We start from the raw sequence: 58,905 nt of genomic DNA, 5'->3' as shown, positions 1-58,905 counted from the left end.
TAGAAAAACAAACTGAAACTTTACTTATATAAGGACCCTTTTTCTATTTTTCGCCTAGGACCCAAAAATTGTCAGGAACAACACTGTTGGAGTACCCCATATTATATATTTATTTTATATATTTATAATTTGAATCACTTTAAATTGACTCGATTAGTAGAAACCTAGTATAATCCTACTCGACTTGAATAAATTAACCCATATATAAATATTAAATTAAATTGTCAAAATATTCATATACTAAATCAAAATTAACTCGACTTGAGATATTATATTTGAAATCTGCTTAAACACCAAAATAGAGACCTATTCATAATATAGAAGTATAATAGTTTGTTCTTTAAGTCCACATTATTACCCTCTCTATCATCATGTGCTCCAATTCTCCATAGCTCTTGTTTTGAGAGTGCATTAGTAGATAATGGAAGAGAGAGAGAGATGGGAAGTAAATAAAAAAAAAAAAAACAAGAACGGCAGAGCTGGAGTTGTTACGTCATTACTCAAGAAATGCATGTTATGAGTATATTCGTTTAGTATAATCCCAGCTGGTTATGTGCTGTTTTCAATTATACATAAACACTATATCTATACTAGTACTTTGTTGTACTAATTTATTTGCAATGTTTACTTTATCACTCAGTTCAATGCACTAACTCAATCCTTTATATCTCTAATTATATATAATTAAAAATTATAAAAATTTGATATTAATAAGATCTCATTTGACTATATTTTAAACTATAGATTAAAAACTAATCACAAATTAAGAGTGATGAATAAATAATATCATTTTTATGAATGTTGTAATTAATTTGTAACTGAGGAAATACTAGTTTTGACTACTCCATAACTATTTTTTTTGTGAAACTCTACTATATTTTGTTAATGGGTGCTATTTTATTCCATTACTTAATGTTGGGTAAAGATGGTACTATGGTAGTATGTGTTTGAGAAAAAGAACGTAACTGAAGCTGATCAATGGCAAATGACTTGATTTAACAAGAGTTAGGATAAACCAACCCCATATCCAATCTAATTCATCACCTAATTTTTTCATATTGCTCTCATTTTGAATTCTAAAATTGTAAAATTGATGGTGTAAACATATGGAAAAACCCTAATTTGATGCTTAACCCATCTCATACATGGTGAATTTAACTCCGGATTCAAAAAATTTTTAATATTTTCATAATCAGCTAACTTTGAACAATGCAAATTGCTCCTGACAACGTGTTTATTCAATTGATGAAGTCAACTTACTAAATCAATTACACCAATTAGCTACTAGCTATCAACTATCAGTCATTTTCAGAATACTTGTTTAAATATTTCAAATTATACCCATACCATCTCTAATAGTGTAAGTTGATAAATTCTAAAAATATAATGTTAAAATTTGTGTGACGGCTGATTATGAAAAAAAAATGTAAAAACTGATTTGACAAAACCAAAACTCAAAACATAAAATATATTTTGCGTTATTTGAAAATTATACTCAAAACAGAAAATAATGTTGAACGGTCTTGTTTCTGCTAAAAAACTTATATTCAATTTGTTTGAAAGGGAAAGGTTTTAGTCAAAAGTATTATGTTCTTGTCATCTGAATATGAGGAATAGATTTTGTTGCTGACCTTAGGGATGGGCAAGGTCTTGTACCCTAAGGTTCTATACTGGACTCGACCCTAATTTAAGGGTCTGAATCCACCTATTTTTGAACCTTATGGATCCGAGTCTGATCTAGGTCTATGACCTTAGGGTTTGGGTTTGGGTTTGGTTTTAGGTCCACACGTTTGAGACCTAAATCCGACCCATGGACCCATTTATATCTTTTTTTAAATTATATATTAGCTATTATATGTACTTAATTGTTTGATTTGGAATTTTGTTATATTTCAAAATATTAAGTGATTTTGAACTTTATCGGTTCATGTAATCTGAAAAGTGATCGTTGTATCTATACTTTAAGAATTAAAATACTTGATAATTTTTTCGTTATAACAACTTGAGTATCGGAAAGCTTCATTTATTTACTCGCTCAATTAATATAAAGTATTAAAAGATCTTTGTTAATAAAAAATGTTTAAATTATTTTATACGAATGGTCGAAAATTTGTATAATATATTTTTAAAAAATTGTCAAAAATATATATAATTATTTTGGACCCAGATCCAGACCCTAGACCCTAAGGGTCTGGGTCCATGCCAAAAAATTTTCAGACCTTATAATTATCTTCATTTTCCTATAGGTCAATTTAGTGAGAAGAAGTCGTGGAAGATGTCGGGTTTGTCTTAGTCATTCATCCACTTTAGATAATATTGCGCCAAAATGTCCTCCTTTGAGGTGACTATAAGACAATCAATGCTTAAGCCGTCAACTAGTGAGATAAGATTGCAAAATTAAGGTCATATAAAACTGATCTAGGCTCGAATCACGCCTAGAATTCAGTTACATAATGGAAAACATTAAAAGACTGATATAGTGTTATTGCGGGCGAAGATGAAGAAGTGGACAAATAAAACTCATCACTTTTGACCACTTCTACCATGCTTCATACTCAAAACAGTACTAGGAACTATAAACTTTAATTCACCAACCTCAATTTCATGCTATAATGTAGGACTAATGTCAAGATCCACCAACGAACTTACTTGACAGTTGATTTTTCAGTTAATAAATTTTTCATATTAGTACCAATATATAAAGTATTGACGATCTAGAAATATAATACTTTGGCTGATAGACAATCAATTTGTGATAGTTTTTTAATGGATTTGGGTAAGTTGAATTGACTGTTTATTAATAGGCTTGACTAATTACCAAAAAAATTGCAGAGAATATTATTGAATAACTTTTACGTTTTTATCTTTAGATTGTACTTACATTAGGCCAGTTTTTTGGACACAATTGTTGTAAATGATTGATTTGTCATTTGGAATTCTAGTTTATATATGATTCACAACTAGATGAAATATGAAGTTTTGAACCTTTTTTCTGACAATACATGTAAATTGTAAGTCTGGTTATCTTTATTAGTATTAATCTGAACGTAAGTCTGAGTTAAAAACAACAAACGATAATTTACTAATTGCACATTTAATGAATGACTTAAATTAACATTAATAATCACCGAATAATGTTCGAATTGATGTAGTTAATATTTTCATATTTCTAACCTTGTTCACATAGCTAGAGCTATTATTACTTTCCTTCATTTATAATTGACTAAAATAAAGTTAGGTCTCTTGCAATTTTTATTAACTCTATTCTATTTATTTAGCATTATTTATTAATTTAATATATTTTACTTATTTTACATTAGTTTTTTTAAACAATAATCCATAACTTTTTTTTTTAATTTCATTCATACATTTTGCTATTTTGGTATGCGATTTGATATTCAGGTACCATGTCAACAAGTGATTTGATGTTCAAGTCATCACGTTAACAAGTAATCTGATGTTTAAGTCACCAAGATGTAGAAGCTTGCTCGATGAAAAGTAAGTTTAAAATTTGTCCCAGCAAACAGAATACTTGATGTTCAACCTGATAAACTATTCTTTATCTAAATTCGGCCCGTTAAATGCAACTTTTTCTTTAAATTTTTTTTAAAAGTAAACAAGCAACATGGGTTTGCTCATAGGTATTTTTTGTGCATTGAATCGATGTTAATTGCCTCTCTAAATTTTCAATTATTTAAATAATATTGTCCATTTTATGGTTTAAGGGGAGGAGCCAATTTATAAATATATCTATTGTAAATTTAATACTAGTCTTACTTGTTTTTGTGTATTTCCCTTTTTCCCTTTTTTGTACTGTATTCAAACATAAATGAATGAGAATCACAAAAGGATGTGCAATAAGTTTCTAAATCTACTTTTTCTTTTTTCTTAGAGGATTGTAAACTATGCTGCAATCTGCTAATGCCTAATTCCAACAAAACTTAAAGCCTCCCCCAAATAAGATCACTTTCATATACTCCCTTAGTGGGAAATAAAAATAATTGAATAAAGTGATATTTTATGAATTTTAAAATAAATGTGTACAAATGAAATGAAAAAATATTTTAAATGTGAACGAAAATTAAAGAAAGAGTATGGATTATGATAAAAATAGATAAATTTATTGAACCGAATAAACAAGAAAAATAATAGACAAATTTAGTGGTATAGAGAGTAAATTTATGTATTGAAAATATTAAAAACCCTAAATAACCCTTTGTTATACTCTTTGAAATTCCCGGTGAAAACAATGTTATATTAGATGTCAAACAACGTGTTTCAAACTCTGATATCACTAAGATCGAGTGTTTGAAGTCTTGTGATGAACAAATTACACTTTCAATGAAAACGATGTTTGTAAGAGAAAATAATGCAATAAAATGACACAAAGATTTAACGAAGTTCACCCAATTAAGGCTACTTCCTCCGGTGTATAATATCTCACTTATATTATCAAAGGAATTCAAATAACTCTCAAATGGAGAATTACAATAGAGAAGAGATATAGGCTATGTGTTAAGGCTTGGGGTATTTTGAGGATGCTTTACAATGGCATATAGCCTCCTATTTATAGAGATGATTACATTAATGAGTATTGCATACTGAATACAAGGGTTTAATTCCATAATAAACAGCTCCAAAGAACACCAAGAATCAAAACCGAATCCAATGCTTGGATGCCTTGTACAAAAATCTTCACCCTTTTGTCTTCTCATTAACTATCATTCATCATGCCAACTTAATATCCATACTTAAGACACCTATCAATACACTCATAATTTAATACATTAAACACACTCTTAAACACCACCATAAACTTCCCTCTTAATGTGCATACTCAATGCACACACTTTAACACATATTAATCTGCCGATGGGATTCCATCCCTATACATTCACCTAATATATAGAATTAATTTAGTGCACTAAAGTCACCAATTATCCTAACACCGAAATTCTTAGTTTTGTTTAAATTTACCAAACACTAGTTTTTGGGGCCGCCATGTGCTCCTACTTAATCATGTTTTATTGTAAAAATTAAAACTATAACAATTAAAGTTAATTGAATTGAAATTGCAGAAGTTAATTTAATTGAATTTTCCTTATAATGTAGTTCGTAAAATTTAGTTAGAAGTGAAGTTGATAAAATATAAACCAAATGTTAAGCCAATTCATTGGGAGTTTGGGACCAATTGAAATTGAGTTCTTCACTTGATATATAGTTTGCATTTATCAAACTTTAATTTCAAGTTTGAATGTTCCATATATTTGTGTCTCCTATAATTATTCATTAACATTATTTATATTTTAATAAGACTAAACTTATCATAATTTTAACTCAATTAATATAAATTTTAATCATAATTCTAAATTATCTTCCAATCAACTTATTTAACGACTTTCTCAACAAAAACTTTAGTCTTCATTTTCAATCTCCATCATCTAATCATGTGTTCCGCCTTAGATTTCTTTACATTTGGTCTTGTTTGTAAGCAAACATCTATGATAAGGTGTTTGTGTTGGATAACTACACATTTTCTTGAAATAATTTTACAGTTTAGGAAATTAATATCTCTATTTATCATTCTTGTCAAAAAGTATTCAATGTGAGTAGCGCTTATCACAGCCCTAGCTATTTTCTTCTCATATCTACATCCTTGGATCTATTTCTATCGTTGCATTTGCCCTAATGCCATATTGGTTTTATTTCTAACCTAATTTTCTCTTGTAGACATATAATGTTAATCTTGCTCATTTGCATTATATCCGGCTGCTATCAAAACCTACTAATCAAGCTATCAATATCCAGGGATTTCAATCCCGACCTTGGACCTTTGATTTTCCTTAACCTCAAATCTTACCTTGCTCATATATAACCACACTCGAACCATATAACACGTTGCTTTGGGGTGCCCTAGTATAAGTAACATGTCCTTATTTATTTAACACCACACTAGAGCAATATGACGTATCACTTATTCTTGATAAAGATTAGTATTGATTGTTTACTAGAGAAAAAATAAACTACCAAACAAAAAATTATTAGAAAAAAGTTTTCTAAAGTAACTTTTTCATATTTACTTTAAACCAACTTTTTATTTGGTCAAAAACTATTTACTCTATTAATTACTTTCTCCGTTTCAATTTAGTTGCAAAATTGGAAATACTTACACTATTCACTTATTTCCCTTATTTAGTAATTAATTTTTAATCTATAAGTTAGAATATAGTCAAGTGGGATCTTGTTTGACTCGTCTCGATGCAAAGATTATTAATATAAAGTTTTTATAATTTTTTAATACATAACTCAAGATATTAAGGATGAAATTAACGTATTAGATCGCTTGAAAAAACAAACATTACAACTATTTTGAAACGGTAGAAATATTTAACATACTTTTGTCCAACTAATAAGTCGATTGTCAAAAATTGATTAACTATCTCACCAAAAATTCATCTAAGAAAAAAAAAGAAAAAGGCAACATGTAAAGAGATGGGAAACTAATGCAATAAGGCAATTGCCAATTAGTCAATTAGCAATATTACAAAAATGACTATAAAAGATCTTCAGAAACTCTCTCTCATCATCACTTGCTCTTGCTCTACTCTCACTTCCACCACCCACCCCTTTCCTACTTCTCTCTTTCTTTCTCTCTCTGATCTTGTGCCACAATACTTTCTGTTCTCTTCCACTACATTCATACTAAACAACACAAATAAGTATTGTGTAGCACAAAACTGATCAGTAAGAGTGTAAAGAAAAGAATCAATTGAGAGATTCAAGCAACAACCATCTCCTCTGTTCTTCCCATTTCTATTTATAGAAACACCAGAGTTTTCTGATCTTCATTCAGTCTGAAAAACTGCCTAAAATAGACTATCCTAAAAAACCATTTCATCTACATTGTCACGGGTTTGATTCTCTTTTCGTTAGTCTACCCTGTAATAAAAAAAAATTTAAAAAAAATTCCCCTGATTTGGGGTAAAAATGGCAGAAATGATTCAAGATCAGCTGTTACAAGCAAGAGGAGATATGTCAGGACAATTAGAATTGATGTGGGAGATGATTAAAGCACCATTAATTGTACCATTGTTAAAGCTTGGTGTGGTATTTTGTTTAACAATGTCATTAATGTTGTTTTGTGAAAGGCTTTATATGGGTGTTGTTATTATATTGGTTAAATTGTTTTGGAAAAAGCCTGAAAAACGTTATAATTGGGAGCCATTACCAGATGCTATTGATGATATTGAAATGGGAGGATCCAATAAGTTCCCTCATGTTCTTATTCAAATCCCTATGTTTAATGAAAGAGAGGTAATTTATTTATTCCTAATATATTTTATAATAATAATTTACATAAATATTTAGTAGTTTTATTTAATTTCCTATGTGAAATTTTTAATGAAAAATATAGTAGAAGTTAAGTAAAATGGTCGAAAATAGTTTGACTTTGGTGGAGTTGGTGCCATTGGGTTGATTTGGTTTATGTTAATACAAAAAAGTTGTCAGTTTTAGTTGATTAGTAAAAATAATTGATTTTTTTATTATTAATTAATTAATGAAAAAATTATTTAAAATAATTCAATTTTTTTATGATTTTTCTACAATAATCTTACTTATCGATTAACCATATTTTAGAATGAATGAATATTAATTAAGAAAAATGATGGGTAAATTGAGTAGGTATACAAAGTGTCAATTGGTGCTGCTTGTAACCTTTCATGGCCGGCTGATCGTATGGTGATTCAAGTGCTTGATGATTCAACTGACCCGGTTATCAAGGTAATAATTCAAAATCACCGCAATTTGGAGTTATATGATAATTTTGTACAAATTTAGTTCATAGTATATATTATTATTTTAGTGTAGATTGATATTAATTATACTTGTCAAGTGAAATACTTACTATTTTAAATATTTTTATGGTCGATGAATATCAAAATAATGTAAATCATGTCCATACTCGATTTATGAGTCCAACTGAATTGTGTTTTTCCCTTAAAAGGATATGATCAATTACATCATTTTCTTCATTTTTTTTGCGTATCACATTAAATATTATCGGTGATTCATTATTTTTTAAGGGAGATTTAAAGAAAAGAAGATATATTTAAAAATCCAATTCAATACCTTATTTGAGAAAAGTAAATATTGTTCTAATTGAAACAAGATTTAATTTTATATATCTTTATTGCGAAATTTCATCAAAAACTAATATTTATAGCTTAACATACCTATGAAAAAACACTTATTTTTCTGTGATGTAATTAATTTATATATATTTAAGCATAAGAACCATAATTTAATAGTCTGAAATCATGATTAATCAAACCTTTCCCTTAAAAGTTGATTGATGAAAATGGAGTGTAATTGAGTTTCCAATGTCAAAAAATAAGTAATCATGTAACTTTAAGAGTTTGATTAGTCTTGAAAATTAAATGTCTAAACATTTATTTAATTTAAATAAAATGATAGGTTAATTATTGATGGTAGGCAATAGTTAAATATATTTGAATTAATTGCAGGATATGGTGGAATTAGAATGCCAAAGATGGGCAAGCAAAGGACTTAACATTGTGTATCAAATCAGAGAAACCAGGGGTGGATACAAAGCCGGTGCTCTTAAAGAAGGATTAAAGAGAGACTACGTCAAGCATTGCGAGTACGTTGCCATTTTCGATGCCGATTTCCGGCCGGAGCCCGATTACCTCCGTCGAGCCATTCCCTTCCTAATGTACAACCCTAAAATCGCCCTTGTTCAAGCCCGGTGGAGATTCGGTAAGCTCTTTTTTTAGTTTGCACATTTTTGTTATTCTCCGGCCCAAAACAAAAAAATCAACACATAATAGTAGTTTTAGACATTTAAATCAAGGGACCTCAAATATTAGTCAACTTTAGTTTACATTATTTATAATTAAAGATATTTTCATAATATTAAATTTAAAAAAAAATAATTTGCGAATTACAGTCTAAAGTTTAACATTTTTGCAATTTACAGTATTAATGTTTATTTTTTGCGAATTACAACCACCAAAGTATTAAAGTTTACAGCTTCAGGATAAAACAAAGAATACCGACATTTTGGTGGTCAGAATTTTAGATTAAGTGATTGGATTTTTATATTTTTGGCCTAAATCTGTTAACTTTGATACTTTAATGGCTGTAATTCGTAGGGTCAAAATAAATTTTAAAACTATAATTCACAAATTATTCTTAAAAAAAATTATAATATAAAATAAAAACAAATTAAAATTATACATTAATTAAATAAGGTAAAAAAACATAAATATGTTAAAAATTTGCCTTAAGATATGAATCCCAATTGAGAAAGTGTCGGTGGAGTACATAATTCATCTTTGATGTGTCTCCTACTCTTGGATGAGATTTTATATATGCTTTTAGTAAATGCTCCCAATCCTTTTCAGATTTCGTGTATTTTGCATAGTTTAGAAAAGGGTAAAGATGACACTTTGGAACTGTAGCTAAAATGAAAGGGTAAATGTTGTTTGGGTACCCACCAATCACGGGTCCTCTCCTCTTTAACGGGTTTCGTCATTGCCCACATTTGTCTTATACCAATACCACATCAACTTCCTCAACTTTCCCTAGTGTTAATCATGAATTATTATTATTTAATTATAATTGGAGAATTAGGTTGATTTGAGTCATTTTAATTTATTTTTAAATCAATGGAATTGAATCAAGTTTTCTATGAATAGTGGAAAGTAGATAACTTTTTCTAAAGAATTATAAAGTTTAGGTCACATTCTAAATAAATTTTTAATTATGATTAATATAATATAATAATTATTGGATTTTATTAAAATATCATGAGACAAGATTGATTTTCGCCTATTGTTTTTATTGATTTTAATTTTTTTTTCAAAATGTTGATGTCATTGTCAATTAGCATGGCAAGTGAAACAATTTTAAATAACAAATTTATATGAAAAATTTTATTTATTTATTTATTTATTTTGATGTAGTCATACTATATTAATTTACAAAATATTTTCATAAATATTAGTGCTAACAAGTAACAACCACGAAAAAGTTATCAGCCATAAATGGAATATCATAGTTTTATAGAATCTTTAGTCAAATACACCTACTATTTAGTACTAATACCAGACCTAACAATTTTATACTTCTATATGATTTAAAAAAAAAAGAAAAAAAAAAACAATTGTGTGATAAAAAAAAACTAATAATTGTAAAATAAGACCTTGATCTTATTTAGTCATGCAAACTTATCTTATTACGATTATAAAATCTCAAGAGTTATCTTATGCCAAATATTGTACTATGTAAAAGTCAAAATTCTATAAATTGTTTATATATACCTATGATTTATAAATAACTTAAGAGATTGTATACATTATAATTTTTATAATAAATGTAAATTATATAGTTGTAGCAAAATAATTATTTAAGAGTAATTGTTAGTTATGGAGTAGTTATTAGTTATTGAATAGTTGTTATGGTGAAATAGTATATGGCAGAACCGTAGAAGTAGTTAATAATTGGTTGTTCTGTTATCTAAGTTATTTAAACTATTGTATTAATATTTAGATTTTTAGCTGAATTTAAAAGTAGTTTATCAAAATTTTGTTATAACCTTTTTATTTTAGTAATTAGAATAAAATGAATTTAAAATCAACTACAAATATAAATCAAAATTATTTATTAAATCAAAACATTAAAAATTCTCTAGAAAAATTGGACAAAAAAAAAAGAGAGGACAAATAATTGAGATGTGAGAATCTAGATGCTCCCAAGGTCATAGCTGTATTATGCTTGATCCATTTGCTTCTTCTCCATCTCCAATGTTTGGAAATTATAAAGAATACTTCATGTAGGACATTGTCTTTATTGGCCATTTTGCTGGTTTTAATGTATGTACCACTAATTGATTTTAATTAAAGCATAATTAAAGTGTTCTTTTCCTTCTCTTTACTCAAATAAAGCCTCATTGTTACATTGTTTCAGTCGTATTTAATTTGTCTCATTTTATATTTGGTTATTCAATTTATTTTGCATTATTTTTAGGTTTGAAAATGGTCATTTCACTTTTTTTGATTTCATTACATATATTTTATCTATATTTTTCTTAAAAAACACTTTATTTTTCTTTAATGCTACAAAAGCATGCTTGCAATCAATATGATATTAACAAGTATTTTCTACGTTTTAAATTACTTGCAATATTAGAATATTACACTATTCCTTCATCACCCTTAATTTGTAATATGTTTTTATTTTATAAGTTAAAAGGTAGTCAAATGTGATCTTGTTTGATTCGTGTCAATGCAAAGATTATTAATATCCAATTTTTATAATTTTTTATTATACATAATTTAAAATATTAAGAATTAAATTAGTGCATTAAACAATATGAAAACGCAAACATTGTAAGTAATTTAGAACGAATAAAATATTTACCAATAATAATTGTATTTAATTGTACTTATCAAGTAAAATACCTATTATTATTATACTCGTACTTTTAAAGATTAATACACTTTTAAATAGTATGGAACAAATCAGTATAAACTTTTGCTCCCCTAGTCTTAGCTTTCTCTTCTTATATCTCACCATTCTGTTAATTTTTTTTGTTGCAAATTAGGTCCAAACCTAGATTTCTGGATAAGTTGTCTTTTAGTGCAACAGAAACAATTACTCCCTCTAACTATCACTTAACCCTCCCCCAATTTTTATAGTATAGAATATAGAAAGAGTACACGTTTTTACCGGTGTTGTTTACCGTGATTTTTGGGCTCTAGGTGAAAAATAAAAAAAGGTTTTTATATAAGAAAATTATATTCCCTCCGAACCATTTTAGATTTCCCATTTGCTTGGGCACGGTTATTAAAAATGGTGTGGGGTCCATTAAAAAAGGTAAGTAGTAAAGGGTAAGTAGTGAATGGTAAGTAGTGAAGGGTAATTGGATAAGTAAGGTATGTGGAGGTATATTCATAATTACTTGTGTGAACTAAGGATATTTAGGTAAAAAAAGATTGACAAAAATAGAAATGGAACAACTAAAAAGACTTTGCCAAATAAGGAAATGGGACAACTAAATTGGTTCGGAAGAAGTAATTTTTTTTTTCCAACTATGTAGCAGTAGTCATGCGCTTAATTTTAATTATAAAGATTAACTCAATTTAAATTCCTTTATAAATTAAATATCGATAGTTACACGTTAAAACCACTCTCAATGTTGATTTTTACTGCTACCATCTTTTAAGATTAATGGTATCGTAATTATTTAGTGTTACTACCGAAGTGTACGGTTTACGGATACTTGGTGGACAGCATTGGATAAAAATACTAGTATAGTGTTATAAAGTGAAAAGGCAAAAGTAGAGTGAATGAGCAGGTGGACAACCCTACAAGCACGTGGTAATACTCCATACCGTAATTCCATAAGCTTTTATAAAGTACTGTACTACACTGACACTATTTTCCATCTCACTCTCATTCAAAACAGCCGGACCCTTCTCTGTTTCCGCCGACACTCCTTGTGCTTGTTTTATGGTCTTACACTCTCCCATTATTTTTTTAATTACAACTAGTATTTAATTCCTATGTTCCATAATACCTGCTACATTTTTTATTTTTGGCAATTTTATATTACTTGCTACATTTTTATTTTTAGTAATAAAACAATCATTCAATGTTCTACCTACCGCTATTTTTATCCTACTCTATACTCTATAATAAAATACTATACTATACTCTATAAAGTAACCTAACAACCTATTTTTCCTTTTTCTTTTTCAATTAACAATAATAAAATACTATACTATATAAAGTAAACAATCAGCTACAGTATAGGTCAATTACTTTTCTTAATTCCCGTGCTTATGCAAATGTAGCGACTAAAACGGAACGGAGGAAGTATTTCTTTTTGACAAATAAATAAAAGTAAATAAAAAAGTAATTTGTGGAAAAGAAAAAATTTATGTCGATAATTACTCTCTCCGTTTCATCTAATTTGCATCATTTGTCATTTTAGTCCGTTCTACTTAATTTGCTTTATTTTTATTTTTAGACAATGACCCATCACTTTCTTTTAATCTTATTCATTTATTTTAATTCTGTTTTATTTCATCCACACAATTCATTCTCTTTCTTTATTTATTACTATTATCTACTTTTTTCTTAAAAACTACTTACTTTCTCTTTGCTTTAATCCTATCAGAATAGAGAGAGTAATTAAAAAAAAAAATACATAAATAAAAATAAAAAATATAATAGATCTCATTGAACAAACCTAAATAAAAAATAAGCAAAATTCATGGGTAGCAAGGAATATAGGCCAACTCGCAATTAGTGCCCCTCAAGTCTCAATTATTGATGATAATTTGGCAACTTGTAGAATGTATGGAACAACTTTTTTTGCCTCCTTTTAGGTTTTGATAGCCTCAATAAAAATTCAATTATTATAAATTACTTTTAATATCATGTACCAATATATAAGTTTTAAACGAGTTATTTACTTGATAAAAATTCAATGATTTTGATTGCATTTTCCTAGCTTCCATCACGTATTAAACAAGGAATGATCAGAATGAAATTTCAAGCACCTTTTAAGCTATTGTGCAAGTCATTTATACTAGCAGTTAATAATTCTATTTAATAAAGTAAAAATTAAATAAAATTTAATTTGTGACCATGACGACTATGATATTTAGAGTGTTTTGCAAAATAGCTTATTAGATAATTTTAGCTTATTTTGATACAAATATAGGATTAGGTAATAAAACAATCCAATACTAGTGTTTGGTAAATTAACTATTTAAAGCAACTTATTATTGTAAATAAACTGTTTTTGAACAAGATTATCATAGCAACGAGTTTAAAATCAGCTAGTCAAATCATCCAATATAATCAGTTACTAGTTACAAGTTATTAGCTATTCGTCAAACCCCCATTGCGAGAATTTAATTGGTTAGATTACAAAATGGATAGTTGTTGCAAAGTTGTGCATTTGTTGGATTACTATTACTAAGATGAAAAATGTAATACTAATAGATGGTTGAAAATGCAGTGAACGCAGATGAATGCCTGATGACAAGAATGCAAGAAATGTCTCTGGATTATCATTTTACAGTAGAGCAAGAAGTGGGGTCTTCTACTCATGCCTTCTTTGGATTCAATGGTATTTTTATTTCTCCCATTATTTTCCATTCTGTCTTCTGACATACAAAACAGAAACTGCTTATGCCTCATCAATGGAACCTCATTAAAAAATTTCAATCTCAAGCGAGGGTAATTAATTGAAATCAAGAAGCCATATTTATTTATTCAGTGTTGAACAAATGGTTTAATGGTCCACTACAACAATCGTAGAAAGAAAATGGGGATTCTGACAAGAAATAATGTTTATTAAATAAGTTTGCTGACGACTTTAATAGGAGTACTTAACAATATCAATTGGGCTAAAACTATGCACATCATTTTCTTATCGTACAATTACAACTATAATTTCTTGCAGGGAAATAAATTCAACTTCTACCCTAACTGAATTATTAATTACTGCTTATTATACTACTTACTCAAAAATATTTGGAATATTGAACATTTAATAAATGATTCCTCATCAACTCATCATAATCTTGAAATTAGCCTATGGGTTAAGAGTTTTTTTCCTATTTTATTTTTATATCTATGTTAAATTTAGATTTGTATACAAGACTCACACAAGAGGAGAGTTAATCGCACACAAGTCTGATAAGGTTTTATCCTAACATCATATCATAAGACCAATTGGTAATAGTTGGAGTAACTCATGAAGCTCATATGTTAGTCAACGTTTCTATTATTTTTCGATGTGGGTCACATGTGACTTATTTTTCCAACATTTGCCCTTACATGTGAACCAATTTTTTAAATTTGGCGAGAATGTCGATCTTTTTGAACCCGCAAATTTTTTTTTTCTATGAAAGACTGATATTTTTTTCTATTAATCGAAACCGTCGGCTCTGATACCATGATAAATTTATCATGAAAGTTGACTACACATAGTCCTGATCAGGTTATTTTTCCAATAATGTAATCCTTTGTTACAAAAATTAGGCTTATAACATGAATAATTCATTGTTTAGCACCCAATAATAATTCCCAATTGACTTGCAAAAAATGCAGGCACTGCTGGAGTATGGAGAATAGCTGCCATTGATGAGGCAGGAGGGTGGAAAGATAGAACTACAGTAGAAGACATGGATCTTGCTGTTAGAGCTAGTCTTCGCGGCTGGAAATTCGTTTATCTTGGCGACCTTCAGGTATATATTTCGTGGCCAACCTACAAAGGGGCATCAGGCATGAATGCCAGAACCCAAAACAAAAAACTATTAACTCTACACACTACTACAATATGTAACATACAGCCCTGCATTGGCATATTAATGTAAAATCGACTATTTGTTAAACATCAGGTAAAAAGCGAACTGCCAAGTACCTTCAAGGCTTTCCGATTTCAACAACATCGTTGGTCCTGTGGCCCGGCCAATTTGTTCAGAAAAATGGTCATGGAGATTGTCAGAAATAAGGTGTGTACATAATCTGTTACGCCTCAATTACCCACATGAAATTCGTTAATTTTATCGATAATTTAAGTCGTTTGGCATTGCAGAATGTCAATTTCTGGAAGAAATTGTATGTGATCTACAGTTTCTTTATTGTGAGAAAGATCACAGCTCATATGGTCACATTTCTCTTCTACTGTATTATTCTTCCTCTGACCGTACTTATTCCCGAAGTTGAAGTTCCTATATGGGGATCGGTTTACATCCCTTCGATTATCACGATTCTTAACTCTGTTGGAACTCCAAGGTGGTTTTCCCATTTGATTTATGCAATCAGTTTGTGTTTTTGCTTGAGTTTTTTTTGTGATCACTGATAGTTTGCTGTGAAAACCGAATTGCAGATCAATTCACTTGTTGTTCTATTGGATTTTGTTCGAGAATGTGATGTCCTTGCACCGAACTAAGGCTACACTCATTGGCCTACTTGAAGCGGGCAGGGCTAACGAATGGGTTGTCACTGAGAAGCTCGGTGATTCTCAGAAAAATAAGGTGAATGCCAAAGATAAACCCGTTAGTGTTAAAGCTGCAGTGAAGAAAGCTCGATCCAAGATCTTAGACAGGTATATAAAACATTGTTTCCCTTTTTTAACCAACTACTCCCTCTGTCGCATTGTTAAATGGACTACATTATAAAACTACTAATCAAAAGTAAAAGATTATGAAAATTGGACTCATATTTGGTAGAGTATAATAAATCAGGCTCTGATATCATTTTCAGAAACCATTAACTAAAAATCTATCTGATGGTTGAAGTTTCGAGATATTTTATATACCCTATCTATTTTAATTGTGAGGAATTTCTTAAGAATTGAATTTGTTAACATGGGATAAATTTGACAGGATGAACTTCTTGGAATTGGGAGTCGGAGTATTCCTCTTCCTAGTCGGATGCTACGATTTCATGTATGGCAAATGGAGCTACTACATCTACTTCTTCCTTCAAAGTATCACCTTCTTCATTGTTGGTTTCGGTTATGTTGGAACCATCATCTAGTATCGTTCAATCCTTCAAGAGGACCTGTCCCTCAAATGATCTTATCAACAACAAATACACGCGTTTGCACACAATCCCGTTTCTTTCATCTATGCCTGGGGTGTATTGATTATGCATAAACAATTGTGTTTATTGCATTCGACAAAACTTTCGTGCAAATGTCTAGTATATCGTCTGACTCAAACGAGTCATTGTCATAAGCCATATATATAATATACAGTGAGAAAATTATATTGAATTGCTATATTGCATTCAGGAATCAGAAGAACAGAAAGAGCATAGAGTGTATGAAGAAATAGATGAAGATTGTTATTTTTGTTTTTGTTCGGAAGATGTTTGACATTCTCTGGGATCAGAAAGGTTTAGTTACTGTTTTTTTTTTTTTTTTTTTTTTTTTTTTTTTTTTTTTTTTTTATCTTGATTAATGGGTTTGTCTTAGTTTTGTCAAGAAGTTCTATGATCATTGATCATAAGGAATAAGACTAGTATAGTATGAAAACTGCTTTACAAGATTGGAAAACAACACAAGAATGGTTATAATATAGGCTATTGCACCTTCTCTTTGGCATGAATTCATTTTCCCATTCGGTTATCTATCTTGTTGATTATTTTTGTCCATTTTTCATTGTCGATCAATTTAGTATAAAAGACATATACATGAATTTCTTTGTGTTGAAAAGATGGGCATACGGCATATCATCTAATGTTACGAAACACGGGTGCAGTTATTCTGATTTCGTTTTGCATATATATGATTAGTTTACTTCAATTGGTTATAAACGTCTTTAAAAAAACTGTAATCCTAGCTCGTATCACTAAAGAAGAACGTAATCTAGGTTTGATAAATCTTGTAAATATTATGTGTCTGAATTGATTTCTCTATTTAATTTTTTATTTATTTATTTATCTTAGTATTGCTTGAGGTCTATGGTTACACTTGTATACACTTAAACAATATGATTTGGTAATTGTTTTTGCAAAAGTTATTAATTGACTAAGTTTTTTTAGAGGTATCAAATTCTAGGTTTTAGTTGTTTTCTGGTGTTGATGAAAAGTGAAAGATTAAGACCTAATTTAAAATGGAGTACACAAAGCCATTGAGGCTATTTATTGATTGCTGCACCTAGGAGCAGTTGAACCTAATTTTTCTTATATGTAGTACTTTCTACTTCATTCCGTTTCATTATACTTATTATATTAGATTTTTTATGCACTTTAATATATTGTTTTAGTCATTTATATATTGAACTATACACTTCTAAAAATTATAAAAAATTGTTATTATGAAAGTGTATCATTAGACAATTCAAACAATATCTCATTTGACTATTTTTTCTTACATATTAGCCATATATATACAAAACAAGCTTGAACAATGAATAGTGCAAGTAACCGTGAGTAGCAAGTTTTTCAGCACGGAGGAAGTATAATATTTCAACTTCTGTATATGAAATCAATATCATGATTTATGGGTGTCACTTGTCAAATCCACTCGACGTATCCGACTTAAAAAATAGGCAGGCTTGAACACTAATTTTGGAAAAAAATTAAATATTTGGATGGTAACTACCTGTCCGCTAAGTTAAACGGGCGGGTAGCGGCAAAATAATAATACCCGGGAGTAAACCCACTTGTCAGCTTATTTTATGAATATACAATTTCTCTAATTTTTTATATGCTCCTTCCAATTCAATTTAATTGACTCTTTTTTCCTTTTTACACATATGAATGCATTCATTCAGGCTTTAATATATCTAATTTTTAACATAATAAAATTATAAAAAAGTTGACACATAAAATATTTTCATAGAGATGAATCAAAATTAATAAAATCTCACTTGACTATATTTAAAATATTAATTAAAAATAAAATACAAATTAAAAGTGATTGATAAATAATGTCAAAAAAACAAATAGCACAACTAAATTGAATTGGAGTGAGTATGTATCAAATTATGTTGGTACGAAATCAATTGGTTTGAAAATCTCAAAACAAAAATAACAAAAGATTGAATATTAAAATTACTCAGTAAGAATTGAGTCTTATCTCAGTTAAAGTTATTTTTCAATGTTAAGTTCTACTTTCCAGGTTTGATTATTGATGTTCCTCTCCCTTAGCTCTCCATAGCCCATGAACATCTTTTACTCTATCCATACCACATTCCTACTATTATGTTCTCTATTATTTTTCATATATGTTATTGTATTATTTTAATTGTTAATGTCTACAATTAGGTATAATTAAAATTTATACAAGTTGATATAAAATAAATTTACATCTTATTTAACTATGTAAAAATTTATAAATTAAGAATAAAATATAAATAAAAAATTATTAATAAAATAAATAGTGAAAAAAACGAATTGAACTGTTATACAAGCACAACATTTAAAAAATTTCAAAAATTGCTGGCTGTGGGGTTCGAACCCACGCGTACTTATTGTACAGCAGATCTTAAGTCTGCCCCCTTAACCACTCGGGCAAACCAGCAATTAATGACAAAAGTCGGTACGTTTTTGTATATTTCACGTATCTTTCTAAAAATTAATTTATCCCCCTTCGAAATCTGCACCGTTGCCATTAGAGAGAAGAAATCAGAATTAGAAAACCCTAACATCAAATTCTAGTGAAGAGACCGAAAGGAGTTTGAATGTCTCAACTGGCGGAACATTTGGTATCCATTTTCGGTTACGGAAAAGTATAGAGTGAATCATTTCTACTTCCTAGCGTTGATGATATGGTTGATATTATTAATCCCCATAAGATTTGAGAATACTTTGAGGTATAACTCTTCCCCTTCTAAGTTATTCTGATATTGTATTAGTTAATTTCTTTTTTTATTAAGTTATATTCAATTGGATTCTTGATTGTGTTTGATCTGTAGAATTGTGCGTCGAAACCATGTGGTGGAAGTAGTCTATATATGTTTCTTGATATGTTTCTAATACTTTATGCTTTTCTTGTTTTTAATCTTTGAATAATTTGAGTTGGGGTGAGCTAATATTCTAGCTGAAGAAATTTGCTAAAATTTTGAGAGCTCGCTCTCATTTTTGGTGATGAGTTCATCCATAGGCTAGGTTTCATTGGAGTGAATTTGGGATTGAATGATGTCTGCTGGTTGGACATATCTATTAATTGTAGTTGCCTGTTCAGACTGAAATTATCTTATCATAGATGTTGTGAAATTGGGCAACAAAAAGAAAGGGAAGAAGAAATGAACCAAAACGGAGGTGTGCTTGGACATTTTCGAATCAAAAACATTTTAAGAACCCATTTTCTTTATCTTCTGCTTTGGCCCTGAAGTTTGCTCGCCAAGCAGTAATCCCAGCCACCTTCTTACTCTCTTTCTTTGGTGGATCCCATGACCTGAGTTGGCCATAGAAATAAACAGACATGAAAAACAGAAAAGGATATTAAAGGGTAAGCAAACATATATTAGTGGTAGAATTGAAAATGTATTACGAGCTATTGAGAGCTGAAGTGTCTAAAACACTTTACAATAATTGTTAGATATTTTCTTTCCCCTATTCCACTCTTATTTATAGACTACTGTTCACCGTTCTGACAAACTTAAGACTGACAAACTCCACAATCTTTAGTATTGCTAATTTTCTCTTACAAGATCATATATGGATTCCTTTAGTATGAAGCATTGTCTACAGATTGATTAGCTACAATTTGTATCTTTCAATTGCTTTCTTAATGTTTAAAACTTTGCTTTCGTTCCACATCTTTTTTCAATATAGTGGTAAGAGGATCATGTGAAATAGAAATAATAATTGACCTAATAGTTGCTACCTATATTACTTGGACTCGGGTACTGATGTTGGATATTGATACGTGTCCAAGTGTCGGATACGTCTAAATATTCAATTTTACGCGTAAAATGAAGTGTCTAATTATCATACTAATGTCCGAGTATCAAGGATAGGACACGAGTATGTAAAGCAAAATGAAGAGTACGAGTAACAAAGGTTGCTACATTAACTGCATTTAAGACTACATCTTGTGTCATGTTTGTTTCTTTTAGTTCATTGCTATAAATGCATGGACTTTCCATTGTGTTTGCCTTTCTTTCCCTTCCCTTTTCTAGTAACCATATACAAGCAACTTCTCCACCATATTTGCAGCCACAACGTGCTAGCTTCTAGATAGGACTTTATACCCAATTTTAAAGGGGTGAGGGGACTGATTAAAAAAAGCATATATCTATAAGTTGCTGTCATTGGAATGGTAATAGACTAAAGGCAATGAAAACAGCATACTGTTATATAATGGATATGATGAAGTCTCTACAAATTGCATAAGGTGTTCAGCGGATGGGGGAGGGGTTTTGGGGTGGGTTTTGTGTTTTTACGGTTGGGGTGAGAGTTTATCTGGAATGAGAATGTTTTGGGGTAGGGTTTTGGTTTTAACGGGAGGTAAGAGTTTTTCTGGTGGAGAGGCGTTGTTTTGGGGTGTGGGAGAGTGTTTACAAGTGGTCTTTGGGTGAGGCCAGAGTGGTGGTGGCTGGACAATGCTGGGGAGTGCTGAGAAGGGTTGGCTGTGTAGTGGTATTTTCTTGTTAATTATAAAGTTAATTGTTATTAATTTGATAGTTATTATTATTGTTAATTATTGTTAATGTTAATTACTATGAATTTTGTTAATTATTATTACAATATTTCATTATTCCAATGCCATTAAGGGGCTTCCGCCTAGGGTGGGGTTTGAGGGGTCGAATGTACGTAACCGTACTTTGTTATGCTTTTAAATTATTATTACTATGTTGAATATCTGGTGTGATTGTTTGATGATTGTTGAGGATTAATGTGCTGTGGACTGTGTAGCATATACAAGTTAGACTAGATTAAGGTTTGTTTTGATTATGCAAATGACAAAAAATTTGGTTAGTCCCATTTGAAAATTTATAGAATTAAAATATTCAGAACTAATTAAATGTTTTAATATTCTGTAGTTGATTTGAAATGAGTGTGATAAGCGATAAGACTGGAAACATTATAGACCCTTGTAACGACAAGGCTATTGTAGTTAAGAGCGATGCCTCTAAATCTAGGATTCAGAATAGCATATCATCTGGGTCATCTGAATCTGGTGCAGCTGGGCGTACCGATAATGTAGATGATAATTTCGATGACAGCAATGTTACTCCGAAAAATAATGTTAAACCATCTTCAAATAGGCCACGTGCCTCCAAATCAAGACGACGTGGCTCGAAATCGCCACCGAATGCTCCCAGTACAACACCAATGTTTCTTCCTCCTCTACCATGGTTGCCCGACAACTCTGGGTAAGATTTATTTATTTTAAATTTTAATGTTTAAAAATTTAAATTTAGTTATTTTATTAATTGTCTCCTTTTCAGTTTTGCTTCCGATTCGGGGAATCAGGTGGCAACCTCCATCCGCAGAACGTTTGAGAAACATCAAGATCCCAATGGATGGGCATGGAGGCACCTATCGAGGGAAACGATAGAGATCTATTGGCAGGAGTTTCAAGTATAAATTTAATTTTTTGTTATTTTAAAAAAAAAAAATTATAGTTGACATTGATACGTTTTTTACTTATAGAAACAATGGTCTTGGAATCCTGCCATTACTAGTATAGTCCAAAGGGAGTGGGAAAAGAAGGCAAAAGTTCGCTATAAGGACCTAATCTTCATCCATAGGAGGACATACGAGGCCGACAATACCTACAAGCCCACCTGGGCTACTACAACCTTATGGAATTCCTGGATCGCAGGCTGGAATTCCGCCGAGTGCAGTGCCCAGCGCACAAGGAATGCAACCAATCGGCGAAGGGGAAAGGCGGAGAGAAATGCTGAGTCCACCCATACAGGTGGCTCAGTTTCCCATCTTAGGACATTGCGTGTTTTGGTAAATTTTATGTATTTACTTATGTTATATTAATTTTATATTATTTATTTATTTTACTTAATTGTATACTACCGTTAGGAAAAAGAAAATCGACGAGCTCCTACTTCGTACGAGCTGTTTACTCGTACCCATCGGGTGCGAACCAAAGATGGGTTGCAGTGGGTCAACGATAAAGCACAGATGATTCATGTAAGTATTTAGTATTATTTTTTTATTTAATTATTTTTTTTAATAAGTAACCTTATTTTGATTACTTTGTAGGATGAATATACTCGCCGAATAGCTGCTTTACCAGAAGAGGCGCATGTGGATGATCTAAATGCCATTTATTTGGACGTTGTTCAGAACATCGAATCAGAGGCTCCAAAGAAGAAGTCAAAGAAAGCGGTCTATGGCGTGGGCTCTGCGGCGCAGCACTTATACGCCGACATTGTAGCGCCTCAGTCACAATATACTACTACTCCACCTCCACAAGTGAACTTAGATGAGCGCCTCTCGCAAATCGACGAGAGAATACAGAGGATGGAGGATGACCTTAGCCGAACAATGAAACAAGAGCAGATAACTACACTAATCGAGGAACAGCGCAAGTTGCGGGAGGACGTCAACCATCTGCTTCGATTCATTGCTACCTGTTTTCAGAAGTATGAGCCCCCACCACCACCATCGTCGCCAAAGTAGATAATTTTAGTATATATTGAACAGTTTTATTTTGTTTTGGGGTGTTCGAAAAAACAGACACGACTCACCTGATCTGTTGACCAAAAGCTTTAATGACGGGCCTATGTTAAAAGAAAATGGAAACTTTCGGGTTGAGTCATGGGCCTTATGCTAATTATTGTCGGGTATCTATTGACCCGTTTCAAATATGGAGGATTTTGTAAGTGGCTAAGCATAGGTTACAGTAGTATTCCATTATTCCATACAAAGATTCCATGATCATCACTTTTTCACTAACATTTTTGGGATTTGTTTTTGTTAAGGTCAACTGTCCAACTCATATAACATGCAGAATAGGCATAGCCAGTGCCCAATAGCAAGATCTAACCCAAATAGCCAAATCAAGCTTTAAGCCTAAATTAGTACTACTAATCATAACATTATGTAATTAACTATTAGTAAATACGACTAATATGGCAGCGATTAGCATCTCTTCTCGTTGCCTGTGGTAGTATTCTGCCTGTGTTTAGGCAGTCCATTTCTGAAAGCGCACTACAATTACAATGATGCATTGGCTTCGATGTACCAAAATTGAGTACGTGATGTCCTCACGTACCCAAATAAACTCGAATAATTCAGGTTAGGATAGGGGTCGTTCAAACAACCACTAGACTAATCGAGTATTTCGTTATGAACATCCTTAATTTCAGTGTATTTAAAAAATTATTTTTAATTTTTAATTTGTAATTTATTAATTTATTAATAATTTAGTATTTATTATTATTTAAAAATCATTTATTTGATTAATAAAAATCACAAATTCTTGTGAGAGACGGTCTCTTTGAAAGATCATCTCTAATTGAGCTGACCCATTATATATTTTTTAAAATATTGTAGGTTGATGTAAGTACATATTTAAGATATTAAAAGTAAGCATTAAGGATAGTAAGTAGGCATTAAGAATAGGATGAGTAGGCATTAATCTTAATAGGTTGGGTTTGAGATACGTCTCTTAAGAGACTAGCTGAATAAAAATAGATAATATTTTTAAAAAGATTAATATATTAAATTATAAAATAAAAAAAATTACTCAAAATAATCTTATCTTGCACTTGTTTATCTACAATAATCCAATTGATCAGTTAAAACCTTTAATAATTTGATTTTTAGAAAGTATTTACCCATAACTTACCCACTAAAATCACTACGTTATAAACTTATAGTAGGTATTTAGCATCAAAGAAAAATGAGAAAGAAAAAGAAAACAAAATAAAATGACAAAAATAAGATGTAAGGAACGTAAGTAGAAAAAACCAAAATCATTTCCCTTAACTAATTTTTAATGGTAAAGCCAGCTTTTGTTATTCCAATTGTCATGGGATGGTAAAACGTACTTTTATACCGCGGCACTTTAGTATATTGTTGAGGAAGTTTTTAATTTTTCTTAATATCCCAACAATTCAAATATATTCATCATTCTATAACTGTTTTATAATAATTTTTCTTATTGCAATTTCAATGGGCCATATGAAGTATATACTATAATCTAATAGTATTAAAACAATCCCATGATAATTGAACCTTCGCACTATGCTTCTTGTTTATGTGAAGTTGTATATTAGTCAAAGCCAATTTTTATTTTAGTATTACTATAAAAAAAATAAAATTTAAATTTAAGTAAATCTAACTTCAGACCCCACCTTAAATAAAAATCAATTAATTGCATTGGAGTAATATATAAAATAAACAACACGTTACTAATAGACATCAACAAACACAATTTATTAGTCGATTTGTGCCGGCAGATCAACCAAGTTCTTTCTAAACCAATGTCATAGAAAAATGACCCATAGATTCAGAATTGGTCACAAGCTGAATAACTTGATGGCAATTGTTCACGACTCACGAAACATAAAATTCATTAGGCCTCAAATATTTCCACATAAATATTTTTTTGCTTTTACCACGGATTACTTGATATAATTTCTACTTAATATAAGCTAACATCCTCCACAAAAATCACTCCATACTCCATTCCTCCCCCAAAATGAAAGAAAAAAAAAAGCAAAAAATGTAAGACAGGATAAAAAAGGACAACAAAAATTGGGACTAAGCTGTTCCCTCCTTCACACAACCCCATAAGAAGACTTTAAACATCTACTTGCCAGCATGCTTGGCTTTGTTGTGAGATTGCAGAGCAATGTCTGAGTTAAAGGTCCTGAAACAGGTGAAATGATGCATGTTCCTTAAATTGGTATTTTTAGAAACGATTTTGCAAACATTTACGCTAGATCGACGACTTACTTTTTGCAAGAGCCACAAGATAGTTGGCCACCAGACTTGGGAGTTGCCTTGTCACCACCAGGAGATTTGCCACCCTTCTTTGATGGATGTGGGGTTGCTGTGTGAACGTTCTTCTTTCCATCTGTTGATTGCAAAACAAACGTATCAAGTTAAATATGAAATGTCATTCCGATTGTTAATTCCTCTTGGGGTCTTAGGAGTAATCACTTTCTGTAAATCAATAAAACTGAAGATTAACTAAAACAAAATTTTACCTGTTTTTTGAGGGGTAGCAATTTTAGCCTTCTTTGCCTCAGGTGTCTTAGCTTCAGCATTTGGTCTTTTCTTACCTGATGCAACCTACAAATTATAAAAGTTGGAATTAGTGAGACAAGGCTTTTGGTTTTTAATTAGAACAAATGAAGATGAATACAATTTCAATGTCACCTTTGCTGGTTTCTCATCCTCTGATTCCTCATCAGAATCATCCTCATCATCGTCTTCATCACTGTCATCAATCTTGCCCATCATGTCCTGTACGCATCCAACACAAGTCAGACAAGGGAATGCTTGGAGCACTATGCAACAGTGCTGAGTTATTTCCAAATCGAGACAATGTACTAAAGGCTTGGAGCACTATGCAACAGTAGTCAGTGTAATTTTGGTTAAAAAATATCTTGGCTACTTTGGTATCCATACTTGTCTTACTTCAATCATCTCATTCTCTTTATAAAATTCATTCCAATGTATTACCATTGGAAGACGATTAGGTGGTGATTGAAATTTGTAAACAAAAAAACTTATTTTTGATAAAATTTTTATCACCATGAAAATAACATGGAACTTTTGATGAAATTTTACATTAAATTATTTCCATTACCACTATTTAATACCAATGACCAAGCGGGCTGTGAATGATTCAGTAAAACTTTATCAAAGTATTTCACAAATAGTGTTTAAGCAAACACATTACACACAATAGTCTCAGCAAGAAACCTAACATATATATAAAGTCAACTACCTCATCAGATTCATCTTCATCATCGCTATCATCTTCGTCGTCATCATCATCACTGTCATCTTCATCAGAATCATCTTTCTCCTCTGGCTTTGGCTTGTCATCTTTTGCTGGCTTTGCAACAGCCTTTTTCTTGGAAGCCTCAGCAGGTTTACCTAACAGAACAGTGTCAGCTCATATATATCGGATGCAGACAAAAAAATCTATATATTTACGACATTATATACCATTTTCTTTCTGCAAGACAGGAACTTCTTCATCATCAGACGAATCTGGGAACATATCAGCAGTGGCACCAAACAAAAATCATACAGTCAAGGAAACCAAGTTATTAAAATTTAATTCAATAAAACCCAAGATTGTCAAATATAATTAAGTTTCAAGTGTTAAACAAAACAGTAGAAAGGATATTCTCCATCATCCATCTCAGTTTGATATCCCAGGAGGTGAATGCTTCCATTCTTCCAGTTGTGAGAAATTTCAAAGTCCTGATCGAATACCAAATCAAAGGACAACTGAGGGGTAGTCTGATTAAGCATTCCCAGCACTAGCTTCTGGTCGCCAACCTTAACATGAATCAATACAGGCTCATTATCCTTCTTCAACTCACTTAGAGTAGCCTGAAATACACCAAATGCAATGTAAGTGTTTAATAAATCTATCATCCATTCATAGGCCCAAACTATATCAAATAATCAGTTCAAGTACCTGAGAAAGATGAATAATTTGACCCTCATCAACTGTAACCTTTGCAGGCTCTTTGGCCTTCACGTCAACACCTAGACACATTAACAATACAGATTACAGATTACTTGTAATTTGAAAAACCACATAGTTTACTGATGTAAACCTACAAAAACAAAAGCCCACACATTCTTGAATTACACATAGAGAAACCAGCTAAGGCACTAGCATAACGACAGTACATACAGACATAAACTATCAAATTTCTAACTTCAGGTACTTCATCCTTGTTTTTGAAAGGACATTCATCATGCAAGTAATGCAGTTTTTGGATGGAACAAAGAACGAAAAAAAGGGAAATGTACAAATGGCTATGGGAGGCAATTGAAAGGATTAACCTTTCAAATTTACATTCCCTCCTATTCGCTTTACTTGTCCCATTTAGTTTTTCAACACTATTTATCAATCACTCTTAATACTAATTTGTTCGTAGGTCGTGTGGGTATCTTATTTAATTCCTCTGATTATAGATTTTATTAATACCAACTTTTTATAATTTTTACTACATATTTAAGATTCAAAACGTACATTGTCAAATGTGCGAAAACCAAATGAGACGAGCGAAGAGAATAGGAGGTAGTAGTAAACAAATCACTCCGGCAAAATATGAAAAAACGATTAAGATTACAAACAAAAAAATTATCCAAACACACTTTAAAACTTATGCAAACATTTTTCAAACAAATATTATTTTTTTTCTTGTATTATTGGCCTGAGAATTCAAATACTAACAACTTCATTAAAACAGGCATACATAGTAAAGTAGCAGAAAATAATTTCAGAAATAGAACATACTTCTATCAAAAAACTGAGAAAAAGTACTGTAATATAAGATCGATTATAATAACAAATTAAAAAGGCGAGATTAAAAGCACCTAAATAAAAAAAAAAAAAAAAAAAAAAGCGATTAAACAGAAAATGGAAATCAGAAATCCAGATGCAAGGTACTCAAATAAAAAGAACGAATAATAAAGACACAAAAAGAGAGAGAATAGACATACCCCAGAACTGCATGTTTGCCATTGAAGACGACGTTTAAAGGTTTAAGGGTTTAAGGAGGACCGTCTGAGAAGAGAGAAAAATATTAGGGCTTTTAAAGAGGCGGAACAATTAATTGGGGTTTTGATGCCAATTTATAGTTGGATTGCCGCCTAGCTCTCTGATCTTAATTTTTTACGTTAATTTCCAATTATACCCTTTGCTAGGGTTTTGTGTTAGAATTATATATTATAAATTAAATTATACTCCATACTATTCAGCTTATGTGTCCCATTTGACTTTTTATCAATTTTTTGGTGGTCAAATTGGGACCACATGGAAAGGTGAATGAGTGCAATATTTTTAAATTTGAGAGGGATAAAATTTGGACCAATTGTAACAACCCGACTTACCGTTGACTAAGTAAAGAAGGTCATCACGGGGTCTGTTTCCTCCACATTGGCATGGATTTGATTATGAATTGTCTCCATTTGTTTAATCAACTCCTCTGCTTCCACCTGTTTATTGTCACACAATGGTAAATCAATTAGAGATGCAGGAAGCAAAGGGTTAGTGCCATACACACCCTCAAAGGGAGTATGTTTAGTGGCATGACTAGGGGCCCTGTTATAGGCAAACTCAACATGGCATAATTTTAGATCCCATTCTCTAACATATTTGGTTACTAAGGTCCTGCGCAATGTGCCTAATGTTCTGTTGGTTACCTCCGTTTGTCCATCAGTTTGTGGATGGTAAGCCGTACTAAACAATAGCTTAGTGCCTAGCAATTTCCACAAGGTCTTCCAGAAGTGGCTCAAGAACTTACTATCCCTATCAGAGACAGTGGTCTTGGGTATACCATGTAACCTAACAACTTCAGCAAAATACAATTTGGCTATGTGTTATGCATCATCTGATTTTGTACATGCTATGAAGTGGGACATTTTAGAGAATCTATCCACGACCATCATAATAGCATCCTTCCCTCACCTAGTTCTAGGCAGGGCCACCATGAAATCCATGCTCACATGCTCCCATGGTCGTTGAGCTACAGGTAATGGTAAATACTCCCCTTTATGGAAGGTCACTTTAGCTTTAAGACAAGTTTCACACTTCAATACATGTTTACCTACTGTACCAAGCATTTTTGGCCAGTAAAAATGTTCAGCTAGCATATCAAGAGTTTTCTGTATTCCAAAATGCCCTGCTATGCTCCCTTCATGCACCTCTTTTACCAAAATAGATCTAAGAGGCAGCTTAGGTATGCATAGCTTATTTCCCTTGAACAAATACCCTTGGTGTATGCTGAATAATCCCTGTGGTGTGTCATGACATAGCTTATACACATCTGCAAAATCAGTATAGGTCTGATACTGATCTTTGATGAACTTAAACCCTAGAATTCTAGATCCTAATATCCCAAGCATACAATACTTCCTACTCAAGGCATCAGCAATGATGTTGGTCTTTTCCACCTTGTACCTAGCTGAGAAGTCAAAGGTTTGCATGATTTCTACCCATCTTACATGTCTACTACTCAACTTGTGCTGACTATTAATATGTTTCAAAGACTCATGATCTGTGTGTAGCACAAAGGGTTGGATTCTTAGGTAGTGAGACCAATGGTCAAAGGCCCTTATTATAGCATAAAATTCTTTATCATAAGTTGAATAGTTGAGTCTACTGTGATTGAGCTTTTCACTAAAAAAAGCTATAGGTCTACCCTCTTAAACCAACACTGCCCCAATTCCCACTCCACTTGCATTACATTCTAGCTCAAAGGGTTTGGTAAAATCAGGTAGTTTAATTATGGGAGCCTTACACATCATATCTTTAAGGGTCTCAAAAGCTTGCTGAGCAGCTGGTGTCCACTCAAACTTCCCCTGTTTAGTGCACTCTGTGACAGGTGCCATCATAGAGCTGAAATCCTTAATAAACCTTCTATAAAACGAGGCCAAAACATGGAATGATCTTACTTGTGTTAGAGTAGTGGGTGTAGGCCATTCCTTTATTGCTTTGACCTTTGTAGGATCTACTCTTGCCCCTGTTTTTCCTATAATGTATCCCAAAAAACTCATCTCAGGTAGAAGAAAACTGCATTTCTCCTGCTTACCATAAAGTCTTTGTGTCCTCAACACTTTAAACAATTGTTCAAGATGTTCTAAGTGCTCTGTTATCCCTTTGCTATATATGAGGATGTCATCCAGATAAACAACCACAAATATCCCCAAAATGGTCTCAAAACCTCATTCATAAGTCTTATGAAAGTACTGGGTGCTCCAGTTAAACCAAAAGGCATCACAAGCCGTTCATATAGTCCATACTTTGTTTTGAATGCAGTTTTCATTCATCCCCTATTTTCATCCGGATTTGGTGGTATCCACTTCTTAAATCCACCTTGCTAAACCACTGGGAACCACCTAATTCATCCAATATATCAATTCTGGGTATAGGGAATCTATACTTTATGGTTATGTTATTCACACTACGGCTATCTACACATCCTCCATGTGCCATCCTTTTTTGGCACAAGCAAAGTAGGTACTGCACAGGGACTCAAACTCTCTCTGACATACCCTTTCTGCATTAATTCTTCCACCTGTCTTTGCAGCTCTTTTGTTTCCTTAGGGTTGGTCCTGTAGGCAGGTTTATTTGGTAAACTAGCTCCAGGTACTAAGTCAATTTGGTGTTCAATGCCTCTCACAGGTGGCAGTCCAGGTGGTAAGTCAGTGGGGAAGACATCCTTGTATTGCTTAAACAAGCCTCTCAATTCAGGTGGTATAGGCATGGGGTCATGGACTTCCTTGGTGACCAGAAGGTATAGCTCTTCTTTTCCTTCAACCTCTTTCTCACACTCTCTTCTATTCATCAAATGGACATGTACCTTAGTGGGTTTTGGTGGAACAGCTCTGTGTGGAGGCAGGGGTATCAACTCTTTTTTCTTCCCATTATGCCTAAGTGTATAGGTGTTGGCATAGCCATTATGTGTGGTCTTTTTATCATATTGCCATGGCCTACCCAGCAACATATGGCAAGCATCAATCTCCAACACATCACATAGAATATCATCCATATATGTTCCCAAGGTCATACTCACCAAGCACTGTTTGCTCACTGATCCACTTGCCTTGTTATCTAACCATTTCATTCTATATGGGTGAGGGTGAGGCTTGGTTTCAAGGTTCAACTCACTTACCAACTGTTTACTCACACAGTTTGATTCACTCCCACTATCAATGATCAGATCACACAACTTTCCTTGCACCCTACACTTGGTCTGAAATATGTTTTCTCTTTGGTCAGACTTTTTTGTTATGGGTGTGGTGTGGAAGCTTTTCCTAATGATCAAGCTAACGTGCTCTTCCTCAGGTAAAACCCTCTCCAGATCCTCCTCTCCTTCCTCCTCAGTATCCCCTTTATACTTATGCGGTTATGCCTATTCCCATGTTCATCTTCCCAGTAGGTGCCATCTTCATACTTATTTACTTTGAATTCTAGGATTTTCATTGTCGTTTTGTTTGGGAAAATTTGTTAAAAACTACCTAAAAAAGCCTCACTTTTGTGAAAAAATACCTAATATAAATATTTTTGTCAAAAAATTCGTAGAAATTTTAATATTTTGTTAAAGAATACCTAATAACGGTTCCGCTTATTTTTTTCGTTAGTATTTCAATTTTTTTAAAAAAATAAATGAATAAAATCAAAAGTTAGAATACATCATGTGTCTTTCTTCCAAAAGCCATTTTCCCCAAACTAAAACACAGAGAACTATGAAATTAGGTTTAGGTTTATGAAGCTTCTCCGAATGCAGCATCATCTCCCCCCAAACGCACAGCTATTTCGCCATCTTCCATTTACTATTTGGCTCATAATATTTACAATGCATGAATCTTCTTCCTGGAGTTTTCCTTGTCCATGAAACCCTCTTTGCACACGAAACACCACAAAGACATAAATCTCCATTTCAATCACATGTAAATAAAGACGCCATTTGATACAAATGAGGTTAGGAGATAAATAATTTAAAGCATAGATAAAGGAGAAATTTCAAAGCTTCAACACAACATTTTAATGCAGAAGGAGAAGGAAGAAGATAGAGAAGGAGTGTAATTTTCGAAACTAGAGTTCATATGTGCTGAATGAAGAAGCTATTGCTTCTGATCTTTTAATGGGTGACTTAGAATCTGTTATGTGACCTGCACATGACAGTAGGGAAAAAATGGACTGTTTTGTTATTAGGTATTCTTTGACAAAAAAAATTAAATTTTTTAGGTAGTTTTTGACAAAAAAATTTATTGTGGGTAGTTTTTCTCAAAAATGTGTTTTTCTAGGTGTTTCTAACAATTTTTCCTTTCGTTTAAAGTCTTTTTTGTTTAGATTAAGACTTAATTAAAACAAGGACTATTTTACTTTTGATTCAATTTTGAATTAACTACACATTATTGAACTTCTTTGTTCAAGAGTTAAGAGAAATTTTTTAAAGTAACAAGGATAAAGGAAAATCAATTATTTTGTTGGTAATATATTATGATAATAAAAGCCCAAACAATATATGATGGAAAATTATTAATCGTTAACTCAATTCATAATTCTTACTAAACACATCTTAAAATTGGTCGATAAATATGTAGTTTAATTCTAAGGTAAAGGTCGTAAGATTTTTTGATGTAAGAATTTTTTTTCATCAAATTTTGTAAATATAAGAAATTTAGGGCTAATCCTCCTTTTTATGTTGTAGTTCAGGAACTTTGCACCAAATATTAAGAAATGAAGGATCATTTGAATTGTAAGGATTATATTAAAGAAAATTTTAAATGTGGGGTGAAAATAAAACTAAAACAAATTAAATATTTAAATCACAAATTGTTTGTTGAAATATAGTGTGACTCGAACAGGAAGAATGCAGGTCGCCAGGCAGATTGATCTCCGTGGGGCGCGGAGCTTGGTCAGATTGGGCTACGGGGGGCGCGTAATTCTCCGCGGGGCGTGGAGTTGCTTCTGGTCCATGCTTCGCGGCTCGCGTAATTTTACGCGGGTCGCGCAATTGAAGTTTCTTTTCACGGGATACGTCTTTTGGGACGGTTACCTTTATTTGTGGTCGGTTATTTGTGGTTACTTAGAGCTTAAACCGTCTTTCAAGTTGGTTTGATTATAAATACCTCGCTTGTTAGCACGATGAGATGCAACGCAAAACACAAAGTGAGGAAAACTAAGTGTAACAGACTCAAAATTCTTAATTTTAATCTTTCGATCAATTATTCTGAATTTTCAAATCAAATCTCTAATCCTTTGATTATCCATTTCAAACCATCTTTAATTCCTAAATCTTTTCCGATTTTGTAATTTCTTTCAAATATTAAACTTTAAAATAGTATTTTGTTTAAAATCTTTTTATAAGCACTAAAATATTATTTTATTATTTTATAGTATGAAAAGTAAAATTTTATTATTATATTCACGGTTTTGTAAAACGTTACTTTTTAACTTTCTTCCTTAAATTAACATTACTACTTAACCTTATAATTTTGATATAATTATTTTATACATAAAAATGAGTCGTATTTTTATTATTAACATTAAGTATAGTTTAAGCAAAATTTTAAATAAACTACATATTTTCATGATCAAATTTACCTATTATTTTAAAGTATATTCACTTGTACATATTATAACAAAATTTTGATGAACCAAAATCCTTTCTATGGTAACCCATGATGTTCATCACTTACACAAGCTATCACAATTTCCTTACACAAGCTAACCTTCTTCTACACTCCAAACTCTTACACATTCACTTACACACTCCAACTCTTACACATTCACTTACACACTCTAAATCACTTACACAAGTTAACCTTCTTCTATACTCCTAACACTATTTTTCATACAATCTAATAAACTACAAAGTTGCCCAAACCCATTATAAATACCCTCCTTAGCCATGAGATCACTTACACCACCATCATCAAATCTTTCTAACATTCTTTCTTATATTTTCACTTCATTAAAATCTTACTACATTAATACCTTTATTAATTGAAGAAATTAAAGAACATAGAGCTTAGAACACTCTTTACTTAGCTTAAATCATCATCATTATTTTGGGAGTTGGGATTAATTATCTTTGGAGCATTATTATCTATCTTGGAGGATCTTATTTCTTATTATTTTCCTAATTAGTACTTAGTACTAATCCTTGGTGTTAGTATGGTATAACTTCTTACCCTACTCTTTTTATGAAATTTTACATTATATTTACTTTATAATATGCAAAGTATGAAATATGTTGATATATTTTAGTGGAAATTAGTTTAATGAAATTATGATCAAGATTATATTAAGTATGTGTATGCTAAAAGTATTTTTAGTATGTTAATCTAATAATCTTTGAACAAGTTTAGAAAGTTGAGTGCAAAATTATATTCTAGTGATATTAAGCATGATTTATGTTATAAACTAGTGCTAGTATATTTATGAGTTATGTGTTACATTAGAAATGTTATTATATTTAAGAATTTATTTTATGTTAGAATTTTGTATTAATATGTCATGTTAGCCTTCAAACTAGTTTATAAGGTAGTAAGTTATTTTATGAACGTATTTTACTAAGTATGATTATGTTAAGAATATTGTATATTATACTTTATTCTGAGATTTAAGTTTATCCTTAAAGTTATAGTAAATTTCTAAGTTATTGTGTAAAGTTTTTATTTTTATTTTTTAGTGGTTATGTTAATTATTTAAATCTTGAATTTACTATAATAAATTAAATGAAGTTGTTTTATTAGTGAAAAAAAGGCCCCGAAATACTTATAGGCCATTCGACCATTATCATATTAAAAAGAAAAAGAGTTTGATTTATTTTTTTTATATAATTATAAGCTTTTTGGTGATAATATTAAAATAAAATCTTAAAAGTTATTTTTGAGAAAGCTTTATAAGTTATTAAATATTGAAGTGTTTTTCTTGAATATATGAGATTTCATAAATAAAAAAAATAATAATAATAACTTTTGTGACATTTAATTATTTAGTACAAAATAATATTTTATCTGCTAACTATTTGACCAAAATTTATATAAAAAGACGTAAAAGTATTTTTAGTAAACTTGTTCTTAAACTATGTGTGAAATATTGATTTTTGTGAAATTATAAGTTTTATTTCTTTTATAACTAGAATGTTGATTTTTGCGAATCTAATAAGTTTACTTGTTTTTCCAAACTTGAAATAATTATTTTTGGTAAACTTGTTGAATTTTGAAAACTTATCCAAAGGTTCCAGTTTAACTTGAATTTTAATTAGAAATGTTTGATTTTGTGAGGAGAATAAAGTTTTATTTATTTTAAAGTTGGAAATTTTGATTTTGGGGACTTATTTCAAGAGAAATAGATTTTTGTAGCTACTTGTGGAAAATACTAATTTGGAGACTATTAATAAAATATTAAGTTATTAGTGTGAATTTAGTGACCTATTAAAATAAAGTTATAAATAAAATTTAATGTGTAAAAATTAAGTAATGAACATATAAAGACGTAAAGGTGAATTAAACGTTACGATTAAGAATTATATTAAATAAATGAAGTTACCACTTAGGTTTGTCAAATTCAAATTCAAAGTCAACTTGGAGTAATAAAAATGTGATATACTTGTGTGAAGTGTATTGATTGAATGACCCTGATAGTATGGTAATGTCGAACCATGGACCGGCATGTAAAATCCCGGCGTCCGTGTTGGCCGGCACGTAAAATGCGGTGTAAGACAGGGGGTTCGCTACCTATCCTGTACAGCTCGAGCATAAATATCATATTGGATGGGTGACGACTCCCACCACAGTTAGGGTTTAGGACTACGGTTCTCACCTAACCAGACCCTTACATATATCAGGTGTCATATTGATGTGCTTGTTGATCACTGATAAACTTGATTAGTGTTGATGCTATGATGCATGGTACAGTTATGAGTATTAACCAGATGAACTTACTCAAGTGTTAAGATTACCGAATTGTATAAGTGGCAGTGACGTACTTCTGTCAGGATCGAGAATGGTATCTTAATGACTTAAAAGTATGTAACAGAAAAAGAACATGGTAAAAATATACGGTGGTGTCAATTAAGTATAAGTTCGTACTTAAATTATTATTTTGTAAATGTAGCGTATAATTTCCGTATTTTGAGCTGGATAGGAAGTTATGCTCGGCGTTAAGCGCTGACCGATTCAATCGGCTGTCATCCGTATCATGGATGGCAGCATTTTGCGGGATTTAGTTCAGGTTCCGATCCAGGCCGCAGCAATTACTCTTTATCGAGAACTTAACTGCTTTTTGTATCTTTATTGATTACTTGATGATGATGTATTTTTTTTTCCTTTTTGAGCAAACAATATTTCTTATCAGAGGTAATATTTTTCTTTTGTTTTAAACAATTTTAGTTTTATGATTTAAAGTTTTTAACAATTCGGCATTTTGAGACTTCCGCAATATTTTTTGTATTAAACATTATTATTAAATGTTAATTATGTATCAAGATTGCCTCTCTTGTTACACTAAGAGAGAAAAAGCTTGGAGAGCCATTATTGTGGTTTCTCGTGTTCATCTTGTAATCTCCCTGTTTATAGTGAAAAGTTTATTCTCGGTGTCGGTGGATGTAGCTATCACGTCGATAGTGAACCACGTTAAATTTCTCGGTGTGATTTTCTTTATTGTTTGTTTGAATCTTTATTGTTTCATTATTGTTTTTCGATCTTTGCTTCCGCTGTCGCACAACAATTGGTATCAGAGCTCAGGTTTTATCCTAGGAAGAGTTTTTGAAGGAAACAATGGTAGGAGATTCTACAATAAGGATTGAGAAATTTAATGGGAAGAATAGCTTTGGGCTATGACAGATTAAGATGAAGGCGTTATTAAAGCAGTTGCAGATTTGGCGTCCGTTGATCCCAAAGAGTGCGGCGTCTACGTCGGGATCTGGAAACGGATGGACTGATGAACAGTTAGTAGTGATGGAAGAGAAGACTCATTCTACCATCATACTAAGTCTTGATGATCATATCATCACGGAGGTTGCTGATCAGGAGACGGCCGCAGAATTATGGTTAAAATTGGAGTCACTATACATGACAAAATCTTTAACCAACAAATTACTACTGAAACAGCGGTTGTTTAGCCTCAGGATGCAGTCAGGTATGCCATTAAGGGATCATCTAGAAAATCTTAATTCTATTTTACTAGATTTGCGTAATTTGGAAGTTAAGATAGATGATGAGGATGCAGCGTTAATATTGCTTGTTTCTCTACCGAATAGTTATGAGAACTTTGGGGAGTCTTTTGTGGTTGGCAAAGACTCGTTGACCTTAGAAGAAGTGAAGGCAGCACTTTATACTAGGGAGTTGCGTCAAAAGGCGACAGGTGATAATGAGAATTATGGCAGTGGGTTAATTGTTAGGTCGGGTAAAAATTCTAGAAAGAATAAGGGATCTAACAATAGTAACGGTGCTAGGTCGGATACTTGTAATAGTAGAGATGGGTCTAGCAACACTAAGACCATAATATGTTATCATTATCAGGAACCAGGACATTTTAGGTCTAAATGTCCAGAATTAAAGAATAAATCTCAGGCCACAGTAGTCGAAAGTAAACAGAACAAGAGCTATGATTCGGAGGAAGATTTAACATTGATTAGTTGTGTAGAATCTAGTGATTTGGTTGATAGTTGGATTCTTGATTCTAGTAGTTCGTTCCATATGAGTCCTCGTCGGGACTGGTTTGATACTTATGAGTCTTGTTTTGGGGGTTCAGTTACGATTGCTAACGGTACTCCATGTGAAGTAGTAGGTATTGGTTCCATGAGACTTCGGACTAGTGATGGGAGAAGGGTTACTTTGACTAAGGTGAGGCATGTTCCTGCATTGGAGAAGAACTTGATATCGCTTGGGACCTTAGATGATTTGGGGCTCAAGGGTGATTTTAGCAATGGGGAAGTGAGTTTCTTTAAGGGTTCGGATTTGATACTTAAGGGTGTCAAGGTGAAATCCCTGTATGTCTTTCAGGGTGTTACGCTGCCTAGTTCTGCTGTTAGTGCTTCTACTTGTCACCAGAAGATGACAATTTATGATAGGCATGGTCATACGGGTGAAAGTAGAGGGCTGGAATTGTCCATCGAGAATCGTCTTACATGTGTCAAGGATGCCTACCTTGAGGAAGACAAACATTGGGTGTTTGGGTTTAAACACGGATGTGGGCTTAGCATTGAAGCTCATGATCACTTGTATGGTAAGATGGTTAGTTGGCTACATTTGGATAATTTGTTTTGTGGATTTTTTATGTTCTGTGTTTTAGGTATTTTATGGCATCATACCTATGGGATAACACCATTGCAGGACGGTGTTATAGGAATAACAAATTGGACCTTATTAGGGAGAGTCTTATGCATGCTCTCTGGTACTTGGTTGTTGAGTAGATACTGTATTAGTTTGTTCGATCGGGGTTTACACACGGGATTAGAGGTGCCCAGTATGTGTGTGCTGTGGCTCAGTAGGGTATCATGCTATCTCATATTTGGAGTTTTGTTAGGGCTTTGGTGTGTTGTTGTGTATTTTGCAGCAGCTGGTTATGGTGATAGTGGTACCGAGTTTGAGGTGGAGTATGAGGTTAACTCCTCATCCATCTCTGTTCGACCCCAGATTGATGGTGTTGATGCTACCCCAGGTATCTCTCTGACTGTGATTTCTGGTGCTATCTTTATCTCTGTGGATAGTTTAAAGGAGTCAGTACAGGGAACATTCCGCCGATCTAAAGGGTTTCAAGAAAAGCCTATATGTGTTATCGAGAAGTCTAATAGGTTGGCTGTAGGGAGTATTGTTTTGGTTGCTATAAGTGTAAAAGGTTATGCATTGAACCTTGTGGGATTGGCAAGGTTGGTAGCCAATTTTGTGGAGTCACTTGGACCTCCAGCTTATGAGCACGTAGTAGAGTATAGTGAGCGGGCGCAGTGGCTTGCTATGACTTTACGTATGAGCAGAGTGTGGGAACTGTTGTATGGACTGGTAGTGTTACTTAGCTCAATTACATCACCTCATTTTGAGGCTAAGTCGGTCTACATGTCTAGAGTAAATGGTTCGGTGTTTGAAGTATGTTGTGGTGTGTACTTGTTTTGCGCATGCCAGAAGTGTCATTTGTAGGTTTGTGACTCAACCTGGGTGGGGGCACTGGCAGGTAAAGATTTGTTCTCTCTAAGGTTTGCGTGGATCAGCTGTTGTGTTTCTTATGTACGGGAATGATACTAAGTGCTTTGTTACATCGGTTGAAGCTTGGGTTGTGTTCGCTGAGTTTGATTATGTCTTGATCTCAGTGATGGTTCTTTGTGATCAACCTTGGTTGGCTTTTGTGTACTACGATTGTGTGTTTAGTGATCAGGTACTTGATGTTCGGGAAAAGCACAGTGTGGTCAGATTTCATTCGGAATGCACGTACATGAAGATAGAGGTAAAAAAGGTAGGATGGTCTGACAGTCCTAGTAGATTCTTTACTATGCTGGATTCTTTAGCATAGGCCCTTAGGGGCGGTGTAAGGGAGCTCACAGGTGGAGGCGTGCACAACCTCAAGGTGGAGCCTCGTGTACTCGTGATGCAGGTGGAGCATTATGAGTGAACTTGTGATGCTAGTTGAGCGTTATGAGTTGTTATACTTGGAAACGAGTATGTGATGGGTCTTAGTTGAAGAGGATGGGTCTTGGTTGGAGACTTGTCGGGATGTATGGCTTATGCTTGAGCTTTGCATCGGGTTTGGCTTGAGAATGGTTTTGCTTCACTATGGTTTGATGAGGTAGTGGTTGACTACGTGTTCTCGTCAAGGTGGAGATTGTTGAAATATAGTGTGACTCGAACAGGAAGAATGCAGGTCACCAGGCAGATTGATCTCCGCGGGGCGCGGAGCTTGGTCAGATTGTGCTACGCGGGGCGCGGAGTTGCTTCTGGTCCATGCTTCGCGGCTCGCGTAATTTTACGCGGGTCGCGCAATTGAAGTTTCTTTTCACGGGAAACATCTTTTGGGACGGTTACCTTTATTTGTGGTCGGTTATTTGTGGTTACTTAGAGCCCAAACCGTCTTTCAAGTTGGTTTGATTATAAATACCTCGCTTGTTAGCACGATGAGATGCAACGCAAAACACAAAGTGAGGAAAACTAAGAGAGAAAAAGCTTGGAGAGCCATTGTTGTGGTTTCTCGTGTTCATCTTGTAATCTCCCTGTTTATAGTGAAAAGTTTATTCTCGGTGCCGGTGGATGTAGCTATCACGTCGATAGTGAACCACGTTAAATTTCTCGGTGTGATTTTCTTTATTGTTTGTTTGAATCTTTATTGTTTCATTATTGTTTTTCGATCTTTGCTTTCACTGTCGCACAACATTGTTTATCCCCTAAAAAAAATCACTAATTATTTATTCAACTCGTCTTATATGAAACCGTATGATCGTGAAACGAGTCCCCACATTAGAAAAAAAAACTTAAGAAAACAATGAAATTCCCATTTGTATAGGAATTATTTTGATAAAAATAGTTTGGACTGATCTAATTAAAATCGTCTCACGGTGAAATGCCCTAATGGAGAATTTAAAAAAATCACTAATTACTAATTTCTTTTACTAACAGGCCGATTGTACGGGGCCGGTCTCGTATAAGACGATCTTAATAAAGATTTTGTCCGAAAAAATAGGTTTAAAAGCCAAACTCCAGTCGGTTACTCTTCCGTAATCACAGATTTCTGTATTTCTCTTGTTACCCTCCCGTATTTGCCTACTCTACAACTGGTAAAACTCTTACTCTCTTCTCTTCCCTCTTCTTTCTTCATCCTTTGTTTTTTCTGGCGATTATTAATCATGCATTGTCGTATTTGAAATTTGGTCTTTTGGCGATTATTAATCGAGGATTAATCAAATTTTGTTTACGTTTTTTTGGAAATTTGTTGTTGATTGCTACCTATAAGATTGAAAAAGGTTGTTCTGATAGATTAATTTATGTTAGTTTATAATTAGGGGTGAAGTTGTTATTTTGAGGAGATCAAAGGGTTATCTTTCTTTGATTGTTTTCATACCGTATTTTTTTGTTGATTATTCGTAGTATCAAAAGACCTGCTAACCTGATCTGAAATCGACCCGAAATTAGTGGGTTTGGGTTTAGATTTTTGACCCAATTAATTAAATGGGTCAACCCGACCTGATCTGTTTATTAAATGGGTTAGGTTCAGGTTGAATATTTAAACCCGAAAAAACCTGTTTAACCCATTTATTAATGGGTCAATCAGGTCAGGTCGACCTATATTAACCCATTTAATAACCCATTGAAATTTTTTTTAAAAGTTTGAAACTGGAATATTATAAGCGCCTAAGCGGCCCAAGTCCAAGTGTATCTTCGCTCCGCGCCTTCTCTCCCTAAAAACCCTAAAAACCTAAAATAATCATAAACTCCTCCTTCTCTCCCGAACTGCGCTGCGCCTTCTTCTTCCTCTTTCTTCCTTAACTTAACTTCTCTGCCGAAGTATCTTCGCTCCATTTCTCTGCCGAAGTATTATAAAATAATCATAAACTGGGTTGTAATTCGAATTCCCTAATTCCTGATTCCTTCTCTGCCGAAGTATCTTCGCTCCATTTCTCCAATCCTCTAAGCTATTCATTCTTTCGGTGTATCCGAATTCCGAGGTTAGTTCTTTCGGTGTAAACTGGGTTAGTTCATTCATTTTGGTCTTTACTTTTTTTTTTTTTTTAGTTTATTTTAATCATTTTCTTCTATTTTTTAGTTTACTTGTTCTTTCTTTCATTGCTATCATCATCTTCTTGTAAAGGTTACAATATTCTTCTATTTTTGTCATGGTTTTATTTTGAAATGTGAAATTCGTTCATTTCTTGATTTGGGTTTGTGGGTTGTTTTGTTTTGGTGAAAGCTGTGTTCATGAGCAAGTTTTAGTTTTTTAATATGATTAGTGTCGTTTTACAAAGTAAGAATGTTCATTGATAAGTTATACAGAATGAATTCATATGGTGAATTTTGATAATTTTTTGGTTTGATTTTCAGTTATTTCATTCATTTTGGTCTTATACTGATATTGATAAGTTATACAGAATGAATTCGGTTCAATTTTGTGGATTTTAATTTTAATTTTGCTTTACTGGTTGTTGAATTTACTCGAATTATATGCTGAATTTTGTGATTAGTGTCGTTTTACAAAGTAAGAATGTTTTACTTTGTGTATTTCTGTGATTAATGTCGTTTTACTGGTTGGTGATTTTGTGTATTTCTTCAATTAGTTTTTATAAATTAGTTTAAACTATTTTGTGTATTTTTTCTTAGGTAATGGATACTAATACCATTGAATCTGAACGTGTTCATGTTGACTCAGAAGAAGATCTGGTGGAGGTTAAGAGTAGTGACACAATGAGTAAGAAGGATCCTAAAAACATAGGTAACAAAACAATTCATATATCTGGCAAGAATTTTAAACGACAACGTAAACTTACATCTGGTGTTTGGGTAAACTTTGAATTTGTGGATGAAACTGATGAAGATGGAAATTTGTTTTGTAAATGTAAAAAATGTGAAAAAATGTTTAGGGCAGATAGTAAAATGGGGACAGGAAATATAATTCGTCATATAAAAAATTGTAAAATGAGGACATTTCGTGATGTTGGTCAAATGATATTGGAGAATTCCACTGCTGGTTTAGCAAATAAATTGCCTGTATTTGATGTTGCTATTTTTCGTGAACTATTAGCTCTTGCAATAGTAAGTCATGATCTCCCTTTCCAATTTGTTGAATATGAAGGGATTAGGAGATTATTTAGTTATTTGAATCCTACGACTAAAACAATTTCACGTAATACATCTAAGTCTGATATTGTTAAGATGTATGAAAGGGAGAAGGAGAATTTGAAGTTTTTGTTAGGTTCAATTAGTAGTAGAATTTGCCTTACTTCTGATTGTTGGAGTTCAATAACCTCAGATGGATATATCACTTTAACTGCACATTATGTTGATGATAATTGGGTTTTGAAAAAGAAATTGTTGAATTTTTGTTTTATGCCTCCCCCTCATACGGGAGTTCATTTAAGTGATCATGTGTGTTCCTTGTTGAAAGATTGGGGTATTTTGCAAAAGATTTTTAGCATTACTCTTGATAATGCGGCTTCAAATGATGTGTTTGCGGATTGTCTTAAGGGTGAGCTTGAATTGTTATGTGCAGGAGAATTTTTCCATGTGAGGTGTTGTGCACATATCATGAACTTAGTAGTTCAAGATGGATTGAAAGAAATAGATGATGCTGTGATTAAGGTGAGAGAAAGTGCGAAATATTGTAAGGGATCACAAGCTAGAAAACAACGTTTCTTAAGTTGTATTGAGCATGTAGGCCTTCAAAGCTCTAAGGGTTTAAAACAAGATGTCATAACACGATGGAATTCCACATATTTAATGCTTGAAAGTGCATTGTATTACAAGAAAGCTTTAGTTCATTTTCAGAAAGTTGATGCAAACTATATTCATTGTCCTATTGCGGAAGAATGGGCTAAAATTGAAAAAATTTTCAAGTTTTTAAAAGTTTTTTATGAAGCTACTCTTGCTTTTTCTGGGATTAAATATCCTACTGCTAACTTATACTTTCCTAATGTGTTGAGGGTAAGATTGCTTTTAAAAAGTGAGATGGAGAGTACAGATGGTTTTATGAAGAAAATGGCTTGTAAGATGTATGAAAAATTTGGAAAATATTGGAGTGATTTTAGCGTTATTATGGCAGTCGCTATTGTGTTAGATCCTAGGTTTAAGCTTCAATTTGTTCAATGGAGCTTCAAAAAAGTTTATGGAGATGGTGTTGATTATGAGGAAGAATTGGCTAAGGTGAGGGAGAAAACTCAAGAAATTTATAACATATATGCTCTTAAACTATCTGCAACTTCTCCAAGACAAAAATATGGAAGTTTACATGTTGTAAATATTGAAGATGCTACCGATGAGTTTATGACCGTAAGTTTCTGATTTTTTTTTCATAATTATATAAGTTTTTGTTTGTTTCTTTACCTTTTAGAGATTTTAATGTAAATGCTTGTTTTATAGGACTTTGATAGTTTCTCTAATGAGCATAGTACTGTGAGTATGAAATTTGATTTGGAGATGTATTTTGAGGAGCAACTAGTGCCTCGTTCAGTTAATCTTGATATTCTTGCGCATTGGAAGGCAAATGTATCTCGTTATCCGGTACTTTCTTTAATGGCTAGAGATATTCTTGCCATTCCTATATCTACCGTGGCTTCCGAATCTGCCTTTAGCATTGGTGGTCGGGTACTTGATTGCTATCGAAGTGCTTTGAAGCCAAATATTGTCCAAGCTATTGTTTGTCTAAAGGATTGGACATTTGAAGGAGGTAATTTTCTATATCATAATATGTCTTAAGTTAATATTGGTTTTGGTTTGTTTGATAACTTATATTTTTGTTTGTTAATGAACCAAAAATGGAATCACAATTGGATGAGCTTTGTGGGTTGGTAATGAAGATTAAAGTTGAAGAAGAAGAAGACATATCTTACCCTAGTCCAAGTCCATGTCAAAGTTTCGATCAACATGAATTCAGCTCAAAAGCATCTTCCTCAGCCACCATATTTTAGATTATGATGATTTGTAGAAACTAGAAACTAATTATGATACTTTGTTGTGCTATTTTGCTTGTTTGATGTTTGTTAACTTTTGAAGACTTTTAAGAATTTTGAAGCATGTTTAATTTTATTATGAAATGTGAATATAATATATGGGTCAAATGACCTGAAATATATAGGTTCAATGACTTGAAAAAAAAAGCAGGTTAAATGGGTCATTTTCAGGTTGACCTGACCTGCAACAGATCAGGTCGGGGTTTCAATTTTTGACCCATTTAATTAAATGGGTCAGGTTCAGGTCAAGGGTCTATTGACCCATTTATATATGACCTGAACCTGAAAACGACCAAACCCGACCTGTTTGACACCCCTACTGAATAATGTTCAATTCTTTATGTTCTATATTTTCGTATGATTAATTGCTAATTTGCTATATGTTCCATAATTTGGATGGAGTAATTAAATACTAATAGTTTTCTTAGAGTTTAATACCTTTTAGTAAGTGGCTAATCCATTATATTATTATAGAGTGGGTTGCGTTGTACTAGATAGATTTCCGTGATTTTCGTGTAAAATACGATACTATATACTGATATGAATAATAATATTATTTTATAAATTAATTTATTTACAACATAACCTAAATTATTTAATCTTTGTATTTGTTATGATATTATCATCATCAAAGTGAATAAATATTCATTATACAACAATACCAAAATATACACTCATAGTAATTATTGAAAATTGAGACATAAAATTTAAAAGTCTTCAATCATGAGAATTTAGTTGAAAAATTAGTCAAATTAATTAACTTATTTATTATGTGATTGATGATTTATTTTAAGTTCAAATAATGAAGATTTACATGTATATTTTTTTATATACATAAAAAATAACTTACCATACATACATAAATTAATATTTTACTTTTATCTTTTTTGGTTGGAAGTTTTTGATGATAATTTAATAAACCAAGTTTTAATTTTCTTTATTATTTGGGATTAAAAAAATTATAGGTTTACATGAGAAAATATAGTGTATTAATAGATCGCATATATTTAAAGCCAATCAATAAATATTACAATGTGTTAATTGTTTTCTTAAATATGAAGTCAAGTATCAAAAATTTCCACGTCAATGATAGAAAATAGGCGGGAAAATTGTCAATGAGAGTGTGACACGTGTTTCAAATCGTTTCGTCATTAGTATATTTTATTGATAATTATTGATTGATTATTGATTATTGATAGGGTGGGTTGAATCTTACCATGTTGAACCTGCTTGACTACTGTTTATTTGTGTTATATGTAGCAATTGATTACTTATTGAGTTTTTAATTAAATCACCTAGGCAGGCCCAAGCATATACTCCCTTAATTTGATGGGTGATTCTGATAGTAGCTAAAATTAGAGGTGTTCAAAATAGACTTGATGATCCGATATTTACCCGACCTAATAACCGAACTCGACTTGATCCAACGTCAATATGAACTTAAAATTACGTAAAAATCAATGTGGACACAGAACCCGAATTTGAACCGACTTGAAACTCATTTTCCAAAATCAACCCGATGATCCGAATGAACACCTAACATTGTCATTGTTGGGAAGAAAGCAAAATTGGAGATTGGTTCTAGTATCTGCTTTCAATTCTCATATCTAGAAACCCAATTTTCAGATTCATCGTCATCATCATTTCCAATGTGATCAGGTATTAGGAGGGTTAAAAGACGACATACCATATCCTTATTGAAGGATGTTAGATTGTGTATTAACAGTTATTGTATTACAGTTATTCATATAGGTCAGTTAGTGTATTAGTGGAGGTTAGTGGAGCAGTTACCTTAAGCTTTTCTGTATATATTATCATCATCATCATTGAATATACATATAGAACAATAATCAGAAAACACAGAAACTTAAATAAACAAAATTCTCGGTGTTTAACCGGAAATCATGGTATCAGAGCAGCAACGATTCTGAATCGTTTTTGCAGCTTCATCATTTACCATTAACATACCTAAAACCCAAACATGGCAGACGAATCAAGAACTGTCATAGCATCAGACCAACCGGTCACAATGGGACAGTTGTTGCAACTGTTTAGACAGTTAAACCCCAACAAAACACCCACCGAAACCAGTACACATACCCTCCTAATCTCAGAGAAATTAACAAACCAAAATTACACAAAATGGTCCAGGCTAATGCACTTAGCCATTAGTGGACGAGATCGTCTCAATCACATCATCGACGACCCCCCGTCCACAACTGACCCAGCGTACAACCAATGGATCAGGAGCGACTCGGTTGTTATCTCGTGGATTCTGGAGAATATAGAGTCTGATCTAGTTAATCAGTATCTCGATTTTCTGACAGCCAAAACGTTGTGGCAAGGGATTGAAACACACTACAGCAGTGGGAGAGATGGCCTGCAAATTTTCGATTTAACAGTCAAAGAAAATAAAATCCAGCAAGGAACAGACACAATCGAGGCATATTACAGCAAGCTTCTCGTGGTATGGAAGGAAATCGACAGAAGACAACCAAACCCAATGAAAGACCCAGGTGATATCATTGTTTATAATCAACTGATTCGAAAAAACAGATTATACCAATTTTTAGCCGGAATCCATCAAACTTTTGATAAAGATAGGCGAGATCTCTTACTGTTAGATCCACTCCCCACAGTGGAGGAAGCGTATGCAAGTATTAGGAGGGAGGTATTAAGGCGGGGAATCATGAAAACGGAGCCCTCATCAGATCTAGAATCATCGGGCTCCGGTGGAGTCTTTACGGCCAAAGGGAAGACTTACCGGCGGGAAAATGACAAATCTCACCTCAAATGCACCTACTGTGGAGGAACAAGGCACACGCGAAGTGAGTGCTTCAAACTCGTTGGCTACCCTAAATGGTGGCCGGATCCGAAGAAAAAGGGGGAAAAAGACAAACCCACTTCTCCGATCACAACCGGACCGGTAGAGCAGCAGTGGGATGTAGTACTGATGAACCCCCATCAATGGAGGAAAAAGGAAAACAAGGGGCAGCCATAAACAGTACAGGTATCGAAGGAGGAGGAAGAGCTCTCTTCTCAGACAAAAACGGCGCTCAGACAGGAGAAGGAAGATTAGGGTTAAGGAGAGGGGGGTGTGGAAATGGTGCCTCCCAACCCTTTATAAAGGGGAAGGGACGTGCCCTTTTGCCCAAATCCCACACACATTCTTCCTGTCTTAATATGTCATCCTTTTGTGAGCGGGATTGGATTTTCGATTGTGGGGCCACAGATACCATGTCATTCGACCCGAGTGATTTTTTGACTCATGACAATCCCAAGAAAAATATTATTAAAACCGCAAATGGGGAAGGGATAAAAGTGAGCGGAGCCGGAACTATTTCCTTCACAAATAACCTCACTTTAAAAAATTGTCTATTTGTACCTGACCTATCACATAAATTATTGTCAGTAAGTCAACTTACGAGAGATCTTGATTGTACGGTTCTCATAAAACCCGATTGTTGTATTGTGGAGGATGCTCAGACAGGGAGAATTATTGGGCGTGGTATTGAGAGAGATGGATTGTACTACTTGGACGACGAGACTCAAAAAGGCAAAGCGGCACTTGTTCGCGGGCCAGAGGAAAGGCAACTATGGCATCGACGTCTGGGACATCCTTCTATAGGGTACTTAGAAAAACTTTTTCCTAATTTTGTAGGAATAAAACCTGAGTTTAAGTGTGAAACATGTATTCTTGCAAAAAGTCACAAACACTCATATTTTAACAGATTGAATAAAGTTGATGTGCCCTTCATGCTTGTTCATTCTGATGTGTGGGGCCCTGCTCCAATTGTAGGACTACATGGTTTTTCGTACTTTATTACATTTATTGATGATTGTACTCGCATGAGTTGGATTTATTTTCTTAGACAGAAATCTGAAGTTTCTCGTGTGTTTATTGAGTTCTATAATATGATTTGTACCCAATTTCAAACCCAACCCCGCATACTCCGAACTGACAATGGTAGAGAATATATCAATTCTAACATGGACCTATTTTTTAAACAAAAAGGCCTCATACATCAAACATCCTGCCCTAACACACCCCAACAAAACGGAGTGGCAAAACGAAAAAATCGCATACTGCTTGAGATCACCCGTGCTATTATGCTTGACTCTCATGTTCCCACACATCTTTGGCTGGAAGCCGTCGCTACTGCTAATTATCTTACCAATAGGCTTCCCACAAAGAGTCTCCAATACCACACACCCCTAGCCACCCTCCAAACCCATTTCCCTATACCCTCTACACATATTCTCCCTCCTCGTATATTTGGGTGCACAGTTTTCGTTCATTGTCCAACAAGGGTACGAAACAAATTTGAACCAAGAGCAGTGAAATGTGTCTTTATTGGATATGGTCGCAATCAAAAGGGTTATCGATGCTATGATCCCTCGACTAGGAAAATCTCTACCACGATGGATTGTGAGTTCTTCGAGAATGAGTACTACTATCCCTATCTTCGCCGTCAGGGGGAGACGCATCATGACGACGATGATCTCAGTTGGTTAGTTAGTCCATGGTTGCGCAACCTTCACCCAAAAGATCAAGTTGACAATGCTACAGAGTCACCTCACCAAGATGGTCTCTCCACTACTCCTCTACCATCACCAATCCTGTCTGACCATCAGGTAAGTCATACAACTCTTCTTGATCAAGTTGTTTCAGCAAGTACTATCAGTGATAATGTGATAGTTGATATTGATACTTCGACCGAGGAAATTGACACAGGCAACAGTGATAATGGGTTAGTTGATACTTTGACTGAGGAAGCTGCCACAGATACAATTGAAACAAGGGGTCATGATGTTTCATATATGTTACCTCCTCGTTCCACTCGAGGGGTTCCACCAAGAAGATATGATCTTGAATATGAAGCACAACGATCGAGATATCCCATTGAAAAGTCGTCCGGATCAGGAAATTTGTCACAGAGTGCCTTAGCATTTAAGGCAACTTTAGATACAACCAAGAGCCCAGTCACAGTCGAAGAAGCCCTAATGTCTGCACATTGGAGAAAGGCGATGGAGGAAGAAATTAACGCTCTTAATAAGAATGGCACATGAGAGAAGTGCATCTTACCGAACAAAAAGAAAGTCGTCGGATATAGATGGGTATTCACGATCAAGTACAAGTCAGATGGCACAATTGAAAGGTAAAAAGCTCGACTGGTGGCGAAAGGGTACACGCAGACGTATGGAGTTGATTACTCAGAAACCTTCTCTCCAGTTGCTAAGCTTGATACAATTTGAGTTCTGTTCAGCATTGCAGCAAACTTAGACTGGCCTCTTTATCAATTTGATGTTAAATATGCGTTCTTGCATGGAGATCTACATGAGGAAGTGTACATGGAAGCTCCACCAGGGTTTACATCAGGATTCTCGGAGAATGAGGGGTGCAGATTGAGGAAGGCTCTGTATGGGCTGAAACAATCCCCCAGAGCGTGGTTTGGAAGATTTACCTCTGCAATGAAGAAATTTGGCTACAGGCAAAGTAATTCAGATCACACCTTGTTCCTTAAACAAAGGGGAGGCAGAACAACATGCCTGATAATTTATGTTGATGACATGATCATCACCGGGGATGATAGAGACGAAATTTCAAATCTGAAGGAAAAATTGTTTCAAGAATTTGAGATGAAAGATCTAGGTAGGCTGAAGTACGTTCTAGGGATTGAAGTTCTTAGATCAAACAAAGGAATTTTCATATCCCAAAGGAAGTATGTTTTAGACCTGTTAACTGAAACAGGGATGGTGGACTGCAAGCCCATCGAGACACCAATGATGATGAACAATGGACTACAGATGATTGAAGGAGGAAAGTTAGCTGATCGCATGCAGTATCAACGCATGGTAGGGAAGTTAATCTACTTAGCTCATACAAGGCCAGATATCGCATATGCAGTAGGAGTAGTCAGCCGGTTCATGCACAAGCCTCAGGTTCAGCATATGGATGCAGTTTATAGGATTCTCAGATACCTCAAAGGGTGCCCTGGTAAGAGAGTGCTTTATCAGAAAAATGGACACCTTTATCTTGTGGCATATACAGATGCAGATTGGGCAGGAGATAGAGATGATAGGAAGTCAACATCAGGCTACTTTACTTTAGTGGGAGGAAATCTAGTCACGTGGAGGAGCAAGAAGCAAAAGGTAATTGCCATGTCTAGTGCAGAAGCTGACTTCAGGGGTGTAGCAAAGGGAATCATAGAAGTCCTGTGGCTGAGAAAGTTACTAACTGAACTAGGATTTCCTCCTAAAAGGAGTTGCGAGCTGTATTGCGATAATCAAGCGGCTATCAACATTTCAGAAAATCCAGTTCAACATGATTGCACCAAACATGTAGAAGTAGACAGACACTTTATAAAGGAGAAATTAGAAGCCCAAGTAATCAAGCTTCCGCATGTGAAGTCCAAGGATCAGCTAGCAGACATTCTTACGAAGGCAGTTGGAACTCAGTTCTTTGAAGAGGTTTTATGCAAGTTGGGTGTTGGCGACCCTACGACCCAACTTGAGGGGGAGTGTTAGATTGTGTATTAACAGTTATTGTATTACAGTTATTCATATAGGTCAGTTAGTGTATTAGTGGAGGTTAGTGGAGCAGTTACCTTAAGCTTTTCTGTATATATTATCATCATTATCATTGAATATACATATAGAACAATAATCAGAAAACACAGAAACTTAAATAAACAAAATTCTCGGTGTTTAACCGGAAATCAAAGGAGATAAGGAGGTTGTGGCCTATGAAACCCTCGGCGCGATAAATACTTGCAAATAAAAAATAGCAAGGTTGAAAAAGAGTAAATCAACTAGGGGGTTGTTGTGTTAAAGTATTGAAACTACTTGAATCCCCTGTTGAAAGTTAAAACCGTTGCAATCTCTTGTTTAGGAACTCATATGTGCCTTTGTTAGTTATTTAGTTTCTGTATCATAGGCAAATCTTAAATATTTAAGCATGCTTAGTATAGGATCACTAAAGAACTTTTAGAAGGATTATGAAATTGGTTGTCTTTCGTATATATTTGTATTCTTTCTTCCTACACATCTTAGTCCTATGAATTTACGGTCCGTTTGATTAGTGGTACTAAATGGTGGTAATGAAAATGATTCATAATGTAACATTTCATCCATGGTAATCAAACTTTGATCACAAAAAAGTTATTTTGTTTATAAATTTCCATTACCACCTCATACCATCTCTCCCAATGGTAATGCATTGGAATGAATTTTATAAGAAAATGAGATGATTGAAGTTGAACAAGTATGGATATCAAGGTAGCCAAGAGATTTTTAACTAAAATTACACTAGTTTTCATTCCCATTACTACCGTTTATTACCACATACCAAATGGCCTTTAGTGATTTTTAAGAATCAATTAGCCCCTTTCTTTCTAAAATTTTGAAATTGGCAAGTGAAAGTTCTTGTGTTATCCTTTTTTTCTGTGTTGTATTTAGTTGATTCCTACTTGCAAGGCACAACAGACATGGATAGGTACAACAGACATGGACTTAAAATACCAGAGCCACAATCTTCTTCTCTTCCACCAAGGCCCAATTTCCGACCTTTGAGGGCTCATGAGATGTCTTATGGTCAGGTACAATCTACAAATGTTGATATACCACCACATCGGTACACACCCTTGAAGAAAGTTTGGCTTGAAATCTACTACTTAGTACACGAGCAAATGAAAATCGACGTAATGATGAATCTCAAAGCTCGCAAGGTTGTGCTGAAAACAATGGTGGACGCTCCTGATGTAAGTAACCTGCAGAAATGTGCTGATTTTGTCCGTGCCTTTATGCTTGGATTTGATGTTACTGATGCAGTTTCCCTTTTGAGGGTAGACGAGCATTATGTTGATACGTTTACCATAAAGGATGTTAAAACATTCGGAGGTGACTATATGTCTCGTGCTATTGGAAGACTTACGGGTGATGGAGGGAAAACGAAGTTAGCCATTGAAAATGCAACGAAAACGCGCATTGTGATTGAAAATGAAGCTATTCACATTTTGGGGGCTCCCAGAAACGTAAGGATCGCACGAGATTCGCTATGTAGGCTAATATTAGGCTACCGTCTCGAAGCGTTTCTTTAAGACTCATTGCACGTCTATAGCTGAGAGCTTGAGTTTTTATGGGTTTATGTTTTTGGTTAAATATTCATTAAGGTGACTGTTTTGAATTGGTGTGTAGTGAAAAGTATCTTCACTGCTTAGATTTATTAGTCTTATTAAATACTTCTAAATTTTTATTTATGTTTAGATTTATTGGTTTAATTAAATACTTCTAAATTCTAATTTATGTTGTACGTCTATCTTCACTGCTAGAGAGGAACGGAAATGTGCACAAGGCTAGCAATACTAGAATAAATTCCAGTTATTTTGGGGTATTGGCTATTGTTTGGTTCCTTCTTCCGTTCATTAGTGACTGGATTCAATTTCAGTTTATTTTCTTGGAAAAATGCACATTAATAACCCAATTTTATATATTCTCTTAAAATAAATTCAACTAGTAATAATACTGAGTATAGGGCTTGTTGTATGTAATACACTCGAATTGGGTATATTATGAACACAAAATCAATAGTTGAGATTATTTGGAGAAAGTGTACTTTATAGTTGGAAATCGGAATAACTATGGAACAACTTATAGTTAGAGTTATGGAATAACTAATAGTTGAGATTATTTTGAGTGAATGAACTACAGTTAGATTTATTTTCGTGTATTTTTTCAATTTTCCTTTGATTTGTGTTACTTCTTTGTTGACTGTTCTTTCATTTTAATTAATTACTCTTCCGGGGGCTCTTGATTTGATACTCCTTCCATTTTACTAACAATTTTTCAATTGTTTATTGATACTATTTATCAGTTGAAACTAATTTATATTTTATTTTACTTTATAAGTTAATACATAAATTAAATTTTAATTGATTCATGTAAATGTATTTTTTATTATGCTAAATTAAAAATATCAATTATTGAATAATGCATTGGCATGCATGAAATATTAGGAAGGAAAATATGATAGTCACCAGAAAGAGGGAGTACATACCAATGAATTAGGCATACTTTCATCTTAAATGTAGAGTGCACTGAATGTAACAGGATGTAGTTGGATGTAATTGGGCCCATATTTGTTGGCAAGGTTGAACATAAAAAAGGATCAAAGCATTATTAATCCATACGAATACAACTACTGAATTGCATGGATATAACGGTTTTATTAAAAAATCAAGCTTTTTCATAAATTATTTTTTAAAATAAGTGTTTATTTGTCCGAGACTATGGTTAGGTCTTGTTCACTCCTACTAACAGTGAACAAGTTGAAACTCTAGTCAAAAACCCATTAAAAGATTTGTTCGTTGATACTAACAGTGAGTAGGAAGAAAGCATGGTCAAAAAGTTAGCTTTCTTTTGCTCGCTAATTATAGCAGTAAGCAAAGAAGACCTGACTTTTTGACCACGCTCTTCACTTGCTCGCTGTAAGTAATACCAAACAATTACGAATAAAATAACGGTTCATTTTTTTGTTCCCCCTTTTTTGGTAACCCTAAAACACAAAAAAAATCGACACATTCTCTCTTACAATATCCATTAGAACAATTTCATTCACTTAATTCTCTAATCTTTCTTTAAAGTAACTTTATTTAAGTGTTCTTAGACACATTAAGAAGTCTCCAGATGTCTATCACTCTTCTTAAACCACGTGCTAACAAACAACAAATCTATAAGAGTGCAAAATCAAAAATGAATACTCGAGCTATGTTGCGCATCTTGTACGATGTCCTAGTATAAGTAACTTGCCTTACTCTTTTGACACCACACCGGTGCAATATGGCACGTCGCTTTTGGACGACGATCTAGCAACCTTTTCATATCTTTACTACACACAGGCCTAAGAAATGTACTGTGTTGCAGAGTACAGGATGTCCCACGAGAATTGATTTTTGGTTCATGATCATGAGAATGTGATTATGTTAAAACTGAGTTGTTGTCACTAATCTACCATTCACCCTCCTTTATTCGAGCTTAGGACCAAAAATGGGTTTGGTAAATAGCTTCTCATTAAAAATGAAAAGGCTATTTTTATTAGCTTTTTCATTAGTTTTTTACTTATTAGCCCACTTTCCTCTAATAAACAGCCAATAGCCAATATTTTATCAAATATATCCTATACATGTAGCTTATCTTGCTAGTTCAAAACCAGATAAAAACAAAAATTACTCTTATAAAAAAATATCTCTCAATGAAACAACTTTAAATAAAAAGTCTATATTCTCATTATATATATGCAATGATCTATTTAATCAATATATAAAGCTCATCTTTCAATAATTACATCTCATATAACAAGTTATGATAAAACAATTAGCACTTTCGGCCGCCAAGACATTCTAGTCAACAACAATATTCAACAAATGTAGGGTTGAGTGGAACAGCTCAACCCATTAAATTCCTGGAACCAGTTTTTAATACAAAAATTGGGAACTCCAACCAATTATATTATCCAACGTTTGAAATTTTGATTGATTCCCAATTATAGATAACATACTTTATTTGATTTGTACTTCTAATTTAAACCAAGATTGACTAACCCCTAATCCCCTATACTTGAATCAATTTTTCAACATAACATACTTCTAACTTCTTGGATAACAAAACCCAAATTTGAGAGTAAAATAAAAATTTTTGCATATAATTAAGCACAAGTTTTTTTTAATATACATATACATATAAGCACAAATTCTTGTGCATATCAGCATAAGTTGTAAGAGAATTAAAGTGTAAATTTGACGCTAATAAAGTTTTCTAAAAATATCTTTTTGTATTTATTTTTAAATTTAATTAATTTATTACATTTCACATTGAAAATAATTTCAACCACTATTCTTTTGCTATTAATATTTCCTTTTTTTTTTTAATACTATTTTACAACTTAAAACTTTATGTCTTATCTTAAGAAAAATTAACTTTCCCTTTCAAATAAGTACTAGTACAATTGCTATCAAAAGCGCTTTTTATTATACAAAAATAATCTCAAATAAATAAGATAAAAATAAAAAATGAGACTTTTATAAATAAGATTAGAAAAATAAAAATTATGAAAAAAATTCAATAAGATAAATAAAAAAAAGACTAATTCTTTTAAAAGAGAATAGAGAAGTATAATGGTACATACGGGATAATAAGAGTAAGTAGTAATATTCACAAATATAAATCAATTAAAATACAAATCAAAATTGCATGATATCGTATTTAAAATCAAGAACAATAATGCAAGAGGATGAGATCATCAATAAAGACAGCAAGTTGGGCAAATAATAAAATTGTGTACCCACCAATGCATATCTTCATTGTTCAGATTCAGAGAATATTCAACGGAACAAAACATCCATTCATATCTACTTTGTGTTTCACCATTAACCCAAATACTTCATCTTTTATTATTGCACTTACGACATTTTTTATGCAATTAAATATATATTATTCTTTTTATTTATATATTGAATTATACATATTAAAAATTTTAAAAAATTAATATAAAGAATATATGCAATTAGACGACTCAAATAAAATTCTATTTGACCATATATATATATATATATATATATATATATCTTTTTTTTTCTTACACATTAAACGCAATCTATAAAATAAACTTAAACTATTAATTGTACTCCCTCTATTTCAATGACTTTGACTTTATCCCATTTGGTTGGAACACATTTGCTTAACCAATTATTAAATTCTTAATATCTCTAATTGTGTATAATAAAAATTATAAAAAATTAATATTAATAATTCTTGCATTGAGGCGAATTAATCGAGATCTAACCTGACTATGTTTTAAGTTATAAATTAAAAATAAAATACAAATTAAGAATGAACTGTGAATAGTGTCAAAAAATCAAATGAGACAAAGTCACTGAAAAAGTATTAACTTTTTATTGTTCATTTGTATATGTTGAATTATACACAACTAAAATTATAAAAACCTAATATTATGAAAGTATGCGATTAGACGATTCAAACAAAATTAGACTCGACTAGACTTTTACTTTAGACATTAGCCATAATATATAAAATAGCTTGAAAATGAAAAATGCCCATAACCAAAATGCAGCAAATATTTCAGAACATAAAAAATAATAAATATTAATAATCATAAACCCATATTATTATAGCAACTATTTCAAAACGGTAAAAATCATTTAAATCCTGTGATGCAAATTGATAAGGATAGAGTGATTAATTTTTAAACCTTTTATAATCAACCTGTACAAATTACAGTACTACTTCACTGCTCTACTCATCTGTCTCTCATTTTGCATTAATTTTTTAAGCTTTATCACTAGAATCTTGCAAAATGAGTATAATAAGAATATACTATTTCTATAATCTTTTTCCAACCTTTCAAATTAAAAAAAAAAAAAAAATCTAAAACATTATTAGTATTGATATGATAGTTTTGAATGCAAAAAAAGAATATGGCCCAAGTTGTTCCTTCAACGCACAATTTCATTGAGCACATAAATTTAATATATGTACTGCAGTTCAGAACAAGAAATTCATGAACTTAAGCCATGGCGGGCATGCTGAAGCAGAGCCAAGCATTGTAGCCTTCTCAGCCTGGGTTGAGCAAGATGATGATGAAGAAGCTTCTCCAATCTCCTTCCTCTTCTTGCATAGGAAGAAGTTTCTAGAACCTAATTCTGCAATCTTCTCATCTCTCTCCAAACCTACAACCCATTTTCAATTTAATCAACATCACAACATCAACCAACCAAACTAATCATAAATTCATCACAATTCATGATTGTTCATGTTAAATTTGTTGTTAACTTTAAACCCTTAATAGATCTATGTTCATTTTCATTGAAATCAATAAATTTACCATTGTTTCGTTTTGAATCATCATTCAATCATTTATTCATCCCAATCCATGAACAAAATTGAATCAATAACAAAATGGAAAGGAGAGAGGAAATTACTTTCAAGACTAAACTGGGAATAGTGAAGATTAATCTCATCAAAGTTTGTGGAAGAAGTAAGAGGGCGGCGACCTTCTTTAGCATGCTGTTTAAGAGCAGCAGAAATCAAATCCTTGACAGTTAATTCAGGGGAAATGAGAACCTGAACCGTACCAACACTTCCTTGAATCGTCACATTCACCAACACTTTCGTCAATTTTTTCGGCTTAATTTCCTCCGATGTCGGAGATACAAACCCATTTCTCATCGCTGATGTCAAATCCGGCACCGTTTTGGGTCGCCGGAGTTTCTCCGACGTGGGTAAAATACCCATTTTCCCATTGAATGAGTTCGATCTCTCGGTGAATTTAGGGTTCCGATTAACTTTAGGGGAAGGCATATTGTAAGCGAAGGAAACGGAAGAAAGGGGGGCGAAGGAAGCCGAAAGGAGAGGGAGAAGAGCGTGGGCTCTTAGGGTAATAGTTTAGTGCAGCAGCAACCATAACCTAACCAGAATTTTGTGTGCTTAATCATTAATTAGGAATGATTTATTGGAGGAAGAAAGAATGTTATGTTGGGTTTTAGGAGATGAGGAAGACGGCTGAGAAGTATGGGGAAAAGGGGACTTTATATGGGTGGAAGAGGAGAGAGAAAGTTGAGTGTAAAATTAATGTGATGATCCAATTGTAAAACTCGTTTGGATACAGTTTCATTCATTTTTTATTTATTTATCTTTACTTGTCTTATCTATTTATTTCGTTACGCAATATTTGTTGCACAAATTTTTGTAAGATGCAGATCTGAAGGACTGCCTCTCATCTAATATTATTATTTTTAATTGGATGGATCTTTTATATATATTATTTTTAAAATATTGTATAATTATGTAAATAGACAATTTAGATGTTGAAAATAAACATTAAAGATACAATAAGTAAGCATTAAAGATAATATAAGTAGGCATTAAGAATATGATAAATAGGTATTAATCTTTAATGGAGTGGGCTTGAGATATGTCTCTCAACGAGACGTTCTCTCAAGATACTAGCCGTATTTGTTATACTCCCTCCGTTTCTTAATAAAGTTCCCATATTGAATGTTATTCA

General features: G+C 32.8%; 5 protein-coding genes and 1 non-coding gene across 6 annotated transcripts; 3 read left to right on the top strand and 3 right to left on the bottom strand.

The window, feature by feature from the left end:
- Positions 1–6,539: 6,539 nt before the first annotated feature.
- On the top strand, positions 6,540–17,406 carry LOC130819368 (glucomannan 4-beta-mannosyltransferase 2-like). The gene is made up of 9 exons (XM_057685315.1): positions 6,540–7,314; positions 7,684–7,782; positions 8,526–8,778; positions 14,054–14,164; positions 15,151–15,287; positions 15,441–15,554; positions 15,638–15,837; positions 15,932–16,150; positions 16,431–17,406. The coding sequence occupies exons 1-9, from the start codon at positions 6,988–6,990 to the stop codon at positions 16,582–16,584; spliced, it is 1,614 nt and encodes a 537-aa protein (XP_057541298.1). The 5' UTR covers positions 6,540–6,987; the 3' UTR covers positions 16,585–17,406.
- Positions 17,407–18,991: 1,585 nt separating this feature from the next.
- Positions 18,992–19,075, bottom strand: TRNAL-UAA (transfer RNA leucine (anticodon UAA)). The gene has a single exon. It is a non-coding gene; the product is annotated as a tRNA-Leu (tRNA).
- Positions 19,076–19,155: 80 nt separating this feature from the next.
- On the top strand, positions 19,156–23,548 carry LOC130825605 (uncharacterized). The gene is made up of 6 exons (XM_057690921.1): positions 19,156–19,367; positions 21,543–21,875; positions 21,951–22,083; positions 22,156–22,461; positions 22,540–22,650; positions 22,723–23,548. Exons 2-6 carry the CDS (start codon positions 21,553–21,555, stop codon positions 23,140–23,142), a joined length of 1,293 nt encoding a protein of 430 aa, XP_057546904.1. The 5' UTR covers positions 19,156–19,367; positions 21,543–21,552; the 3' UTR covers positions 23,143–23,548.
- Positions 23,549–25,002: 1,454 nt separating this feature from the next.
- LOC130826250 (histone deacetylase HDT1-like) lies at positions 25,003–28,405 on the bottom strand. The gene is made up of 9 exons (XM_057691844.1): positions 28,168–28,405; positions 27,131–27,201; positions 26,834–27,042; positions 26,650–26,711; positions 26,426–26,577; positions 25,852–25,938; positions 25,680–25,764; positions 25,426–25,546; positions 25,003–25,339 (listed from the first exon to the last, which is right to left on the bottom strand). The coding sequence occupies exons 1-9, from the start codon at positions 28,187–28,189 to the stop codon at positions 25,279–25,281; spliced, it is 870 nt and encodes a 289-aa protein (XP_057547827.1). The 5' UTR covers positions 28,190–28,405; the 3' UTR covers positions 25,003–25,278.
- Positions 28,406–52,259: 23,854 nt separating this feature from the next.
- On the top strand, positions 52,260–52,992 carry LOC130823943 (uncharacterized). Its single transcript, XM_057688777.1, has one exon. The coding sequence runs from the start codon at positions 52,313–52,315 to the stop codon at positions 52,922–52,924; it is 612 nt and encodes a 203-aa protein (XP_057544760.1). The 5' UTR covers positions 52,260–52,312; the 3' UTR covers positions 52,925–52,992.
- A 3,996-nt stretch (positions 52,993–56,988) lies between these two features.
- On the bottom strand, positions 56,989–58,502 carry LOC130826260 (uncharacterized). Its single transcript, XM_057691857.1, has 2 exons — positions 57,821–58,502; positions 56,989–57,568 (listed from the first exon to the last, which is right to left on the bottom strand). Exons 1-2 carry the CDS (start codon positions 58,197–58,199, stop codon positions 57,384–57,386), a joined length of 564 nt encoding a protein of 187 aa, XP_057547840.1. The 5' UTR covers positions 58,200–58,502; the 3' UTR covers positions 56,989–57,383.
- Between the last annotated feature and the right edge of the window lie 403 nt (positions 58,503–58,905).

Source organism: Amaranthus tricolor, chromosome 1, assembly GCF_026212465.1.
Source record: "Amaranthus tricolor cultivar Red isolate AtriRed21 chromosome 1, ASM2621246v1, whole genome shotgun sequence".
NCBI classification, from domain to species: Eukaryota; Viridiplantae; Streptophyta; class Magnoliopsida; order Caryophyllales; family Amaranthaceae; genus Amaranthus; species Amaranthus tricolor.
The sequence above is the reverse complement of the archived record's forward strand: the minus strand, read 5'-3'. Positions and strand labels throughout refer to the sequence as shown.

What these genes read in the sequence shown, in the direction of transcription:
- LOC130819368 (XM_057685315.1), top strand. Translation starts at nt 6,988, where the DNA reads ATGGCAGAAATGATTCAAGATCAGCTGTTACAAGCAAGAGGAGATATG. An exon ending in TGGAGATTGTCAGAAATAAG is followed by an intron (nt 15,555 to 15,637) that starts GTGTGTACATAA and finishes TTGGCATTGCAG; the next exon opens with AATGTCAATTTCTGGAAGAA. An exon ending in CGATCCAAGATCTTAGACAG is followed by an intron (nt 16,151 to 16,430) that starts GTATATAAAACA and finishes TAAATTTGACAG; the next exon opens with GATGAACTTCTTGGAATTGG.
- LOC130825605 (XM_057690921.1), top strand. Translation starts at nt 21,553, where the DNA reads ATGAGTGTGATAAGCGATAAGACTGGAAACATTATAGACCCTTGTAAC. An exon ending in TGGTTGCCCGACAACTCTGG is followed by an intron (nt 21,876 to 21,950) that starts GTAAGATTTATT and finishes TCTCCTTTTCAG; the next exon opens with TTTTGCTTCCGATTCGGGGA. An exon ending in TTAGGACATTGCGTGTTTTG is followed by an intron (nt 22,462 to 22,539) that starts GTAAATTTTATG and finishes TACTACCGTTAG; the next exon opens with GAAAAAGAAAATCGACGAGC.
- LOC130826250 (XM_057691844.1), bottom strand. Translation starts at nt 28,189, where the DNA reads ATGGCAAACATGCAGTTCTGGG. An exon ending in AAATTATTCATCTTTCTCAG is followed by an intron (nt 27,043 to 27,130) that starts GTACTTGAACTG and finishes GGTGTATTTCAG; the next exon opens with GCTACTCTAAGTGAGTTGAA. An exon ending in TGTCTTGCAGAAAGAAAATG is followed by an intron (nt 26,578 to 26,649) that starts GTATATAATGTC and finishes CTGTTCTGTTAG; the next exon opens with GTAAACCTGCTGAGGCTTCC.
- LOC130823943 (XM_057688777.1), top strand. Translation starts at nt 52,313, where the DNA reads ATGGATAGGTACAACAGACATGGACTTAAAATACCAGAGCCACAATCT.
- LOC130826260 (XM_057691857.1), bottom strand. Translation starts at nt 58,199, where the DNA reads ATGCCTTCCCCTAAAGTTAATCGGAACCCTAAATTCACCGAGAGATCG. An exon ending in TTCCCAGTTTAGTCTTGAAA is followed by an intron (nt 57,569 to 57,820) that starts GTAATTTCCTCT and finishes AATGGGTTGTAG; the next exon opens with GTTTGGAGAGAGATGAGAAG.